The sequence below is a fragment of the Pinus tabuliformis genome, chromosome 5_2 (assembly GCF_031772625.1).
Source record: "Pinus tabuliformis cultivar Carrire ecotype Pingquan chromosome 5_2, CPIR1, whole genome shotgun sequence".
NCBI classification, from domain to species: domain Eukaryota; kingdom Viridiplantae; phylum Streptophyta; class Pinopsida; order Pinales; family Pinaceae; genus Pinus; species Pinus tabuliformis.
The window spans coordinates 166,740,609-166,812,697 of NC_142306.1; positions in this window are offsets into that span (position 1 = coordinate 166,740,609).

Below are 72,089 nucleotides of genomic sequence, written 5' to 3' on the forward strand. Positions count from 1 at the left end.
AGGGAGTCATCCTCTATCCATATGCACCTTTTTTTGTTGACCTGGAGCTCTGGAACCTTGCAAACAATGAAGACAACTATGAAATCTTGGACTAGCTGCGGAAACAAACTGATTTGGTAGGAAATTGTAACTTTAATTAAGACAATAGGGTATACAGTTGAATATGAACAAGAAAACATACTAATGCATACCTTCATCAAAACCCGGTAGATATGGCTTTATTTAAGTGGTAAATATATATGAAAAAGAGAGGATCTTTAGGCAAAAAGGATGTCATGGTAGGACAATCTTCAGACTCTACAATGTCAACAACTGCTTAAGCTGCTCAAAACTAGCCTGACACTCCTCTGTCCATTCAATCTTCTTACCTTTCCTATGCAATGATGTAATAGGATAGGCAACCTGTGAAAAGTTCCTGATGAGCCTGTTATAATAGCCTACCAACCCCATGAAATATCTCACCTAATCCACATTCTTAGGAGCTACCCATGCCATGATGGCTCTTATCTTTTCTGGATCTACTGCAACACCCTCCTAAAAAACAATTGTCCCAAATAATGTACCTCAGTTTGAAAGAAACTACACTTGTTGAGCTTAGCATACAACTGATACTCTCTCAACAACCTCAACACTGTTGCTAAATACTCGACATGCTCTTCCTCATTTTTAGAATATACCAATATGTCATCAATGAACACAATATTAAACTTATCCAAATATGGACACAACACACCATTCATCAAGCACATAAATGTAGTTGGAGCAATAGTCAAACCAAATGGAACTACAAGAAACTCATAATGCCCATAGCTGGTCTAGAAAGATATCATGCAAATTTCCTCCTCTTTGATGCATACCTAATGATATCCTAATCTCAAGTTGATCTTTGAGAACATTGTTGTTCCTTTCAGCTGATCAAACAAGTCATCAATCCTTGTTAATGGATACCTTGTTCTTGATGGTCACTTTGTTCAACTGCTTATAATCAATGCATAATCTGAGAATACCATATTTCTTCTTCATAAACAATAATGGTGCACCCCAAGGTGATACACTTGGTCTAATCTATCCTTTGTCCAACATTTCCTTTAACTCTAACTTCACCTCTACCAACTCAGGTGTGCTCATCCTGTAAGGTGCCTTTGATGTTGGAGTTGCCCCTGGCACTAACTCAATAGAAAAGTCTACTTCCCTATGAGGTGGAAACTCTAAAATGTCCTCAAGCAATACATCCCAGAACTATTGTAGAATTGGGTACCTACTCAAAACATCTACATCCTCAACTTCCTTATCCTTGTCACTAGAAATCTGCACTACAAATAATATACACCCTTTCCTGCAACTATCCTTTGCTTGCGTAACTGTCAGCATCCTAATTGATGTGGCTTTCTTATTTTCCTATAAGACTCTTGGTTGCCATTGTCATCAACACACTTGATGGCATTGTCATAGCAAGATACCTTGGTTCTATGAAGATGCAACCAATCCAAGCCCAAAAAATATTCCATGATCCCAACGATAATACATTCCAATGTGTTGTGGTAGGCATACCATGCAAATCAAATGCACAAGCTCTTACCCAATGATGAACTCTCTTCTTTGTACTTGTAGTCAACTGCACTAACCAAGATTATCCATGCAATTCCTTATGAAAACCACACTTATCCACGAAGTTAGAACTAACATGGCAATAATTAGATCCAAGGTCAATCAAAATAGAAATAACTTGATCGCAAAGCTTACCGTCCATCTCAATGATAGATTATTGATGGTCTTCATGTTTACTATCAAATGCATCATAAATATGAGGAACACTCTGACCAACATCCCCAACAGTCTGTGCCTCCTTCACACCATATATATGAGGCCTACCACCCTAATTCCGTAGAAAAACTCTCTTAATGTGCTCCTTACTGCATGTCCAACACTCCAACCGACCAATACTCTCACCTCTATGTTGTTGCCACTGTTTTCACCCATGTCCCTATCTCGCTTCATTAAACCTCTTTTGCAGTGCCACATTTTCTTTCTCATCTGCATTCTGAGGCCTTGTTATTTTTGGCTACCATTTACCTTTGCCTTTATCTTTCCCTTTCCATCCTTTCTGAGATTCATTCTTATGCTTTAACAGTTCATAACAATGCTTTAATTTCCAAATAATCTCCTCAAGTGATCGAGGCTCATCATACTCAATCTGGTCTCTAAACGCTAATGGAAATCCACTAACAAATCGTTGAATTTTAGCCTTCTCATCCTTAAGATATGGTATATACCTCAATAGCTCCAGAAATTTGGTCGTGTACTCTTCATCTATCATTGATCCCATCTTTATCTCATAAAAATATTTAGCCTTACTGTCGTAGTACCTTTCTCACAAGTAATTCTTCCTATAAATTCTCTTGAACTCATGCGAACTCAAGTCATATGTCCTAATGTCTCTGACCCACTTCGCATCTTCCCACCAAATGTCAGTTTTACATTTCAAGCTTAATATTGTTTCACTAGCCTTCATGTTATCTGTGTAATTATGCAACTCAAAGAATTTTTTCATCCCAAGTATCCATGCCTCTGCATCTTCTGACTTCTTCACATATCCAAAAAAATAAGGTGGCTTCACTTTCTTAAACTCATCTAGTAAGTATCCCCTATCGCTCCTCCTGTAAGGATGATAACGATGATGGTCATTATGTTTATCTAAACCTGGACTAGAATAGTACCTGTATCCATCACCTCTCCTATCCGGAGTATCCAACAACCTACCATCTCTAATAGTGTCATCTATATCTGAAACGTGACCACCATGAGACCTACTTCCATATGCCCGATTAGTTTTGTCCTGTTGTCCATGGTTGATTCGAAGTGGCCCTTGTCACTGTAATTCTCACAAACTCTGAAGATTTATAACATTAACCTATACTTATTTCTCTTGTGCATGTATGATTCTGTAATTGTCTACCTTAAAAATCCTTATTTCTTCCTTCAAGATTCTCAATGTGTCTACTGAATTAGAAGAGTGCCCAACACCATGCTGCTCATCTGATTCATGGAGAGAGTCTTTGTAGTATACCATATTGCTAACCATTTGATCTCTTTCCTGCAAGGCATACTATGTCAGCTAAACCAAATCACAATAAACCAACGTACCTTAGCATATCTCGGGGAGGATGTCTCATCTGCGAGATCATCAAATCAGCGTGATACATGTATAACATAATCATAACATCATATAGACATATACAAATAAGTGCAACAATACATAAACATCATTCTAGCTAGAGTCCAGTCATGAATGCATGACCATATCAATTACACATACGATGACGTCATGCATGACAAAAAATATTACACCACTGTACACATGGCCACATGAAAACATCAACATGCATAAGCAATGAATAATCAACCACACACACGCATGAACGCATATAATCAAGCATAAGTGAACAATACTTGAAACCTAGCTTACAAGAATGATACATGCAACCAAGCTTACAAGTATGATACATGCAACCAAGCATACAAGAATGTAACCAAGCATACAATAATATAGCCAAGCATACAAAATGATACATGTAAGTGACATATAACAACATGTAACCAATCATACACTCATGATGATCCATCCCACAACAACAACTGCAACTTCCACATGGCAACATCACGACAACCATGATCAACACCATGCAATGAAATAAGCACATTTAATGCAAGCATAAGAGACACACATGCAACCAACATGCATGCATGACCAACACACACAACCCATGTAGTCTGAGGGGTGAACCATGCTCTAATCCCACTCTGTAACACCCTCCTCCCACATCTACCCAAGTAACTGGCCAATCGGGGTAAACATGCAATGAGAGGTTACTATGATTAGATTGAACCTACTATGTGACCATAAGGAAATGGAATCGATGAAAACACAACATACAGACCTTCCACATTAGCTACAGGACCCTTGATAACCATCCCAACACTTTAGGAAGCTAGCCCCTGGGTCTCGCTAAAGTTTTTGATCACTTAACCTCTGGACACTCTTATGTTATAGACCTACCATCATCCAGGAGGCTCTTAGTTTAAAAAATTCCTCTCCATCTCTGATCCAGGTGGATATTGGTGGCCACCCACCAATTCCACTCGGACCCCCACCATTGTTTTTTTCAGTTTTTCAGTTTCCTTAATTGTAGCACAATTTACTATTTTTAGCAGTTTTTCAGGTCCTGAACTTCTAAAGCCATTTTGAGGTGCTAAATAATGTTTTTTAGGAAAACTGGGAGCAAGTTGTAGTCCTCGGATAGATCTTTCTAATGACGTATTTTTCACGTCAAAAGGAGATCGTATGCCAAAGTTACGACCCCGAGAAGTTGATGTACCAATTTACCCAAATCGGGGCCCATAGTTTGGCGCTTCATCTCCTAGGGTTATGTTTTTGGATGTTTAGGGTTTTCCATTTTTTCTCAACAATAAATAGGCCTTCGAGCCTCATTGTAATATAGTTCATAGGCATGTAGCCACCACATCTCTTCTCAAAGATAAGCTACCATCGCCCTAGCTAGTTTATTTCCATTTATGTTTGAAGCATATTTCAGTATTTTACTGTAATGAAATGAAATATTATTTCTATTGCATCTCTATATGTATGATTATATCTGTAATTTGTTGTGTTCCTGTTTAAATCCAGATCAATCTCCTCACAATATTCATCCAATCATCATAACTAAAACAGGAGATGAAGACGTTGGCATTCCAGTGTCCAGGGACTATTTTTTCCAGTTCTGCGCTAAAGTCCCCGATATTTAATCCACTTTTTCACGCCCAGAGCCTAGGTCACTACCCATAATTGAATGAAATATTCAAAACAGTAAAATAATAGGGAAACAATGATGCAAAGGCAAATAGTTGAAAAAGAACTTAACCAGACCCCTACTAGCCATGATAGGAATTTCATCAAGCATATCACAAATATGTAATCTACAGGTGTAACCAATAGATTTAAGCATAGGGATCTCATACTTATTTGAGAATCACTAAGAACCATTGTTACCTCATATGATTTGTTGCATTATCATCTATTAGGTCATAGATACATTGTCCATTCATTTAAAATTAAAAAAATTAAGAGAGCCATACATAGCCATTATCATAAAACACACAAATGACCATCATAATAGCAGCGAAAATACCAATGAAGTCACATTCATACAATCATATATAAACTAGTATAATACTCATGAGACAAAAAGCAGAAATAACCTCAAATTAATGATGTAAAATCCAAAACTAAACTGACAAACGGTTACCAAAGGATCCTCATAAGCCTTTTTATTAATGAGGCCTCTATTTTCTTCATTTTCCATTATTTTCCTTCATTTTCCTCCTCACATGAAACCTCTGACATTTCACCTCCCTTTTCTCCTAATTGCCCTTATTTTCATAAATAAATGTGCCAAAATTTTCGTTTTGCCTTTCCAAAACCTGAGCCATTGCCTTTGCCAATTTCCTTAGCCATTAAACCGATGAAAACCCACACTAGGATGTCTTGGCACCAGGGAAAATTTTAAGGATGGAAGTTTATCTTCAAATTTATAAACCTTGGCGACTCTCACTAGTCCCTCATATGAAAATTGTAAAATTTGTGTTGATATTTTTGTAGAAATATTTAGATTTCCAATGATTTTATATCAGCTAATATAATATTTTGGCAACTTTTAAGGTAAAATAATGGTGTACTATAAATTTGGGCGAAACATTTTAGAAAAAAATGAAAATTGGCAAACCTTTTTTTTGGAAAAAACATGGAAAATTAGCCCATATGTGAATATTAGCCCCTAAAATTTTCAATGTGTCTTGCCCAACATTTAGCCTGGAATAAGTGTCCCATCAACCATGGTTATTACTTTTGCCTTTATTAACATTTATTACATGGAATTTTCACCAGGGTTGTTACATATCTGCTGCATGATCTTCAAAGCGCAATGATGCAAATATCCAAGTATTTTATGCCAAAGTTCACCGAATTGCAGCTATACACCTTCTCCTCATTTCTCCTCAATGCAACACAATCCTACACATCTATTCTGTACAAGTTCTTCACACAAACCCTGATCTTCTCCACCTGTCTTGTGGCTATGTTTCTCAGGAATTCCTTCCTTTACTCACGATCACATCATAACCATGATCTTCCAAAAATCCAACAGAGACGAGATGTTTTTTTAGGCCCGAAACAAACATGACATCCTTGAGCCTGATGGGGGAGCTTGACTCCCTTTTAAAGGTGATTATACTCATCCCAACCACATTGTACCTTATGATGCCCCCCATCTCGAAGTGCATCTGAAAATATTTTTCTTCCAGGTCACTAAAAAAATATATATTTCTTGTCATCTGGAACAATGCACCGAAGTCCAAGTACCACACACTCCAGATCATTGTGTTGACGATGCATGCAATGAGGGTAAATTCAAGCTTGAACTATGAAGCCCTTCACTTTCTTATCCTCCTGAGGTCTTCTTGCTTGCCTTCTTGTGTGGACACTTCATGGCATAGTGCCTGAATTCATGACAATGGAAGCATTTAATTTTTGACAAATATTTCTTCTTTCCCCCTTGACTGGATTCTAGTTTGGATTGGGATTCCTTCCCTTTTCCCTTCTTCACCTTTCCAGCCAATGCAAACATCCAATCTCTGGTATTCTTCCTTATTTCCTCCTATACCAAATCAGACCATAAATGTGTTAGCCCCCTAATTTTCTCTCTTTTTGCCATTTTCCCCTTCCTAAACCATAACCATTTACTATTGTTTTACGTCTTTTATACACCCTCATCTTGCACCAGTCTAAGCACAGTGACATATTTCGTATAAACTTTATTTTTCATATTTTTAACTTAACTTAGAATTAATTAATCATTTATTACATGATTTCTTACTTTTAATCACTCTTTGTAACTTATCGATATCTCCAATGTTTATTTGCTAGTTATAGTACTTACCGTGACCGTTGATCCTAGTGTAGGATCGGATCATGCACCATTGCCAGCATAGAAAATCCTTGCAGTAGATCCGAACCTGCTTGATCACCGCCTCGTTTTGAGAAGCTTCAACCACGACAGCAAGATTGATCCAAAGGCAGCCGAGATAGAATCACCCCATTTTGAGTAGCTTCAACCACAACAGCAAAGATCGATCCAAAAGCAACCAAGATCAAATCTATGAAGAACGAAAGCTGGAGATTGGTTACGGCCAGTTTTGCTAACTGTCTAAGTTTAAAGGCCGAAAAGCTAAATTCTATGGTTGGTTATGTAATCGATTAAATGAGCTACTTTGGCCCTTGGCCAAAGATCTTTATAATGTAGAATGTAAATAGGACTAAGGGGGTTTTGGGATAGAACAAAGACACGGCTAGAGGGGCAGCAACAGGTTGCCATATTTTGTTATTGCCTGAATTTGGGCTAGACGATGTATTAACGTATGTACTTTCCTCAGTGAATTAATAAAAGGGAGCTCTGCCTTATGTTTCACAAATCACATTTTTGTATTTGAGCTAATGAATTGATTAAAGTACTGAGAAAAGTTTTTATTTAAAAGGTAAATGCGCTAGTTGGCTAGGGCCTAGCCAACCCACCACATTTACCCCATTTCTTGTTTCCTGTCATTTGTGTTTATATTGTCAAGTGTGATTTAATTTCAAGCACATGCATTCCTGTCTGAGTGAAAGCGGATCTGTTGTGTGAAGTAGCTAAATTTCCTTTCCTGCACTTGATTTCAAATTGGTTTTCCCTACCTAGTCCAAGCAGGAGAAATAAACCTGCACCAGTGCACGTTGGTGTGATATTTCCTTTTCTGCAATTTTGTTTGGTTGGTTTTCCTCGCCTGGTCCAAGCAAGAGAAATGAACCTGCACCAGTGCACGTTGGTGTGATGCAGCAAGCCTTCCTAGTCTACTTCCTACAATCTTCTTTCTTTCATTAAATGCTTTATGACAGGATAAATGTATATGGATTGTTTCTTTATTCTTGCACTCTGTCAAGATCAGAAACATTCATTTTTATGTGTGAAATTTGATTTAATAGATAATAGCACTTGCAATAACTAAGCACTCATTTTAAGAATTAATTGCTAAGTGCAAGAAGCTCTGATCCAGTGCAAGAACTAGTTTCTTGCCATAGAATCTGAGTGCTTTAAACCTAGAAAAGTTCAAGCCCTTGCAGGAAGTAAAACGCCTTTAGTAAAGACGCCATTTATACCTTCTACATAAATCTCTGTTCCTGCACTAGTGCAAGAAGACTGCGATAGTACAGGACAGATTAGTGCAAGAAGGAAATCTCTAAAGGAGTAGGTCTAAGGGCCCATCTGAAGAGACTGCTAAGTGTCTCTGGTAAAGAAAAACACACACTCAGTAGTTAAACAATAATTAGCTAGAGTGATTGCCCTTTATTTTTAATTCCCTCTTGCAAATGCATTCTTCCTTGTTCCAGTCTTAGATTACTTTGATGGTTCAAGTTGCCTTTTTCTCTTTTTAGTTTGATTCTGCAATCTTTCCTTTAAAGAGATTAGGAATCTATATTAGAAAGATTCATACCATCTCTGGCATTTCCTGTGCTTTGTCCCTAAGTTTCTAGATCCCCGGGGTTGACAAATTAAGTGTTGAGGAGTTTTCTTAAGTGTAATTTTGGCACCAAACATTTTGGCGCTATTGCCGGGGAGGCGGTTTGATTTGGTAAGAATTTTCTGATTCTACAATAGAGGTAATTTTTCCGTTATTTTTGCAGTATTGTTTGGAAAAGCTTCTTTGAAGGAATTTTACTGGTGTTGATTGATTTTTGACAACACTTTTTATTAGAATTTGTTTGTTATTTTTCTTTCTTTTTTGAAATGAATGCCTAGAAAAGGTAAGGGTTCGAAGCCCACTAAGGGCCGAAAGAATTATGAAAACAATTCTCATATCGAGTCTCCTTATGTGAGCAAGAAGCCCAATCCAATTCAAACCCATCACGCAGGAACAGTCCACCTAGATTTTGGTGACGATAGCTCAGGTGTGGTTCATCTTGTGGGGATCAAAAGGGAAACAATGGCGGACCATGAAGATAATGTGGAAGGGACTGGTGAAAACAAGGTAAGTGGATAACAATCCACTTTTGTGTTTCCAATTATGGATCTTGATACTGTGGTGCAAATGAAGAATATTCCACGATCAGCTCTCCCTCATTTCCATGGTAAAGTTCATGAAGATCCTAACTCTTTTTTATTCGAGTTTGATATTCTGTGTAGAAGTTATGATTATTCAACTGATGCTTAGAAGTTAAGATTATTTCCTGTTACTCTCAAGGACTCAACTCTACACTAGTTTATGGGGTTAGGAGGAAACACTATAACCTCTTGGGATCAGATGAAGGGAGTGTTTTTGTCTAAATATCAAGAATATTGCAAAACTCGGGACATGCAGGATGAGATTTTTACAATCATACAGGATGATGATGAAACTCTTAAAGATTACCTAGAAAGATTTATGTATATTTTACAAAGGTCGAAACTTAAGGTTGATTCCAAAACTATTAGAACCTTGTCCTTAAGAGGACTTATTGATAATGCTAGAAATAATTTAAATCTGTTAGGACAAGGTGATATTTCTTAGCAAACTTTTGGAAAAATTTGTTAATTATGCAGGAAATTTTCAATAAATAGTATAGATCCAGTAGAGGAACTCGCCACAGAAATAGAAAAAATGAATCTACTGATGCTATGATTATTGGACTAGAAAATAAAACGGAAAACATGAAAATTGATATAATGAATAATGTTACCAAACAGTTGGACTATTTAAAATTTCAGCAAAAACTCATGAAGGAACAAGAGTCATTATGTATTTTTTGTCCTAAATGTAAAGACGATCATCCTCTTAAAGAGTGTCCTCTTAATTTGAAAGAAACTAATAAGTATGCTATTTGTGCAGAAGACCATGTCACAAAAAAATGTCCCTCTATACCAGGACTTAAAGCTATATTTACAGGGGGACAACCTAAAGCTGAATAATTGTATGCTATGGGAGCAAGAAGGAATTGGCCTCAGGTAGGTGCAGGTATGGCTCCTGAATTTTCTCCACACTATTTTGGTCATAATTCACATGCATATTCTTATCCTAACACTAATCAGCAGTGGCAGTATGGGAATCAATATCAGCATGGGAAACCTTCTCAACCATGGCAACAAGGTTGGAGAGGGCCAACTCATTCTCCATATTCGTACCAGCCATCCATGCAGTCATATCCATCTATGCGTACACCTTATTCAATGCCTCAACTTCCGAGTCAGTCTACTCCACCGTTGCCTTTACCTCCACCTTTTCTACCTCCTTAGTTGCCTACGGAACCTATGCCCAATCCTAACAATAATAAAGCAGTGCAAATGATCTTTGTAACAAACCTGCCTTTATCATTCGAGTACCAGTCTATTCCAGTTGGGGTTCATGATATTCAATTAATATCGGGAAGGACTGTAACATCAGAAAATCAAAATCAACCTAGAGTGATTGTTGAAGAGAAAGGAGAAGAGGAAACTCTTAACCATTCTCCGAAAACTGTCACTAAGTAGCCCTTACCCTCTGAATCCTTGCCATCTTCTTCTAGCTAGCCTCCCTTCCCAGAGAGGCTAGTAATGGAAAGAAGTGAGCCTATTTCTAAGACTAGCTTGGCATCAGAGCTTCAGAATGTTTTCATTAAGATACCTTTGCTTCAATCCATCAATGAGATCCCCATTTGTACCAATATTATTAAGGAACTCTGTCTCAAGAAACCCGGGAGGAAAATATTGGAACCCCAAACCATTCAATTTGTTGGTAGGGCAGCAGAGTTGATGACGGGATGTGTGTCTATGGAAAAATATACTAAACCCGTAAACCTTGTTGTCTCAGTTCAGATTGGTAATGTCCTTGTCTCTAATGTTCTTATAGACCTGGGGGCAGCCATTAATGTCATGACTAAGCAAACCATGGATCAACTTCAATTATCTCATCTTTGCCCTACTCCCACTGTTATTGAATTAGCAGATAGATCTAAAATTAAGCCAGAAGGAGTATTGGATGATGTGATCATCTCATTAGATTCTTGGGAATATCTTGCTTATTTCATTGTGCTTCAGCCAAAGAATCTAGTAGGAGGACATCCCTTGATATTGATATGTATATTTCGCATGGAGATTCTAGGAAGAAAGTTACCTTATACCCCCCTGCCAGATCCATTCAGGACCTTTGAGATACTTTATGGTTGTATCAAAGCAGTGATGAGGAGACTCAGACCATTTCCCTTATCCATCATTATACCGGGTCTTCACAAGAAGATGAGATTCAAGATTTCCTGAATAATCTAGACACTATGCCTAATTTTGAGCTATTGAGCTAGATTTTCAAGATAATCATGATTCTCATTCTTTTGTACTACTACATTTGACCACCCCCTTGAGTACTCCTGAGCCTGATACTACTCTTGTTGAGATTAGCCCCGGTAAATCCTTGATTAGTTTAGATTTGGACTCATCTCAGCAGGAGCAGCTTGTGAATTTGTTGCAAAACCATCTTATTGCCTTTGCATGGGGCTATGAAGATATGAAGGGTATTCCTCCTGAAACTTGTACACATCATATCTATATTCAAGAAGGAACCTGACCTATCCGACAACCCCAAAGGCGAATGAATCCAGCTCTAAGAGATATTGTGAAGGAAGAAGTACAAAAACTCTTGGATGCCGGTTTTATCTATCCTATTTCTAATAGTCAGTGGGTCTCTCCATTAGTGCTAGTACCTAAGAAAGATGGAAGATGGCGTATTTGTATTGATTATCGAGAATTAAACAAATCCACTCTCAAATATTATTTCCCTCTCCCTTTCATTGACCAGGTGCTTGATACCGTTGCAGGAAAGAAATATTTTTCCTTTTTGGATGGCTTCTATGGTTATAACCAGATACAGATAGCACCCAAAGATCAGGATAAAACTACTTTTACATGTCCATGTGGTACATTTGCTTATAGAGTGCTTCCCTTTGGTTTATATAATGCCCCGGCTACCTTTCAAAGGACAGTCCTGGCCATTTTTTTTGATCTAGAGTTTGTAGAAATTTATATGGATGACTTTTCTGTGTTTGGTGATTCTTTTCAGGAAGCTCTCCAAAATCTGGAGAAAGTACTTCTTCATTGTCAGGAAGCCCCTCTCACCTTGAGTGAAAATAAATGTAGATTAATGTGCAAAGCGAGAGTGGTACTTGGCCATTTGATTTCTGGTAAAGGTATCCAAGTTGATCAAACAAAGATTGAAATCATTCTGCATCTCCCTGCACCCAAGACTCAAAGGGAAGTAAGAGGTTTTTTAGGACATGCTGGTTACTATAGGAGATTCATTGAAAACTTTTCTAAGATAGCTGCCCCTCTTTTCCAACTTCTAGCTAAGGATAGTGAATTTTCTTGGGCCACAGCTTGCCAATAGTCTTTTGAAACATTGAAGGAAAATTTAGTACATGCACCAATTTTGAGAGATCCTAACTGGTCCCTACCTTTTCATATTTCCTCTGATGCTTTAGATTTGGCTATTGGCACAGCTTTAGGACAAGATGAAAATAAACAATCCTATGCTATTTATTATATTAGTAAGAATTTGTCTTCCGTTGAATTAAATTATACAATTACAAAGAGAGTTTTTAGCTGTAATTTTTGCAATTAATAAGTTCAGGCACTATATTACATGATATGAAGTATTTGTACATACTGAGCATTCCGCGATTAAATATATGATGAATAAGCCATTGACTAGTGGTAGAGTGACTAGGTGGTTACTATTGTTGCAGGAATTTAATATTACTATTGTTGATAGACCAGGAAAATCTAATGTTGTAGTAGATTTTCTTTCTAGATTAGATAATCCTAGTGAAGCAACTCTTGTTAATGATGATTTTCCGGATGAACATATTTTTGCTATGTCAACAGATTCTTCGTGGTTTGCTGACATTGCTAATTACTTGGTTACTGGGAAAACACCACCCCACTTGTCCGCTCGTGAAAAGAGGAATATTATTCAGAAAAGTGTTGCATACTCTGGATTCAAGGAGATCTCTTTTACACTGGTCCAGATTTGATTATCTGTAGGTGTGTAAGAGAGGAGGAAGTGTTTGACATATTAAAATCTACTCATGATGAACCTTGTGGAGGCCACTTCGCTAATAAGCAGACTGCATATAAAGTATTGCATGTTGGTTACTTTTGGCCTTCCTTGTTTAAGGATTCCAAACAGTATGTTAGGCGATGTGATAACTGTCAGCGAATGGGCCAGCATAATCAAACCAATGAAATGCCTTTGTGCCCCCAATTTATGATAAAGCCATTTGAAAAATGGGCTATTGATTTTATAGAGCCAATAAATCCAACATCATTATGCAAAAAACATATCTTGGTTTGTACAGATTTTGTTACGAAATGGGTAGAAGCTAAAGTTGTTTCCTTTGCTACAGAAAAAGTTGTTGTTGACTTTCTTTTTACTGAAATATTTACTAGATTTGGTGTGCCTAGAGAAATTGTTTCTGACAATGGGTCCACAGTTTATTTAGAATCTAGTACAGGGTGTGATGGAGCAATACAAGATCCGGCATAGGAAATCCACGCAGTATCACCCGCAAGCAAATGGCCAGGTGGAATCCACAAACAAAGTGATCGAGTCCATTCTTATAAAGACAGTAAATATGCATCGAAAAGACTACGCTGAAAGATTACTAGAGGCTTTGTGGCCATATAGAACCACTTGGAGAAATAGCACGGGACATACACCATATGAGCTGGTATATGGCAAACAGGTTCTGTTACCAATTGAATTCCAGATCAAAACTTTCAGAACTGCAATTCAGTTAGGACTAGATCTATCTGAGGCACAACAACAATGTCTTCTCCAATTAAATGAGTTAGATGAATTTCATATGGATGTTGTTCAACAAAACATACTAATTCAGTAGCAACGCAAAAGGTCGCATGACAAGTCTATTCAGAAAAAGCAATTCCAACGAGGTGATTAGGTACTCCTTTATGATTCTAGATTTAAATTTTTTAAAGGGAAATTCCATACACGTTGGATGGGACCTTATGAATTGATCCGAGTATTCGAGAATGGGGTAGTATAAGTTAAAACTATTGATGGAAAAAATTCAGTATTCTTGGTAAATGGCCACAGGTTAAAGAAGTATCTTCAGTCACTTACCAGGAAATATTTTACACGGCAAGTCCAACAGCAATTCGAGACAGTAGTGGTGAATGCTAATACATGAATTCTTCTTCTTCTTAAAAATAAAAAATAATACAAAAAAAAGGTAAAGAAAAAAAAAACACATTCTTGTAATTATGAAAATCAGTTCGCTGACATGATTGCAGAAGGATCAACCTGAAAACTAGCTTGTTGGCAGGAAGATCAAAAATTTCTAATAAAAATAAATTTTTTCTTGATCTTTAGATATGCTAGCGACCACCAAGTAAAAGTAGGTTCAACAGAACCAACCTTTATGCAAATGGGGTAATTAGCATGGATATTTTTATTCAAGTAACGCTTAATTTTCGCTGTAGTTATTTTTTCTTGCACCAGTGCAGGCAGACCTTCCAGAAAATTTTCTTCCTTTCTTCATATTCCACTTTCGTAATATTCCCTCAGTTTTCTTCTTCAATCCCAGAATGATTAACCTTCCCATATTCTTCTGAATTTACCCTGTCTGTTTCGAAAAAAACCTCACTTTACCCTTGAATTTTTTTCCCTATCCCACTTCTGTTTATCCCCTCTTGTGGTACCATTCCTGGAGTCCCTGTAACAGAATTCCTTCCCATTATGAAATTTCCCTTTTCCCACTTCTTTGTTCCCTCATGAATTCGTTGCAGGATCTTGCACACAAAGAGAAAAAGAATATGCTATGAAGCATCAAGAAAGGGCGAAGAAAATTTCCAGTATAAGTTGAGGAAGCCATGTTGGAAGTCCAACCTACATTTTATTTAGATTCCCTATTCTTTTTTTAAGATATTATGCTTGCACTAGTGCAAGCATGTTGTCCTATATAATAATGCAAGTAGAATGGTACCAGCAGAATAACATAGTTTAAGCAGTGCAAGCAGACTGATGCAAGCATGCACCCTGTCAAAAACATAGTACAATTTTTTCTTTTCATAGTATACGTCATAGGAAAGTGGTAATCATGAAAATTTATAAGAAGTCCTTTCACTTAGTCGATGAGTACTTGTGCTATCATATTAACTAGGAGAAAATTATTTAAAGTACAAGGTGTTTTAAGTTAAGAATCATGATCATTTTTTAATGAATGCTAAGTTCTTTTTTTGAATTATGAAGGAATGCGGAAGTGTTTAACCATTGCTTGGACATAATTTCCCCTTTCTGCCATAATCCTAGATGTCCTTCACTCATAATGATTACCTCACCTAGCCGTTAAAACGCCGCCGCAAGTACCAATCTGACCTGATCTCAAAGATGCCGTGCATCCACGGCTATTTCAGTGGAATGAATGGGTGATAAGATGGAAAGGATGGTGGACAGTTGGATCCCTATCTATAAGAACCAATTTTCCTGGTGTTGCATGTAAATTCTCGACTGTTCATAGCCGTTAAGCAGTGATGCCGCCTGTTCGAAGCGAACCCTCGTCTCTCAGTAGGGTAGAACAGACTGCCGAGTATCGCAATAGTCTTGCACTATTGCGAGACTCAGGCTTTCTTCAGTTCTTGCAAAAGTTTGACAAGAATGACAGAGAAGTGGCCTTACAGTTTTCTAGAAGTTTCAAAAATGGTCGAGTAAAAATTGGGCCTCTAAAATTTGAAGTTACAGAAGAGTTTGTAGCAGCAGCGACAGGCTTGGAAAATATTGGTGAGCAGTGGTTTAAAAATTAGAAACTAGAAAGCAAGTGATGGTAGTGTTTTGTCATCAACAAGAAGATGAAGGTAGATTGGAAGGAAGGAGTTCTGCACAGTGCCCTGTTGGGACAGTGGCATGACCTCCTTTTCATCCTATAGAAATTTGTAACCTATGAGGGAAGGTACTCTCTCACTTTTGTATTTCATTTTATGATGTTGCAGCATTTCGAAGCTGCCCAACACATCCGGTGGAGGATGAATTTCCCCTATTTTTTGCTTAAGAGCTTAGAAAAAATGGCCAAAGGTGTGCAGGACGGATGAGCAGACTAGGCCAACAAGAAGTTATATCACCATGGCCTGATAAATATTTTGGTCTAGAAACAACTAGAAGTTAAAGGCATGACCTGGGAGGCACTGTTAAAACAGCTACATAAAAAGACAGCTGCTGGAAAGGAGACAGAGGACCCCACCGGCACAAGCAAGGGTACGAGTAAGAATGAAAAGCGGAGTCCTTCTTGCACCAGTGCAAAAAGAAAACTACATGAAAAATCAAAAGAAGGAAAGGCCCCATCTGCAAATAAGAAGATAGCTAGTGCACCTATTGAAGAGACTCCTTCTATGCCACCAATACAGGCACAGACCCCCGAAGAAGACAACCTGCCAGTCCTTGCGGACGCAGCAAAATTTGCAAAGGTTGAAGATGACACTCTGTTGGTAGATTTCATTAAAAAGCCCTAGAGAAAGAATAAAGAATCTGATGCAGGAAAAGAACCACAGTCCCCACAGGACATTGAATCCCCTCTTGCACCAGTGCAAGAAGAAGAAGAAGAAGCAGAAGAAGAAGAATTTCCTGATGTAACCATGAGGGATATTGAGGTCCCTAAGGAAGACACAACCCCTGTTGAGACTAAAAAAGAAAAATATCTGGTAACTCCTGCTACTTGGGTAGTTGAACTAGAGCTTCAAGTGCAGAACTTAGAACAACTCATACCTAAAGTGCAGGAGGATAAAGAATAGAGTAAAGGGGAATTAACTGTGGAGATCCAGAGAAAGAAAAGCGAAGTTAGAGTTTGGAAGTACTGAGTTGCACAATGTTTCAAGCGACTTAAAAAAAGTGTCAAAGAAACTAAAGAACATCATAAAGAAGAAGTCTGAAACATTATAGGTTGATGTCAGTATGCCAGAGCAGGATTGAACTAGAATGCTCAAAGTTTTGAAGGTTTTTTGCAAAGGTAAAGAGTTGTGTGAGGACACACAATAGTTTAGGGATGGGAGGATGTTAGCCCCCTAATTTTCTCTCTTTTTGCCATTTTCCCCTTCCTAAATCATAACCATTTACCATTGTTTTACCTCTCTTATACACCCTCATCTTGTGCCAGTCCAAGCATGGTGACATATTTCGTATAAACTTTATTTTCCATATTTTTAACTTAACTTAGCATTAATTAATGATTTATTACATGATTTCTTACTTTTAATCACTCTTTTTAACTTATCAGTATCTCCAATGTTTATTTGGTAGTTATAATACTTACAGTGACTGCTGATTCTAGTGCAGGATCGGATCTTGCATCATTGCCAGCACAGCAAATCCTTGCAGCAAATCCGAACCTCCTTGATCACTGCCTCGTTTTGAGCAGCTTCAACCATGACAGCAAGATCAATCCAAAGGCAGCTGAGATCGAATCACCCCGTTTTGTGCAACTTCAACCATGACAACAAAGATCGATCCAAAGGCAACCAAGATCAAATCTGTGAAGAACGAAAGCTAGAGATTGGCTACGACCAGTTCTGCTAACTGTTTAAGTTTAAAGGCCGAAAAGCTAAATTCTGTGGTTGGTTATGTAATTGGTTGAATGATCTATTTTGGCCTTTGGCCAAAGATCTATATAATGTAGAATGTAAAAAGGACTAAGGGAGTTTTTGGGATAGAATAGAGACACGGCCAAAGAGGCGGTAACAGGTTGCTGTATTTTGTAATCACCCAAATCTGGCTGGACAATGTATTAACATATGTATTTGCCTCAGTGAATTAGTAAAAGGGAGCTCTGCCTTATGTTTCACCAATCACATTTCTGTATTTGAACTGATGAATTGATTAAAGTACTGAGCAATGTTTTTATTTAAAAGGGAAACACGCAGGTTGCCTAGGGTCCAACCAACCCAGCACGTTTACCCCATTTCCTGTTTCTTGTAATTTGTGTTTATATTGTCAAGTGTGATTTAATTTCAAGCACATGCATTCCTATCTGAGTGAAAGTGGATCCATTGTGTGAAGTAGCTAAATTTCCTTTCCTGCACTTGATTTCAGATTGGTTTTCCTCGCCTAGTCCAAGCAGGAGAAATAAACCTGCACCAGTGCACGTTGGTGTGATATTTCCTTTTCTACAATTTTGTTTGGTTGGTTTTCCCCGCCTGGTCCAAGCAAGAGAAATGAACCTGCACCAGTGCACGTTGGTGTGATGCAGCAAGCCTTCCTAGTCTACTTCCCACAATCTTCTTTCTTTCATTAAATGCTTTATGACAGGATAAATGTATATGGATTGTTTCTTTATTCCTGCACTCTGTCAAGATCAGAAACATTCATTTTTATGTGTGAAATTTGATTTAACAGTATAATAGCACTTGCAATAACTAAGCAGTCATTTTAAGAATTAAATGCTAAGTGCAAGAAGCTCTGATCCGGTGCAAGAACTAGTTTCTTGCCATGGGATCTAAGTGCTTTGAACCTGGAAAAGTTCAAGCCCTTGCAAGAAGTAAAATGCCTTTAGTAAAGACACCATTTATACCTTCTGCATAAATCTATGTTCCTGCACTAATGCAAGCAAACTGCGATAGTACAGGACAGATTAGTGCAAGAAGGAAATCTCTAAAGGAGCAAGTTTAAGGGCCCATCTGATGAGACTACTAAGTGTCTCTGCTAAAGAAAGACACACACTCAGTAGTTAAACAATAATTAGCTAGAGTGATTTCCCTTTATTTCTAATTTCCTCTTGCAAATGCATTCTTCCTTGTTCCAGTCTTAGATTATTTTGATGGTTCAAGTTGCATTTTTCTCTTTTTAGTTTGATTCGGCAATCTTTCCTTTAAAGAAAGTAGGAATCTATATTGGAAAGATTCATACCATCTTTGGCATTGCCTGTGCTTCGTCTCTAAGTTTACAGATCCCCCGGGCTGACAAATTAAGTGTTGAGGAGTTTTCTTAAGCGTAATTCTGGCACCCAATAAAATGCTCCCAACTTGGTAGTTTCTCCCTCCCATTCATCGAATCTTGACAACTATGCTAGCTCTTGGGAAGGCCCAGAAGGGCTAGGGTTACAAAATATTCTCAGGGACATTAACACTGACCCCACCAAGTTCATCATGACGTTGTGTAAACTTACTCAGATACTGTGGAATTGTGTCATTCTTCCGCATCTTGATACTTCAAAATTTATCCTTGAGCAGTAACTTCCTATGCTCACTACTATTCTCAAAACATTATGTAAGTGCTTTCCACATCGCGAACAAAATTTCTTTTCCATGGAGATTTGAGACAATATGGTCCCGTACTCCCTCCAACATTATTCTCCTCGGCTTGGCTACATATTTCTTCCACTAAGCAAGGTTCTAGGCATCAGAGGGTTGTGGTTTTGCAACATCTAACTTGATGTATTATAGAAACCAATTCTCATCCAATACTTTCTCCATGCAAAAAAAATAGAGGTTCATACGAAGGTATACTCTAGCCTTAGTCCATTGAATTCCATCTTCTCAACTCTGAAGAAATCCTGTTACATTGATCTTCAAATTCAATCCTCCTGAGAAACAACAACTAATTTCATACTTTGATGTGAATCGAGCTCCAATACCATGTATAAATTAGGTTGTAGATTTTAAAATGCTCATGATTCTTTAATCAAAATCACAAGACATAAACCTACACTACTGCTCTACGGATATTAATTCACAATTTAGAACAAAAACCGCAAACATGCAAGAAGAAATAACACACATGCAACAAGTATTTTTACTTGGGTTAAGAAATATGCTAAAAATCCCAATGGTTACTTGCGTTAATCGAATGAATAGAGATGTATTACAATTTATTTGCTCAATTGAGCTCACCGTGCAAGTGCACAACCTATCTATCTTCTCATTGAAGGCCTCTAACCTAGACTTGGTCAAATTTTGTCTCGGTTTGAGCTCTTATTTCCTTGCATTGATCCTTGAGGAATTAGCTCCTATTATTTAGGAAATTCCTCTAATTGAATTGTGCAAATCCTTAGGTTGATAATCTAACTGCATGCAACACCTCTACACTCAAGACTAGTCTACCACTGATGTTACACCACCTTGGAATCTCCACCTCAACTAGGTATCTCGAATTCTCTGTATGCACTAGCTATTTTAGGCTATTTGATCAATTAACTGTATGATCACTAAGTATGACTGAATTCCCACTACTTAACTGACATTCCACTAGTTCCTCCAAAAGTTGGAACTAGTTTAACGGAAAACAACATGAGATAACTAACCTTTATTGCTACAAATTAGCAATCAGACGTGTATAATTGAACTATAAGTCCTCCAACTCGAATTTACTGAGTAAAATGGGTGACACAAGCCACATCACACAAGTTAACATCATCCATGTTGTCTGCTGATGTGGAAATTTGAATTTTCTCAATTTAACCAAGGAAAAATCAAATTGATAATTTCTTGCTACATTTTTCAACACTGGCCAAGAAACGAAGTATGGACATGCATTTTTGTGAAGCAAGGCAATTTTGGTTTTCTTCACAAAAATGCATGCCCAACCTTTATTTCAAGGCAAAATTGAATGATTCAACTTGAGAGTATTTATTTACTCATAAGTAACATTATTACAATTAAATATTTTTTTATTTTCACATATATATTTATGTTTTTCAAGAATACTCCAATTGGTATGGATTTCATAAGGTAAAAGGTAAGGTTTGTGTGCCTCAAATAAATGCACACCAGGACCTATAATTAATTGGCAATGATATAATGATCATTCCATCCTATGGGTATGCAAAATTTTACCATAGTCTTGCGGTGTAACAACACCCTAATGGGCCTTAGTCTTGTGGTGTAACAATGCCCTAATGGGCCTCAGTTCTTGGGTATGACAACAACCTCTTTGGGCCTTCTTATCTGTGATATGAGAAAAGATTATGATAGAGATATGAAGGAGATATATTGAGCCTATGACAGAGATATCATGAAATACCTATGACTATTCCACTACATTGTTATTGCTAATGTTCTCTCTACATAATTGCTTATGATGATATGGGGTGAATGCAATGTGAAAATGTTGAAAATGTTTTAAAATGCAATTATCTACATCAAAGAATTCTAGCCCTAAGAAATTAAAATTATTACTACTCTATTGGTTAGTAGAGATATAAAAGTGTAGAAGTGTTTAAAATAGTAAAATAAATAGTATACAATTTGAATCACTCAGATTGGCGAAGAAATGAAGTTTGGGTATGCATTTTAGTGAAGCAAGGCAATTTTGTCCTACTTCACAAAAATGCATGCCCAACCTTCATTTCAATGCCAAATTGAATGATTCAACTTGGAGAGTATTTATTTACTCATAAGTAACATTAATATTTCAATTAAATATTTTTAAATCTTCACATATATATTTATGTTGTTCAAGAATACGCCAAATGTCATGGATTTCACAAGGTAAAAAGTAAGGTTTGTGTGGCTCAAATAAATTCACACTGGGACCTGTAATTAATTGGTAGTGATATAATGATCATTCCATCCTATGGGTCTATGAAATTGTACCTTATTATTGTGGTGTAACAATTCCCTAATGGGCCTTAGGCTTGTGGTGTAACAATGACCTAATGGGCCTCAGTTCTTGGGTATGGAAATGTCCCCCTCGAGCCTTCTTATTTGTGATAACACTGTGGTGCCCTAATGGGCCTTAGTATTATGGTGTAATAGCACCCTAATTGGCCTCAATCTTGTTGTGTAACAGTGCCCTAATGGGCCTTAGTTATTTGGTATGGAAACAACCTCCTTGGGCCTTCTTATTTGTGATATGAGAAATTATTATGACAAATATATGAAGGAGATATGTTGAGCCCTATGACAACATTATCATGGCAATCCTGTGACTATTATGTTGCATTATTATTGCTAATGTTCTCTGTACATAATTTCTTATGATGATTTTGGATGAATGCAAAGTGAAAATGTTGAAAAGGTTTTAAAACTCAATTGTTTACAACATACATTTCTAGTATTAATAAAATTAATACTATTACTACTCTACTGGTTAATGGTTAACGACTTATTATAGGTCACCTATGCATGGTAATGAACCTATTTTCCCTATTGAAAGTATGGATAGGTTTGTAATTTTAGTTTTATGTTTCTATTTTGGCTTTAAAGTGATTGTTGAGTTGATTAGTCTTGTCAATTACTCAAAAAGGATTTCCCCCTCTAATCCTCTTGTTGTTTTCTTTTTCTTGTGTGATGGTAATGTTAATTCTATTAATACTTCGAGTCTTGGATTTTGGAAATTCTTAGATATAATCATGCCATGGCTAGCTATCCTCCTCTTAAAGGGTATTAATGTGACAAGATGCATGAGAAAAGGAAGGAGATGAGACACCAAGCCAGTCAACTGGACAACTTGCATAAGGCCATGGTCTAGATTATTACCCAAATGGAGTCCCAAATGAAGAAGAAGGAAGAGTTGGAAGGGTAAAGAGTTCAAGGACCCTACTTATTTAATGCAAGGTGTTGTAGTCAAAGGTTACTTTTCACTTTTCCTACAAGTATATATATATATATATACTTGTATATATATATATATATATATATATATATATATATATATATATATATACTAGGAAATTGTTTATATAATAATCACTTTTCAAAAGTTTTATTTATGCATTGTATACAATCCTAACCATTCAAGCTTAAAATCGCAACCTTAAACTATATAAAAGTGGGTCCAATTATTTTATAAATTGGAAATTAAACCACACCCAAGTTAAATTCAATTAAACTAGTTCCAATTGATGGAGGAATTAGTGGGAGATCTAGTAGTGGGGTGTAACTTGCAGTAGTGGAGTGTAACCAACACTGATCAACCAGTAAACTGAATATTCACTCATAATTAACTCATGCATATTAGATCAGAGAAAGACCCAGATGATATTGGAGTTTAGGGAAAGTGTACTATCAATTGTATAATCATCTAAAATGTACAGGTGGTGCATGCAATCAGAGGCCGGCCTATGAGGATTGCATAAATCATATTTGTGGAATTTCCCAATTAAATATGGGCTAATTCCCTAGAAAATTGCGCAAGGAAATAGGAGCTTGGAAGGAAGTAGATTTGGCTAAGTATTGATTGGAGCTTGTTTGTGACACAGTGAGATAGACTAAGATAGTTTAGAGGTTTCTCGGGTTTGAGAAACGAATTTTAATCTTCTCATATTTTCTGGTTAATGTAATATACAGATAGCGGGGGATTTTAGTTGTGGCTTTCCCTAGAAAATTATTGTGTTATGTGTGATTGAATTCTTTCTCTTATATGCTTCGCGATATCATCAATCATGTCTTGTTTCCGCTGGTGAGTATAGTATATTCAAGTCAATTGTTTCAGCATATTATAATCTGCAGTTTGAATTTACAAGGAATTTATGAAATCTCTCTAATTGAAGCTAGACAAATTGTTTGGGATGATATCATCCAAGAGGTTGGTTCTAAATGAGAGTCTGTTCATATAATTTCTCAACAGAAGATTATGATGAATGGGTCTCAATTAAGCATTGATGCATGCAAGAAAATTGTATAGAAAAAAGCAGTGAAGGCTAAAAAGATGATCACAAATTTAAATGGAAAATCTTCAACTGAATAAAGGGCGTTAGATATCAGAGACAAAGTTGGAGTAACTATGGAAATCAGTAAAATGAATAAGAAAAATCTACTTCATATCAGGCTGAGAATAGATTGAAGAAGGTTCATAAGTTAATATTTTTGTTTGATTCCAAATTTGACCAAAGGACTAGATATAGTCTACATAGTTGTTGGGACCAACAAGGAAATATGATTTCTTGGGAACTATATGAAAAGGAACTAGTGGTTGTTAAAAGTAGAGCAAATACATCACATGAAAAGACTGCAATTCTAAAGGGAAGTACTATAGTGAATTATTTGCAGAGGGACTTCCAACTTCTTTGTCTTATGAAGACACTATTTGTTGCAAAAACTAGTTATACAAAGCTTTCAAATTTGAAAGTCGCATTCCAAAAATTGATCCAGTGTAAGCTCCAAATGAAGAATTTTAGAAGTGTGAAAGGTTGATTACTCCTATTGAAGGAGAAGTTCAAATGGTGGAACCAAGCACCAATCCTCAAATTTAATGTTCCAATAGTCATCAAACTTCTCAAAAATGATAAAATCTCATTTTGCAATGTTGTCAAAGAATTTTTAGTAACAAACAGTTAAGTAGTTATAGATTTTTTTTACAATTAGCTTTGTAAGATATTTTGATGTAACATTTAAAAGACATGAGAACCAGTATAAAAGGTTTTATAATTTCGGCATATTGAGTACTTGTGTAATCATTTTGGATTCCTAAAGTCACCAAGTTGATTCTATTATGTATTGGTACATTGTAGTAGGCGTTGTTTCACTTATGTGTTTTCTATATTCATTTTCCCTCTTTGAAGCACATGCATGATTGTAGTAGATTTTTTTGAGCAAGTTATAGATTTATTTTATGTATCTTTAATAGTTACAATGAATACTTGTAAGTTCTATTCAAAGACATCTTAATAGGCTCTCCACTACTTATGCACTTCCATTCTTAATCTAAATCATTCAAATTTTCATCTTAGAGTTTTAAATTTGGATTCTATTAAAGGGCCCAAGTTATAAACCCTAGCCTCTTATCAGTTCTACTTTCTAGCAAAATAATTAAAGTATTTCTAATATAAGGCCGACATGGGCATAAAGATCTCCAAGATTAAGTTATATTGCACAAGGGAATATATCACCTTTGGGCACATTTTAAAATTTTTTTAACAATATTTTAAAATTTCTAATATAGTTTTGTGGATGTCCTTGGCACTGGTTCCCTTTCAGCCATGAAATGTATCTAGGGTGACAAAAAAAGGTATGGTGGGCAATGTTACCCACCAAAAGTGGATGACCCCATAAGATAATGTTTCTCCCATATTTGTCTTCAGCCGAAACTAAACAACCCTTGACAACCACTAGTGTATCCAATGTATTGCGCCATTCGATCTCTTCTCACTGAGCCGATAGTATGTCCCCTTACCCATCTATTGAGAGCATGTGTTAAAAGGTTGGAAATCTAATCCTAAAGATATGTTTTTCATTGTGCAATCGGGTGCTTATGCTTGTTACACCTTAGGCACTTTGGGTATGGATTTTTGGGTGACCTGGAAGAAGTAAGGGTTTTGACTATAGTCTTGTTCCCTCACCTTAAATGGGGGGTTAATGCTCAATCCTAGTCCCATGGATCTCTCCTAATGGCTTATAGCTCAAGAAGGGCACTACTTGGAAAACCCCGATTTTGGTAGCATGGTCTCGGGAATCCTCTCGTCGTAGAATTTTGTAAAGAGCACGAGAACTTTACTAAAGCAATAGTGGTTCATTATGCCATTGTTGTCACTTAGTCTAGTAGTTTTCCCTTAAATAACTTGGGCCCCTTAATAGAATCCAACTTTAAAACTCTAAGATGAAAATTTGAATGATTTAGATTAAGAATGGAAGTGTATAAGTAGTGGAGAGCCTATTAAGATGTCTTTGAATAGAACATACAAGTATTCATTGTAACTATTAAAGATACATAAAATAAACTCTACCAATATCTTACCCTAGGAGGATTTCATTTATCCTATCATGTTTCAACCATCTTCAAACCAATTTTACAATTATAATGTGCAACAATTTTCATTGGATATATATGACAAGCAAGGGTATGTTGCCTCTACTTTGCATTGTAGGAAGTGAAAATTGACATATAAACAAAACAATATCCAAATAAATTATTGAAACTGAACTATTAATACCTCATTCTCCATCCAGATAACAAATTTGGACCACTTTTTGTTTTGTAAGATGTCATTTTCAAAGTTTTTTGGTTGAGGACCATAATTTTCCTCCTTTCAAAACATGGAAAATAGACTAGTTAAACTAATCAATATGAAATCAATTAATTTTTTCTAGGAAATAAGAAAAATACCATTCCACATATTAAATATATTTACAAAGGTACAAATTAAGGCATGTATACTGTTGGATCAAGAAAAAGGTATATTTTCTCCTCAGTAGTTGCTTTATTTCATATTTATCCTTACACGATTATCTCTGTTTATAAAATGAAATAAAAGAAATTACAACTAAAGTTGGATGAAAGCACTTGGTAACAATTTAGATAAATCTGGCACTGGAAACTAACTTTTTACTATCCTTGTGTGCAGAAGATGCAGATTGGTCAATTTCCGTTCATTTGACAGAGCAACACCAGGTTGTAAAAGGGGTAGACAGCGTCCAACACAGGAAAGGCAACGAGAGACCAGGTAGACCAATACTATTTCATGACAGAATCAAATTATGTATTGTGAAATCATCAGGATCCCCTAATCCTGAGGATTCACTTTTTTCTAGTTTTATCTCTTGCTATTGTATATAAGAACGAAAGGCAAACAAAGTTCATTTCAGACTTATGTAATGTATAATCATTCTTTTTGAGAAATATCCTACTATTATCTCAATGATGTTGTAATATGGTTACTCATATTAATCAAAGACTGAGTTTGATCTTCACTTATATTCTGAGTATTCCTTAGCGGATACTTTTGGCGACTCTAGGCCCGGTCAAGAGAAGTTCTACTAATTTCTTGTGTTATAATCTTTCCATTTGAATATTTATTGATTGTTAATATTCAGTTAATATTATTTCTCTTATCATGAGGATTGATGAATTCAATTCATATTTTTTTCATTTCGATTCATACTTAGTCGTGTGATGTATCTAAATAATGATTTGATTTGATCGGTTATATTAGTTTCAGAGTAGATTGTTGTTCCGTCTGAGTTATGATACCATAGATCCTAGAGATAGTGTCAATTAATTTCCATAGTCTGCTGATAGAAAACAGTTGTTGTTTAGAAGTCATTTATCATATTTGATTGATTGTCATTCAATTAAGAATTGTCGTTCAATCGAGATTGATGTTCAATTGAGAATTATCATTCAATCAAGATTGTCGTTCAATTAGGATTTTCCGTTCAATTCTGATTTGCGGTAGATTAACATTGTTGTTTAGTTATTACAGTTCTCTTTCTTGATCAAGTGAGTTAGCTTTAATTCTATTTGAAGATTGCCAAGCGTGATTCTTTGCATTCACATTCAGGTTCATTTAATTTTGGAATAAGTAGACGAAATTTCAGAGTGTGTTAAGAGTTCTTTCAGAGTTATTTTTCCTTAGTTATTTCTTTAAGGGTTGTATGAATTAAGTTGAAACGATAGTTATTAGTGATTGCAGCGATTTACATTTAGCTAACCTCTGAATTCACTGCATAAATTGTGTTGACACTCTTGAGATAAAAAGACTTACCTTGGGTTGACAATTAATGTAGGAATTAAGATTGCCTTTAAAAAGACATCTTAGTTCACCAACATTTTGGCGTCATTTCCAGGGAGAGTGTTTCAAGTGATTTCCTTTTATCTTGTTGTGAAAGAATTGGGTTTTAAAAATGGAAGGTAAGAACCTGCGTACCTAGCAAGTAAAGTGCTTGCTTACTATACCGATTTTCAGCAAAGGCTTAAAGGTTAAATAGGAATTGGTTTTTATGAATGACTAGGAATAAAAAGATAGAAAAAGAGCATAACCCCCCACCTAAATCCACAAAACGTAAAGGATCGGTGAACCTTGGGAGAACAACCTTTATAAACGAAGTCGTAAGAAAAGAAGAGTCTCAAGCATCAGTAGGATTCCAGGAAATACCTGGAAAAAGTTCTATTGTTATCCCTGAAGTAGCAGGCTCACCATCTGCATCTTACACTGAGATTGAAAGCCAAGTTGGAGGATCAGAATAGATTCTTTAAGATACAATAAGTTTACGTTCTGATCCTCTACAAGAGGGAAAATATTGTAACTTAAGAGAAGGAAAAGGAGAAACCAGTGGGACTGCTAAGGTAGAACCACAGCTGTCTGAACAAGGATCTCATGTGATCCTAAATCTAGGTAGTGCTGCAAATCCAGCTCGGGTTTCTAATGCTCCGCTTACTCAAAAAGAATCCCTTGAAATCCCTGAAGGTTCTTGGCACATCTTTGACCAAATTCTAGATCATCCACCTCAAGGTCAAATCTCTACATCAGATTACCCCATAGTTGACCAAGTGGCCAATGCCACCATGAAGGTCGTTCCTATGCAGAGCATCCCAACTTTCCATGGGATGATCACAGAGGATCCCGATGCTTTCCTGTTTGAGTTTGATGTCCTCTATAGAGGATATGACTACACCACTGACCCCCAAAAGCTAAAACTATTCCCTTCCACTCTGAAAGGAGCAGCCTTAAGATAGTTTATGGGTCTAGGTGGGCGAACTATTAATTCGTGGGATGAGATGAAAACCTCCTTCCTCAAAAGACACCAAGACTTTTGTAAGACTAGGGAACTGAAACATGAAATTTTTAAGATGACTGCAAAAGATAATGAAACACTAGAAGAATATGTAGAACAATTTAATTATAATTTGCAGAGGTCTCCAAATACTGACTTACCAAAAGAATTCATAAGAGCTATCTTAATTAAAGGAATGAAAGAGGAATGGGTAGAAACTCTAAACTTAATGGGAAAAGGAGATATTTCTTGAGAAGATTATGTTGAAATCATTCACTTTTGTATCAGGTGTTCATAAGGAAGCACATGTACAGGAGAAGGAAGCCGAGATCCCATGAGCAGGGGAAGAAAACCAAATAGTGGAGGTGTAACACGGATGGAAATCAGTAACCTCATGGAAGATTTTAAGACAGACATCGTAGGCACTCTCACAACACAGCTGGACGTCTTACAGGCTAAACAAAAACAAGCCTTAGCAAAACAAAACTTGGCCATCTTCTGTCCACGTTGTAGAACAATTTAATTATAATTTGCAGAGGTATCCACACACTGACTTACCAAAATAATTCCTAAGAGCTATCTTAATTAAAGGAATGAAAGAGGAATGAGTAGAAACTCTAAACTTAATGGGAAAAGGAGATATTTCTCAAGAATATTATGTTGAAATCATTCGCTTTTGTATCAGGTGTTCATAAGGAAGCACATGTACAAGAGAAGGAAGCCGAGATCCCATGAGTAGGGGAAGAAAACCACACAGTGGAGGTGTAACATGGATGGAAATCGGTAACCTCATGGAAGAATTTAAGATGGACATCCTAGGCACTCTCACAACACAGCTGGACATCTTACAGGCTAAACAAAAACAAGCTTTAGCAAAACAAAACTTGGCCTTCTTTTGTCCACGTTGTTGAAAGAAGCACAACCAAAGGGAATGTCCATTACTCCCACTCTCAGGAATCATAATATTACACACAATATCACTTCCCCATATCACCCTTACGCGAACAGGCGGGTCGAAAGCACCAATAAGGTCATTGAAGGAATTCTAACCAAGACAGTCTCAACACACGACAACTTGGAGGAATACTACTGGATACTCTCCATACTAGCTTGTGTTTGACAAAGAACCTATTTTTCTGATCGAATTCAAAATAAAGACTCTAAGGACGACCCAGGAAGTAGGGTTGGATCTAATAGAATCCCAGACCAAGCGACTCCAGTAGATTAACGAACTAGATGAGGCTCAACTACTTGCTTTGCAACGCACTGCAATTATTCAACAACAAAGGGAAAAATGGCATGACAACCTTATCAAGAAGAAAAAATTTCAAAAAGGGTATTGGGCACTACTTTACGATTCCAAATTCTAGGATTTCGTGGGAAAGTGCAAACAAAATGGCTCGACCCTTATGAGATTCAAGAAATGCATAACAATGGTACTCTTACCTTGGCTACCATTGATGAATCTCGCCATTTTTTTAAGGTGAACGGACACCGAGTATTCCTCTATCACAAACGCTCACCAAGAACTCTTTCTACGAGTAGGTACGCGAGGACCCCTCCATGAAAATTTTAGCTGCGGGAAGTGATCACCTAGCAGCTTTTCTTTCAAAAAATTGAGATCTAATTAGAAATTCTAAATAATGTATATACTCTTTTCGATTGGTTGCAATTAAGAGTAGACATTACCATGTAAATATGAGAATTTTTATTTGATAAGTGTTGTTCAAATGATTGAAGGATTGTCATTCAATCGATTGAACAACACATTTTTGTTTTTCGATTTTGTTGTTCAAACGATTGAACGATTGTCATTCAATCGATTCAACATCACATTTTAGTTTTTTGATTTTGTTGTTCAAGCGATTGAACGATTGTCGTTCAATCGATTGAAGAACACATTTTTGTTTTTTGATTTTTCTGTTCAAACAATTGAACTATTGTCGTTCAATCGATTGAACAACATATTTTTGTTTTTTTATTTTTTCGTTCAAACAATTGAACAATTGTCGTTCAATCGATTGAACAACACATTTTTGTTTTTTGATTTTGTCGTTCAAACAATTGAACAATTGTCGTTCAATCTATTGAACAACACATTTTCGTTTTTTGGTTTTGCCATTCAAACGATTGAAGGATTGTCGTTCAATCGATTGAACAACACATTTATATTTTTTGGTTTTTCTATTCAAACAATTGAATGATTGTCGTTCAAACAATTGAACAACACATTTGTGTTTCTTTGATTTTTCCATTTAAACAATTGAACGATTGCCATTCAATTGATTGAACAACACATTTTTGTTTTTGATTTTGACGTTCAATTGAATGAACAATACTTTTGTTTGCGATTTTTTTTGTTGTTCAATCGATTGAAAAACACTTTTGTTTGCCATTTTTTCTTTTCAAATGATTGAACAATTGTTGTTCAATCAATTGAACAACCATTTTTGTCTTTTTTATAGAATAAATTGTGAATTTTTCTTAACGATCATGATGCTGGATTTGTGCTTGATGTAAGAAAAAAAACAGTAATAACAATATCATTATGACTCATGCAGCCGTTTGATGGTCATCTTTGTTCCAAAGCTGATAAGATGTATCTTTATAATGACTGACTAAACATCTTTTCTCTGGACACATCATAAAATGATTCATTATTTTCAAACCATGTTGGCTTATGTTATTACACTATCAATTGGATAAATCTCATTAACATGATGATATGGGGGTAAGAGTATAAACTTTAATTGGGATCTTCTTACTTCTTACACCATCCCTGACTCTTAAGGAGCAAATGGGCCTCCCTCTATTTAATAAATAAAAATTCCACTAGAAAAATGGACCTAATGAGATGTGAAAAGAATCAAACATTGTCTTAAAAAGGATAGGGGGTCTCATCACAAGCTAGCGTACCATGATCATCAGGATCTAACAAGTGACATTCCAATTTGGCTACCAAACCAAGGTAATGACCTTCTTGATGCTTAAAACTGTCAAAAGGGCAGGGGATCTCATCATGACCCATCCTGACCTCTTTGTCATATCCTGGTGAATGGCACTATGGTCATCTGGTCACCATGCTAGTATAATGGTCTCTTTATGACAAGAAAAAGAAGAACCGTCTACATTCTAAAAGGAGGACTCTGGCTCATTTGTGGGGTTAAAAAGCAACCCTGTCGAGGCTATGAACACCTGCTAGCAGCAGCGGATCTGCTTATGGTATTGAGGTATCATCTTACACTGCCAAATGTTCTCTAAGCTCTTATCACCTATGGATTTGTTTCTAAAGGGAATTTTCCATTTGAACAACACTCTTACAAGCCGATTTGCATGGTAAACTTATATCATATATTCATTATATTCCAAATTGTCCAATCATTTTACATCCATCATTAATATATATTGCCAATTATGCCTTTGTCATTAATACCAATTATGACGAAAATATTTTGACATAATGTATTAAAATCTCTGTTTTAATTTATTTTCGGCCATTTCACATCCAATGACATGTATTGCTTTAATTTCTTTATTGATTAACACGTTGTTTTTAGAATTGGTTGCCAGCATTTATGTCTTGTTAATTCTTTCGCTTGCTTTTCACATGCTGAAAGGACGTGGACACCCTTTTCAAGTCAGAAGGGGGATAGCCTGTGTACACACGGCATGTGTGACAATTAAGAACAATTGTGTGATAATCATTTGAATTAACTTCCAGGGAAGGACTGAATGATGATTATGAATGAGTAATAATTAGCAAGTATTTCTGATTGGGGTAAGGATGACAACCATTATGGCTGGCATGCAGACTCATGATCTTGCGTTAAGTATGGTTGACAGGACCAATGCCTTAACTAAATATGATATTAAATCCCAAAATATCGTCATTTCTTTATTAATTGTTGTAATGTTTTATGTTGTTGTTCTAAATTGTGGAAATGTAAAATAATTGCATACAATCGAACCAGTTACAGGTACAGTTGTCATGGGAGGAAGCGCTATCAGGAATGAACTGCCAGTACTTATGGTATCAGATCAAGCTCATGCAATTCTCAAGCGCGTAGGATGGTTGCAATATCTGAATAGGTTGCAGGATTTTCATGAGGGGCTAATGTTGCAATTTCTACAGAATTTGCAGAATGGTAGTACCACAGTCAGAGGCAGAAGTATAATAGTTTCTAAATAAATCATAGCTGAAGTCACTAGACTTCCGACTGAAGCAACCAAATCGACAAAAAAACATGTCCTTCTACACCATGCGATTGAAGTATTCCAGGATCCAAGAGAGAAACTGGTGCGACCAAGAAAAGGGATCCATCCTTCGACGTTAAGGAAGTTGTGGCAAGAATTGGCCATCATCGTGCAAAGATACATTACCTGCGATGGTCGACACAATGTGGTAAAGCCAAGCCAACTGAAACTTCTAGCCATTTTAAAAGAGAAAATTTTAGTTAATTTTTCGTTTTACTTGAATTCCCTATTACATGATGTTTCCTATCGAGTTAGGACAACCAAGGACCCACACAAAATAATCAGCCATCACTGATTGATTGAATTAATTATTATGAATGGACCGACCCAACAATAGTTAACATGGGATAGCGTTATAAATCCTACCTTGGCTCCACCCCCCGAAAACATAGTAATAGAGCAGCAAGGGCCAAGAACCTCAGGTCTGAGAAAGACACTAAAAAGAAAGAATTCCTCCATGCCCATGAACCTGGAAAAACATAGGCACTCTATGCGAGTGAGAGCCCATCAAATCATCCCAATTCAAGCAGATGAGGCTGGACCATCCCACACACCACCTACAAGTCTGCAAAATTCACCTTTGCAAGACTATGAAGAGGAAGTAGCCAGGGTATTGGAAAACATGGGGATATTTGGATAAGGTAAAGAACAATCTAGAAATGTTGAGGAACAAAATTGCACCCCCAACTAGTATACCCCTACTGACAGCCCTAATCGTGAGCAAAACCTGCCATGCACTGATTCTGTGGAAGAAGGGAGGCAACAGATTCCTTCTATGGAAAAACCCCTTGAAGCAGAGATACATGAAGAAGATGTCACTAAAGGAGGAAATGGGGCAACAGATAACGATCTAGTTGACCCCCAGCTAAAGAAAACCCTGTAAATGAAACCCTGGTAGATTAAAATCAACCAGGTAACACCATTTTTTCTAAGTCCCCTGAGGACGAGGCCTACCCAGAAGAAAATCTAGAGAATGAAAATTGTTCAGGAGACATCGTTGTATTGGGGTATCCTGAAAGAGAAATTCATGATAAGGCAGAGTTAGAAGATGAAGCTCCCTCAAGAGATACAGTTCTAGATGGAACCCTCCCTAATGCTGTCACATTACCACCTATACAAGAACCAGAGGATAATGCAGTTAACCCATCACCGGTTGGAAGTCCCAGGATAAACAAGTCCTACAGGGATAGGCTCAGAAAAGTACTTAAGAAGTATAGGAAACAGAAGCGAATAATTGGGAAACTAAGGCAGTGGTTAAAGTAGGCCATTAGAGCCAAGAATTTGAAAGTATAAAAATAGAACACAGACAAAATATTGTTCTGGAAGGAATGCTGAGACCCAAACTGAGGATCTTTTGGCTTGTCCAAAGGAAACTCAAATAGAGTCATGCCTTGTCGAAGATGCTGAAATGAAAACTGAGGACCCCTGTGTTTTCTCACGGGAGACCCAAACGGACCACCCTACCATGGATACTGTTGTTCAAACAGATGCTGAAGAGGACATTCCAATTGGTCATTGCATGATTCGAGAGGCAGCTGAAGTTGTTGTTCAGACTGATCCCATGGAGACCCAAGAAGCAAAAACCCAAACTGAAGAAACACCTGCCTATACTCCCTTGATCAGGGAAGCATTTATTAGCAGACTTCCAAATGAATTACTAAAGGCACAACAGGAATTAGCCTAGTACAAGGAGGAGGTAGTGCCCCTAAAGATACATCAAGAATTAAAGAAAAAGTTTGCGGCACTAACCATAACTAAGGATGAAACCTTTGCTCAGTTCAGGGCTGAACAGAAAAAGGTTGAAAAAGCACAGGAGAAATTACAGAAGGCTAAAGAGCAATTGAAAATTGTCTACTCTCTCTATTAAGGAACCTTCTCATGTAGAGCCCTTGCTACAAATTATGCCCTATACCTCCTAGAAAGGTTCCTATTGCTAAAAATCAAAGCTGTTAACACTGGTAAGCCCGTGGAAATCAAAAACACCCCAGATTTTGTCAAATGCTTTAGAGAACAAAATGAGCAGGTACAACACCTCCTTTGTGAGTTGTGTATGCACAATTTCTTTCTGGAAGATGACAGGGACAGTAACCTTAGCCCCTTTATAGGGGATGTGAAACTCTAGGAATTTCTCTCTTTCGCTACTAATCAACTCAAGTGAGCCAAGGCCCACAATACTTTTAGGAGGCGTGAAGAAGGAATTGACCTATGGGTGAGAGGGAACTAACCAAACTCCTGCGGCTCTTGAGTAAACACAAGAAATTCATGAAACAAGCCAATGTTATAGGCCAACTGGGGCCATTCCATACATATTTTATACAAGCCGGAAAGGAGTATTTCCAAGAGATTAAGGAGGAAGCCTTGTCTGCAGCTAGACAAAGGTGGGAAGCCTCCAGCATTACTGTTAGAAATAAAGAACCATTTGGATATCGAACGTTAAATCCACCTCCTCTCATTTCTATAAATACAGTAATATGATTTTAACTATGGGACCTGAATGGATAGGATGTCGGTATAGCACTCCAATCATATGGTATCCTCTAGAAAAGTATTGTTGTGATTACACCTTGAAGGATCAGGATGTTACCCAAGCTTTTATTATATTAAAAAAGAAAAATGGCTTCAGACATTATAAGGAGGAGGTATATTCTGCCTACTCCCTACCTCAGCTACACATCAACTATTTAATTGCATGAGGACATGCAACAAGGTAAGCTGGGGAGTATGTTGGGTCAAGAAAAAGGTATATTTTCTCCTCAACAATTGCTTTATTTTGTATTCACCCTTACATGATTATCTTTGTTTATGAACTGAAATAAAGGAAATTATAGCTAAAGTTGGATGAAAGCGCTTGGTAACAATTTAGATAAATCTGGCAATGGAAATTGACTTTTTACTATCCTTGTGTGCAGAAGACACGGATTGGTCAATTGCCGTTCATTTGACAGAGCAGCACCAGGCCATAAAAGGGGAAGACAACGTTCGACGTAGGCAAGGCAGCAAGAGACCAGGCAAACCAATATTATTTCATGATAGAATCAGATTATGTATTGCGAAATCATAAGGATCCCCTAATCCCTAGGATTCACTTTTATCTAGTTTTCTCTCTTGCTATTATATATAAGGATGAAAGGCAAACAAAGTTCAGTTCAAACTTATGTAATGTATAATCATTATTTTTTAGACACATCATACTGTTATCTTAGTGATGTTGTAATTTGGTTACTCATATTAATGAAAGATTGCGTTTGATCTTCACTTATATTCTGAATGTTCCTTAGCGAAGACTTCTGGCGACTTTGGGCCGGATCAAGAGAAGTTCTACTACTTTCTTGTGTTATAATATTTCCATTTGAATATTTATTGATTGTTAATATTCAGTTAATATTATTTTACATATCGTGAGGATTGATGATTTCAATTCAGATTGCTGTTCATTTCGATTCATACTTAGTCATGTGATGTATCTGAATAATGCTTTGATTCGATTGGTTATATTAGTTTCAGAGTAGATTGTTGTTCCTTCTGAGTTATGATACCATAGATCCTAGAGATATTGTCAATTAATTTCCATAGTCTGCTGAAAGAAAAAAGTTTTTGTTTACAATTCATTTATCGTATTTGCTTGATTGTCGTTCAATTAAGAATTGTCGTTCAATCGAGATTGTTGTTCAATTGAGAATTGTCGTTCAATCGAGATTGTCATTCAATTAGGATTTTTCATTCAATTCTAATTTGTGATAGATTAACATTGTTGTTCAGTTGTTACAGTTCTCTTTCTTGATCGAGTGAGTTATCTTTAATTCTATTTGAAGATTGCCAAGCGTGATTCTTTGCATTCGCATTCAGATTCATTTAATTTTGGAATAAGTAGACGGAATTGCAGAGTGTGTTAAGAGTTCTTTCAGAGTTATTTTCCCTTAGTTATTTCTTTAAGAGTTGTGTGAATTAAGTTGAAAAGATAGTTATTAGTGATTGCAACGATTTACCTTTAGCTAACCTCTAAATTCACTGCATAGATTGTGCTGACACTCTTGAGATAAAAAGACTTACCTTGGGTTGAAAATTAATGTAGGAATTAATATTTCCTATAAAAGTACATCTTAATGCACCAACATATACGTTTCTGGTCATTGTGATGCATGAAACTTCATTTTACAAGCATAGCTTTGGAGGCCTTTTCCTTAAACATATACTAATTGAATTTAACTATGCACTGCTAGAATATAAAAATCGTTTGAGAAATTTGATATAATCTTATGAGAAAATTCAAATACCTAGATACTCTCCTCACCAGACTTCCTCTTTTCATCCAACTTCTCATACATTTTTACAAGTTCTTTCCATACTTTTATACTTACATCAATTGGCTATCTTTTGAGCCTTTTCTCAGGAAGGATTTTTTTGATCTTATTTGTTTGATTGCACCAAAATCTCTTGTAGTTCTGAGACAATTGTAGTTTAACCTTTTTTCCTATGCCAAATTCAGTCTCCATATCATGAATTACTGCTTTCTGTAGGTGCAACGATATCTTTGAGAATGGAAAATGGAGATGGTATTTGGACTATTGAAGGCATGAATCCTTCAACATATTCATAAAATTTTTCACAACATCTTATGTATTGATTACACCTGAAACCACATCATATTCTATCCTTGTATCATGGCTACCAATGAAAGATTCATAGCGTGGCATGGAAGAAGAGATATATTTCCCATGAGTGGATTGGGAATTGGAAATATGTATTTCTTGTTCCAAATTATTAGTGGCTATGCTTCAATATTTCCTCCTTGATATTGTGATTGATCCAATGGTGTTTGGGGAATCAATTGATTCCCTTTGAGATGGTTGACGTTCTTGTGATGTTTCATTGGTTTTAGTTGATCATTTTTCTATGTATCTAGCAAGTGTTTTCAAGTCCACACCATCAAGTTTGTTAACTAGATCTATCCCCAATATCAAATCCAAGGCCTCTTTCTCCTTGTTAATCTCATGTCCCTAGATATATAAAATAAAGTTTTATTTTTAAATTTTGGAATTAAAAAAAATCAATGAAAGAATTTAAACAATTACATCTCTATAAATTTGAAATGACTTACCTCATTTTTTCTACTATCTACTCCATTCCCTCTTCTCGACACTTTTAGGTTATGCTAGAAAATCCTATCCATGGAGGCGAGCCGAGGAAAATAGTGTGCAAGGAAGGAAAATAGCATGTGCAAAGGGAAATAATTCAAGCCAAGGTAAGCAATCCAGTATTCACATACACACAATATGGCTAAATTTTCAGCAAGCTTTTATGATAATCAAACCATTTTACACCAATATTGTAACAACCCCTGGTTAAAATTTCATGTAACAAAAGTTAATAAAGGCAAAATAAGACCATTGTCAAGGGACACTGATTCCAAGCTTAATGTTGGGAAAATATATCCTAGTTGGAATCACTGGATGTGTTTATGGCTAGGGGAAATTGGAAAAGGCAATCGCTAAGGCATTAAAAAGGAAAAAAGTCATTTTTGGCACATTTATTTATGAAAATAAAGGAAAATACGGGAAAGGGAAGGTGAAAGGTCACGGGTTGCATGTCAGGAGGAAATTGAAAGAAAATAATGGAAAATGAAGAAAATAGAGGCCTCATTGAGAAAATGGCTTCTAGGGATCAATTTGTAACCTTTTGTCAGCTTAGTTTTGGAGCTCTCTCATTATTCTCTCTCTCTGTCACTCTTGGAAACTTAGAGTTTTTTGGAGCACTTTAGCTTTGGAGCAAGGAAGGAAAAATAAGCAAAGGAAAGGAAGGAAAGCAAAGATAAAGCAAGGAAGAGTAGGGTCAAGAAGCTTTAGCAGGAATAGTTGTAGGTAACATATTGCATGTGTGATTTCCTAGTTGGTTTTAACATGCATGGATTTGCACATTGGTATATGGTTCTCTTGTTGTTGGTAGCATGGTTTTGTCAGGTTATGACAATGGTTTTCATCCTAGCCTTGCCCTTTTCCAGATATCCATGGTGTGACAGGATTTTTTTTTTGGTTTTGAGAATTGGAATTGCCGGATGGTTTCGAAATCTAGGGCAGAGGTGGTATTAGGAAAAACCCAAAGGCCTAGGAATCCCTAGACCGTTTTTGGTGGGGTACATGGTAATGCCTGAGGGTGGAGTCTCAGTTTAGGTCCTAGTGATCCGATGTGGATTACGATAAAGCCTGAGAGACTAGTGTCTCACTTTATGGCCTAGTGATTCGGTGTGGATTTCTATAAAGCATGAGAGACAAGGAGATGGAAAATTCCTCAAGTATAGTGATGGATGACAAAGGCATTCCAAGCTCAGTTTGGTTTTGTGATCTCGGTGCCAATTTTCGTGAGGGTGGAGGTGGTTTAACCTCTGGATTCCCTTGGTTGTTTTTGGATTGGTTTATCCATGAGATCCCACATTCATGCTTAGAATATGGCATGGGGGTGACTAGATGAAAGAAATATTTGGTTCAGCCATGTCTACGGTTGGATGGTACATGGAAGTCCTGAACCTGGTTGAATTTACCAATGATTAATGAAATCTAATTTATTTTTCTTTTGTACTTGTTAATATGTGGCTTTAATGGTTGTTATCTCATTTTTATTTTCATGGTTTAACGCTGGTTATAAGCATGGTTATATGACTGGTTATTGTCACGGTTATTTCATGTATTTACTTGTAAACGAAAGGATAATGGATGCAAGACCTAATTGATGTCAAAAAAAATAATGGAAGAGGTGACCGGATTTAAAAAAGAACACAAAAAATTACAGAGATAACCATAAACACAGAGATGCAGCGGAAATAATACTTCATTTCATTAATGTAAAACACTAAAATATGCTTACAAACAGGAATGGAAATAAACTAGCTAGGGCGATGGTAGCTTATCTCTGAGAAGAGATGTGGTGGCTACCTCCCTCTGAATTGTGTTAAAATGAGGCTCGAAGGATTATTTATTGTTGAGAAACAATGGAAAACCCTTAACATCCCAAAACCTAACATTAGAAGATGAAACACCAAATTGTGGGCCTTGTTTTGGGTAAGTTGGTACATCAACTTCCCGAGGTCGTAACTTTAGCACCCAATCTTCGTTTGACGCGTACAATAGCTCGTTAGAAAGATCTATCTGATCACTACAACTTTGGGAAGAGAAACATTTGTCCATGGACCAATGTTTCTCCTATATTTCCAAAAAACGTCGTTTAGGGTCTCAAAATGGCTCTGAAAGTTCAGGACCTGAAAAAAATGCTAAAAATAGTAACTTGTGCTACAATTACGGAAACTAAAAAACTAAAAGAGACAGTTGTGGGGATCCAAGTGGGATAGGTGGGTGGCCACCAACATCCACCTAGATCATTCCTACCCCATTAGGAAGAAATGGTCCCCATTGCATTGAGTTCCTCCATCTGCTGAACTTGGTCCCTGGTGACCTGTTCTGAAATCTCGGATGTGTCCAAGTAATGGTGGGAAGCAAGGTCGAGGGTGGTACACATTAAACACTTGGTGCAGGCGAAGGAATGGAGGAATGATGTTCTTCAAAGCATTATTTCCCACATCCTTGGTAATGGTGTAAGGACCATGTCGGTGTGGTCGGAGCTTCTAATGGGCTCTTGTAAGGCATTCTTTCTGTAGATGCAACCAAAATTTGTTGCCCACCTGAAGCTTGTGTGGTACCCCTGTGGGTGAGGAAAAGTTGTTCCTATGTTCTTTCATGACTGTATCCCTCTGTTGTTGCTGCTGCGTGGAGGAACCCTTCACGAGGGTCATGGATATGGTGATGATCTTCCCCTTACTTTGGGAGCAAACCAGACAGAAAATGAATTTCCTATTCTGGGAGATGATCTTGCTGCATTTCTTAGCAGAGATCAAAGAAGTGGAAGTAGGTGGGGCTACCTCCGGCATCCTGTATAATGAATTACCCAAAGTAATAATAATAGTACGAGGCCTTGACTCATACACAGCATGTCGCCTCCACAAGTATGGCTGGCCAAATAGTACATCACAAACATCTAGAGGTGCAACATCACATAATACCTCATCTATGAAGGGCTTGATGTTGTAGGGAAGGCATCACTGTTGGTGAACTCGGAGATCTCATCCTTGGTGAAGCCACCCGATACTATACGGTTGCGGGTGTGGTGTAGTCAGTAGGCCCAACCGCTTCACGACCTCTGCTGAAATGAGGTTCTTCTGGCTCCGACTGTTAACAATGAATTGCAGCGGTGAACCCTTCACCCACATTTGTGAGTGGAAAAGACGCTTACCCTCCTCTGGGTCTTCGAGCTTATTCTTCTAGATCTTAGGAATGGCAACATTGATGTTGGGCTCCACATCAATGATCTACTTCCCTTTGCCATTCCCCTTGTCGGGTTCTGACTCAAGGTCAGAACATGCATCTGATTCTGAAGCCTTCAACTCGGCCACCATCGACTGCTTGGTCCGACACTCACTTGTGTTGTGAGTGGGGCTATTATGGAACTCACACCACTTTCCTGTGTCCTTATTCGACTTCGTGGTGTTGTTCTTTTCTTGCAGCTTCGACAGGTTGTCTTGGGTCACCTCGCCTTGGCTTTGTCCTTTGGTCTTCATATTTGCAGATCCAAAGTCTCGCTTCTTTTGTTTCAACTTTAGCTCGATTTTGACAGCCTATCGATACGTCGTGCCGAGTGAGGAGATGTTTAGGAACTCCATCTTTTCCTAGATGTATCTGTGTAGGCATTCGTGGTATTTGAGTACCAAATGTAGTTCAGAGTCCTTGATACCCAACTGTGTGCAAAGGGCATGAAAAATGTTTGTGAACTCTGACACATCTTGGTCACGTCCCTGCTGCAACGTGATCCACTTTATGTATTTGTCCTCATAGGTTTTGACACGGTAGTACTGCTCCTTGACGGCATCCCGGAATGAATTCCAAGTGAGTGTGACTGAAAACTGTGAGCCCGTACTTTCATCCTTCTGCTCGCAGTAGGTTTCCCACCAGTCCTTGACTTGGGGGGTTTCTTTGAGAAGAGCGAAAACGATCTTTTCCCGACTCGAAAATTCATGAACGGAAAAATAACCCTCTAGCAGATTTAACCATTTATCTATGGCATATGTGTCTATCTAACCCTTGAATATGGGGATTTCAAAATTAACTTGTACCTTAAAGGGTGTGGCATTTCCAGAGTAGATGTTGGAAGCCGATGTGTCGCCTCTGGGTAGTTGCTGAAGGATCTGGGAAAAGTTGTCCATCATCGCGTTCCTTTGTTGCTTGAGGGCTTCTTTGAGCAAGATTTTGATAGGATCTCCTACCTCCTCGTATTTATTTTCATCTGCCATGGGAGGCCATCGGGAATTGCGAGGCTGATCTTGCAAAGGTTCGACCAGTTCAAGCCCTAACTCCTTATATCCTAACCTCATTGGGGACATGCAAAGAAAAACAGAGAAAAAGCAGACCGCTCTGATACCACTGATTTGGATTTAAACGAGAATGCAACAAATTACAGAGATAACCATAAATGCAGAGATGCGGTGGAAATAATACTTGATTTCATTAATGTAAAATACTGAAATATGCTTACAAACATAAATGGAAATAAACCAGCTAGGGCGATGGTAGCTTATCTTTGAGAAGAGATGTGGTGGTTACCTGCCTCTGAACTGTGTTACAATGAGGCTCGAAGGCCTATTTATTGTTGAGAAACAATGGAAAACCCTTAGCATCCAAAAACCTAACCCTAGAAGATGAAATGCCAAATTGTGGGCCTCGTTTTGGGTAAGTTGGTACATCAACTTCCCGGGGTTGTAACTTTGGTACCCGATCTTCGTTTGACGCGTACAATAGTTCGTTAGAAAGATCTATCTGAGCACCATAATTTTGGGAAGAGAAACATGGGTCAATTGACCCATGTTGCTCCCATATTTCCAAAAAATGTCATTTGGGGCCTCAAAACAGCTCCGGAAGTTCAAGATCCGAAAAACTGCTAAAAATAGTAAATTGTGCCACAATTACGGAAACTGAAAAACTGAAAGAGACAATTGTGGGGGTCCAAGTGGGATAGGTGGGTGGCCACCAACATCCACCTGGATGAAGAGGGTGGTGATCCTTCTTGTGAAGTCTCATATGAGTTATCAGTCCTCTATGCTCAGTCTTGTATTATTTTTTTGTACATTGAATTGATGCTAAGTGTTTGATATAATGACAGTCCCGGTTGGGGATGGTCAGGCCTAGTAATGGAGTTAGTTTTTAATTTGTAAGTCTTTTCATTGTGTAATTTATGAATTATAAAAGTGGCATTGAGTTCTCAGTAGTTACCTGTGCTCTATGCTTGAAAAAGTGGCTCAAATCTCGGGGACGCAAGCACAAGTCTGAGTAGGAAAGTCCTTGGATATTGGCATACCCATGTTGTGCATGCATCCAAAGGTCCTAAGATGTACCCTTTCCCATATCAAGCGAGCTTCCAAGAGTTTAGTGGTCTAAAAGTTCAGTGGGACCCAAGGGATGGTTAGGGGAATGACTAGGATTCATTCTGGGAGTCCTATAGCAGGTGCAGAAGGTCTAGTATGGTATGCTTCTATCGATTCGAGTTCCTTAAGGTCACTTAGGAGGTTGAATCATATCATGGTAACTTCTAGTCACATTTTTTACCCCAGTTGGTCAATTACTTCGGTAGATGTGGGAGGATGGTGTTACAGAGTGGTATCAGAGCATGGTTCAACCCCTAGACTTGATGGGTTATGTGTTAGTCATGCATTCATGTTGATTGCATGTGTGTTACTCATACTTGTGGTCTATATGATCTTTTCATATGCATGGTGTCGATCATGGTTGTAGCGATGTCACCATGTGAAAGAGGATGTTGTTGTTGTTAAGTGTGTCATCATGAGTGTATGATTTCTTATGAATTTCTATGCATGTCAGTGCTTACACGTTATGAAATGTACATTTATATGGGTGTTGTTGCCACGCACGAAGTCATGGTATGTGTAGTTGATATGGGCATGCATTCATAACTAGACTCTAGTTAGAATTATCGATATATGGTTATATGCTTATGTGTTATATTTCTATATCCTATCATGATTATGTTATACATGTATCATGTTGACTTTTTTATCTTGCAGACAAGGTATCTTCCCTGAATTATGCTAAGGTACATTGGTTTATTGTGATTTGGTTTAGCTGAAATGATATACATTGCAAGAAGAATATTAAAGATGAATAGCAAGATGGTAGACTACAGTTCCCAAGACTCTCCCTATGGATCAAATGAGCAATGTGGTGTTAGGAAATCTTCTGCTTTGGCATAGACACTGGCAATTTTAAAGGTAGAAATAAGGAGTTGCAAGGCAGACGATGAAAAAATCATACAGGCATAGGAGAAACAAGCAGAGGTAAATGTAGTGATACGTCAGAGTTTGTCAAAGCTGCAGCGACAGGGACCACTTCATATCAGCCATGAGCAGGAGGAAAGAACTAATGGATCATATGGCAGCAGGTTTCATGGCAAGTACAAGTTGGAAGGAGAGGAAATGATCAATGATGGCAGGTCCTTGGATACTTCAGATAGGAGGGGTGATAGACATAGGTACTATTCTAGTTTTGGTTTGGATAGGCATTATGATCGTCATCGTTATCATCCTTATAGGAGGAGTGACAAGGGGTATTTGTCGAATGATTTTAAGAAAGAAAAGCCACCTACATTTAATGGAGAGATGAAGGAATCACAAGATGCAGAGGCATGGTTTCTTGGTATGAGGAAGTTCTTCAGATTGCATGATTATTCAGAAAACATGAAAGCAAAGATAGCCACTTTCAGTCTTAAATGGAAAGAAGATATTTGGTGGGAGGATGTGAAGAATGTTATAGGTATTCATGAGTATGACTTGAATTGGAATGAGTTTGAGAGGCTCTTCAAGAAGAAGTATTTGTTGAAAAGGTACTATGATGACAGATCTAAGGAGTTTTATGAGTTGCAGATGGGTTTCATGACAGATGATGAGTATACTGGCAGTTTCTTGGAGTTTTTGAGATATGTTCCTTACCTTAAGGAGGAGAAGGCCAAGGTTCAGAGATTCATCAGTGGACTTTGAGTGGCATACAAAGATAAGATTGAGTTTGATGAGCCTAGATCATTGGAGGAGGCCATTCGAAAGATGAAACATTGTTATGAGTTGTCGAAGTGCAAATTTGAGCATAAGCATGACTTAAAAGGAAATGATAAAGTTAAAGGAAAATTTCCACCAAATAGAGGAAGACATCAAAATGTAAGTGAGAAAGAAAATTTAGTCCTTTACAAGAAGTTCAATACAATTGAGAAGGGACATGGAGAGAAATAGACTAGAGGCGATGGTAGAGCACCATTGCAATGTTGGATACGTGGTAAGGATCACTGTAAGAGGTATTTTCTACAGTATCAAGATGGCAAACCCCAAATCTATAGTGCTCAGGAGGCAAATACAGTTTGGGATGCCGGTCATAGCATTCCTCAGATTTATGCAGTTGTGGACAACAAGTAGGTGGATCATCAGGCATCTATCATTGAGATGGATGGTAAGCTTTGTGATCAAGTTGTTTCTATTTTGATTGATCCTGGATCTAATTATAGTTATATTAATCCAGACCTGGTGGATAAGTGTGGTTTGAGAAAAGAATTGCATGTAGAATCTCAGTTCGTACAGTTGGCTACAAGTACAAAGAAGAGAGTTCACCAATGGGTAAGATCTTTTGCATTTGAGTTAAAAGATATGCCTACATCAACACATTTGAATGTACTACCATTGGGATCGTATAGCATGCTTTTGGGTATGGATTGATTGTACCTTCATAGCACCAAAGTGGATTGCTTCGACAAAGCCATTGAGTGTGTGGATAATAACAGGGAAAATAAATTTTACAAGGAAAGAAGAAGCCTACATTAGTGAGGATGGTTACCACTATGCAAGCTAAGCGTAGTTCCAAAAAAGGTTGTGTGATGTTTGCAGTGCATATATCTAGTGACAAGGGTAAATATGTTGAGGATGCAAAAATATTCAATAGGTACCCTTATTGCAGCAATATGAGGATGTGTTTCCAGCAGAGATTCCAGAGTAACCTCCTTACATGGAAGTAGATTTCTCAATTGAGTTGGTGCCTAGGGCAACACCAGCATCGAAGGCACCTTACATGATTAGTACTCCAGAGCTAGTAGAGTTGAAATTACCGTTAAAGGAGATGCTTGACAAGGGATACATTAGGCTAAGTGTATCACCTTGGGGTGCACCAGTGTTGTTCGTAATGAAGAAAGATGGTACTCTCAGATTGTGCAATTGATTACAGGAAGCTGAACAAGGCAACAATCAAGAACAAGTACACATTGTCGAGTATTGATGATTTGTTTGATTAGTTGAAGGGAGTAGCAATGTTCTCTAATATTGACTTGAGATTATGATACCATCAGGTATGCATCAAGGAAGAGGATATCTACAAGACTATGTCCAGGACCAAGTATGGGCATTATGAGCTTGTTGTAGTTCCATTCTGTTTGACTTATGCTTAAGCTACATTTATGTGTTTGATGAATATTGTGTTGTGTCCTTATTTGGACAAGTTCGTTATTGTATTCATTGATGGCATCTTGATATACTCCAAGAATGACGAAGAGCATGTCAAGCATTTAGCAGCAGCGTTGAGATTTCTAAGAGAGCATCAATTGTATGCCAATCTTAGCAAGTGCAACTTCTTTCGGATGGAGGTGCATTACTTGGGACATGTCATTTCCAAGGAAGTCATGGTAGTAGATCTAGAAAAGATAAGTGCCATCATGGAGTGGGCAGCTCCTAAGAACGTGGATGAGGTGAGATCATCCATGGGATTGGAAGGTTACTAAAGGAGGTTCACCAGGAACTTCTCATGCATTGCATATCATACGAAATCCTTACAAAGGAAAGGCAAGAATTTCAAGTGGACAGAAGAATGTGCAACTAGTTTTGAGCAGCTAAAGCAATTGTTGACTAATGCTCTAGTCCTTAAGACTACAGATCTGGATAAAGAGTTTGCAGTGTGTATATATACATGTAAAATAGGACTTGGTGGAGTCCTTATGCAGGAGTGATAGGTGGTGTGTTATGAGTCTAGGAAGTTGAATGAGAACGAGAAGAACTATGTGACTCATAAGCTTGAGTTGGCAACTATTATTCACACCTTGAAGATGTGGAAGCATTATCTTTTGGGTAGGAGATTTGTATTGATGAGCGATCACAGTGGGTTGAGCTACTTGTTTGACCAGCCGAATATAAATGTTAGGCAAGCTAGATGGTTGGCTACCCTTAGTGAGTTTGAATTCAAGATTAGATACATTAAGGGAAAGGAGAACCAGGTTGTAGATGCTCTTAGCAGGAAGGTAGAGGTGAGTAATATAACAACTATGATCTCTTATGGGACAACGTTACAAGATAGGATCTTGTAGGTAGAACATTAGGAAGACAGGTATATGGAGTTTATGCACAGGTTATAGCAGAGTGCAGGTACATGTTTAGGTACAGGAATAGGTACATGTACAAGTATAGGTACAGGTACAGGTGATCAAGATGAAGACTATGGTCTTATGGAAAATGGTTTGGTGAGATTCAGGGATATGATCTATGTGCAAAATTGCAGTGAGCTCAAGAAGATTATATTGAGGGAGTTTCATGTCAAGCCATATTCATGTCATCCAAGATATCAAAAGATGTTGACGATGGTGAAGAAGTTATACTATTGGCTAAATCTGAAGAAGGAAGTGGCAGAGTTCATGGCTAGATGTTTAGATTGTTAGGAGGTAAAGGGAGAGTGCAAGCATCTACGTGGTCTAGTACATCCTATTCCCATTCTAGAATGGAAATAGGAGGTCATTTACATGGATTTTATTACAAGTCTTCCAAGGGAAATGAGACAAAATTATTCTATAATGGTCGCGGTCGACAGGTTGAGAAAGGTAGCTCACTTCATTAAAGTGAAGACTACATATTCATCTAGTGAGGTGGCATAGGTTTTCATCAAGGAGATCATGATATTACATGGTGTTCCAAAGAATATCATGCAGGATAGGGATGGAAGTTCACTTCCAAGTTTTAGAAGGAACTATTTGTAGGTTTGGGTACAGAGTTGGCCTTTCGTACATGTTATCATCCGTAGACATATGGGAAGATAGAGAGGGTCAACATAATCTTGGAGGATATGTTGAGGATGTACGTGATGCACTAGTAGAGAAAATGGGAGGAGTATCTTCCATTGATTGGGTTCACATAAAACAATGGTTATCAGGAGCCATTGAAGATGAGTCCTTTCGAGGCACTATATGGGCAGAGTTTTAATACTCCCATCAGCGAGAGTGATCCAGTGAACAGGGTACTTATTGGACCAGATATGTTGGCATACATGGAGTAGGAAATAAAGTTTATTAAGAAGAATCTAAAGGCAGTATAGGATAGACAGAAGATTTATGCGGACTAGCACAGGGAATTCAAGGAGTTTCAAGTTGGGGAGCATGTGTATAATTTGTGCATCAATCCGAAGAAGATCTCTTTAAGGATTAGATCATGTGCCAAGTTGGCACCACGATATTGCTGGATTTTTGATATCCTTGAGAGGATTGGACTAGTGGCCTGCTGACTTGCACTGCCTCCAACAATGAAACTCCATGATGTTTTACATGTTTTATTGCTTAAGAGGTATATAAAGGATGTTGATCATGTTATTGATTGGTTTGTATTTCAAGTGGAGAAAGAAAGAGAATTCTAGTTGGAGCCTCAGTACAGATTGTAGTGGAATCATCTCATGCTCAAGAACAGAGCCATAAAGCAAGTTAAAGTGTAGTGGAACCACTTTAGGCCCAAAGAAGCTACGTGGGAGATGGTGGATTAGATGTGGGCCATGTATCCTTCTTTGTTTGTCGATGGAGGAAAATCAGTGTTGGTTTGATGTTTGGTATATGTTTGGCATATGTTTTGCTGATGTTTTAGTATGTTTACATATGAATATGGATGTAAATAGTTCCATGAGCTAAGTTATAAAGCTCCAATAAGTGGTATGGTTGTTATCTTGTCATATTGTCATGATGTTTTTCTTTAGAAAAGGTTATAAAGCTAAGTTATAAAGCTCCATGGGAAATATATTTCCTTTTCAGTGCTTTTGTTGAGGTCTTGGTGTGATTTAACACCTAGGATGGTGTTCTGCAAGGAGGAGGGGTCTATAATAGCCCCTGTTTAAAATTTCATGTAACAAAAGTTAATATATGCAAATTAAGACCACGGTTAAGGGACACTTATTCCAAGCTAAATGTTGGGAAAATATATCCTAGTGGGCATCACTTGATGTGTTTATGGCTAAGGGAAATTGGCAAAGGAAAAGGATAAGGCATAAAAAAGGAGAAAATACATTTTTGGCACATTTATTTATGAAAATAAAGGAAAATAGGAGAAAAAGAAGGTGAAAGGTCACAAGTTGCATGTGAGGAGGAAATTGAAGGAAAATAATGGAAAATAAAGAAAATAGAGGTCTCATTGATAAAAAAGGATTCCGAGGACCAGTTTGTAACATTTTGTAAGTTCAATTTTGCAGCTCTCTCATTATTCTCTCTCTCTCTCTCACTCTTGGAAACTTAAATTTTTCTTGGAGCACTTTAGTTTTGGAACAAGGAAGGAAAAAGAAAGCAAAGGAAAGGGTGGAAAGCAAAGATCAAGCAAGGAAGAGAATGATCAAATAGCTCTAGCAGGAATATTTGCAGGTAACATATTGTATGTGTGATTTCCTTGCTAGTTTTGACATGCATGGATTTGGATGTTGGTATATGGTTCTCTTGTTACAAGTGGCATGGTTTTGCCAGGTTATGATAATGGTTTTCAACCTAGCCTTTCATTTTTTTGGATAGCCATGTTGTGATCAAATTTTTTTCTTGGTTTTGAGCTTTGGAATTGTTGGATGGTTTCAAAATCCAAGGAGGAGGTGGTCTCAAAAAAAACCCAAAGGCCTAGGAATCCCTTAACCATTTTACTAGGATACACAGTAAAGCCTGAGGGTGGAATCTCTGTTTAGGGCTTAGTGATCCGATTTGGATTGCGATAAATCATGAGAGATTGGTGTCTTGGTTTATGGCATAGTGATCCAGTGTGGATTGTGGTAAAGCCTAAGAGACAAGGAGATGAAAAATTCCTCAAGGATAGTGATGGAGTCCAAAGGCATTCCAAGCTCAGTTTGGTTTTGTGATCTCGATGTTGATTTTGGTGAGATCACATTTTGGTGAGGATGGAGGTGGTTTAACCTCTGGATTCCCTTGGTTTTTTTTTGGATTGGTTTATCCATGAGATTCCACATTCCTGCTTGGAATATGGCATGATGGTGACTAGATGAAAGAAATATTTGGTTCAGCCATGTCTACAGTCAGGTGTTACGTGGAAGTCCCGTGCCTGTTCGGCTTCGCCTATTATTATTGAAAGCTAATTTCTCTTGCTTTTGTAATTGTTAATGGCTTTAATGGTTGTTATCTCATTGTTATTTTCATGGTTTAATGTTGGTTATAAGCATGGTTATATGACTTTTATTGTCATGGTTATTTCATGTATTTACTTGTAACTAAAAGGATAATGGATGCAAGACCTAATTAATGTCAAAAAAGTTAAGGGAAGAGGGCAGTGATCCTTCTTGTCAAGTCTCATATCAGTTATCAGTCCTCTATGATATGTCTTGTATTCAAATCATGTACATTGCATTGATGACAAGTGTTTGACAGAATGTCAGTCCCGATTAGGGTGTAGAATTTTGTAGAATTTTTCTACAAATCAGCTAGCTCAGATACCATGTAGAAATTTCCCACATGTAGATCACCTGGTAATGCAATGTACTAAAGAAAAACACTTGATCTACTTCTACAAACAATTTAGTGGAAGCTTAATCGAACATGAGCAACATCAATAATAACACATATATCTGATATGGAGAAATCAATCACACATAACACAGATGAATTTACCCAGGGAAAGCCTCAGCCTAAAACCCCATCCCTGTATTCCATACAAGTGGAAATATGTCTGGATTACACAAAGCCTTAGCTCAGAAGCTATCCAGCTCTCAGTACAATCCCTCTGCTACTCATAGACAATCAAAGGCTTCTCACAAACCTTCTCCTCTGCCCTCCAAGCCTCCTATTTCTATGCATAGTTTTTCCTAGGACCTCCAACTGCAACCTATGTGATTCTCACCTCACACACAACACTGACCTCCTAAATAACTGCACAAACTTGAAGGAGATAAATCCTCATAATGGATGAGATTCCTTTATAGGAGAAATATTCATCCAACTTATAGTACATTTTCCCTTCTTTGATCTCAACTAGGTCTCTGTCTAAACTGACATGCATCAGTTATCCATGAGAAAATACTTAGTTATCTGAAAATAACAGTTGTCACATGCATGCAAGCATTAACAAATTGTATCTCATTAATTTAACAACTTGTTAAATTAATCTAACTAAACTTGACTAAGTTAAACTAAGTCAACTAATCCTCTCAATATAGAACTGAACCTTATCTCCTTTAATCAAGGGATAAATTCCTAAATCAAGGGAGAAAATAATTGCATGATCTCACAAAGACATTTGGTTTGATTCTTCTCAACTAATTAACTCATAGAGAATTAATTAATTAATTTTCAAACCACTGGTAAGACCAAATTCGAATTTACTTCATATAGTTAGACCAGGGAATCCTAACAATAGGAAGGGACCCAGAAATTCTATTTTAGAAAGTGTTATTTTTAGCAATTTCACCTCTCACCCAATGTGGCCAATGACTTCACTGGCCAAACTGTTATTTTTAGCAAGTTCTATTTTTAACATTCCTTGTTGCACATTTTTCAACACTCCCTCTCAATAAGAAAGGATTCCTCTTGAATCTGATCTTGTACCTTCAAAATGTTCTGCATGCAACACTTGGTCCAAAAAAAACTCCCAACTGACTTCTCTGTTGGGCTAGAAACATACTCTGATGTTGAAGCTCTACCTGCTGCTGATAAGTGCTCCCTCTCTGACCTCTGTGCTACTGCAACATCTCCATGCATCTTGCACCGTTGCACATTTCTTTGTGCTACCTTACACTATGCAACACACTTGTGCCTCTTGCATTGTTGCAGCCTGCATCCTCTGCACTGTCCTGGGATTCCTTGCATTGTAGCTCTCTCTGCCGCTCCATCCGTATCTGTCTCTACCCAATCAGTCAATCCTGCTACTCCTCATCAGGGCTCCTATAGCAAAGTCGAATCAAAGAGGTTGGGTACCTCAGGTATCATGCCCCTCCTCCTTGGGACGATCACTCTACATGGCCCCACCTCCTACCTGGAGGTATGGCTGCATGTGATCCCTCATCCCACCTGGCTCGAAGTTTCCCCCTACTGGAGGTCTCTGCATGAGTAAATGTCTCTACTCAATCTCCTCTCAGCTTCTCTAGTTGTGGCTGCTCCACAACCTCCTGAAGCTGCTTCACCAATTATGGCTCCTCCACATTCTTCTGGCACTGCATATTGAGAGGTAATTTACTCTCCCTCTGAACCACCAAGTATCTAACCTTTTCCTTGCTCCTCAATGCTTTGCATGCATCTTGTACCTCAAGTGCATACAGGTTCTTGGCTAGCACACCAATCTGTTTCCACTTTCCCACCGTCATGAAATTTTCTACAAAAAGAGATGGTTTTAAATCAGCGATATCTCCCTCATCCGAACTCCGATTCAGCCAATTTTTTTTTGGGGGTATTTTTCTACAAGGAATCCAAATCTGTTATTTGTTTCTGAAAATTTTGTACATAAATTTTCAGATATGCTTTGAAAACTCTTGGCCCAAAACTCAAAACTTCAAAATTTCTCCTCTAGTATATTGTTCTCTGCTTTGATCACCTTTGCTCCGATACGATGTAGAATTTTGTAGAAATTTTCTACAAATCAACTAGCTCTGATACCATGTAGAACTTTTTTCTACAAATCAGCTAGCTCCAATACCATGTAGAAATTTCCCACCTATAAATCACTTAGTAATGCAATGTACTAAAGAAAAACACTTGACCTACTTCTACAAACAATTTAGCGGAAGCTTAATCGAACATAAGCAACATCAATAAGAACACATATCACTGATATGGAGAAATCAATCACACATAACACAGAAGAATTTACCCGGGGAAAGCCTCAGTCTAAAACCCCATCTCTATATTCTCATACAAGTGGAAATATGTCCGGATTACACAAAGCCTTAGCTCGAAAGCTATCTAGCTCTCAGTGCAATCCCTCTGCTACTCATAGACAGTTAAAGGCTTCTCACAAACCTTCTCCTCTACCCTCCAAGCCTCCTATTTCTATGCACAGTTTTTCCTGGGTCCTCCAGCTGCAACCTGTGTGATTCTCACCTCACACACAACACTGACCTCTAAAATAACTGCACAAACCTGAAGGAGATAAATCCTCATCATGGATGAGCTTCCTTTATAGGAAAAATATTCATCCAACTGATAGTACATTGTCCCTTCTCTAATTTCAACTGGGTCTCTGTCTAAACTGACATGCATCAGTTATCCATGAGAAAATACTTAGTTATCTGAAAATAACAGTTGTCACATGCATGCAAGCATTAACAAATTGTATCTCATTAATTTAACAACTTGTTAAATTAATCTAACTAAACTTGACTAAGTTAAACTAAGTCAACTAATCCTCTCAATATAGAACTAAACCTTATCTCCTTTAATCAAGGGATAAATTCCTAAATCAAGGGAGAAAATAATTGCATGATCTCACAAAGACCTCTGGTCTGATTCTCCTCAACTAATTAACTCATAGAGAATTAATTAATTAATTTTCAAACCACTGGTAAGACCAAATTCGAATTTTACTTCATATAGTTAGACCAGGGACTACTAACAATAGGAAGGGACCCAGAAATTCTATTTTAGAAAGTGTTATTTTTATCAGTTTCACCTCTCACCCAATGTGGCCAATGACCTCACTAGCCAAACTACTTTTTTTAGCAAGTTCTATTTTTAACATTTCTTGTTGCATATTTTTCAACATAGGGATGATCAGGCGTAATATTGGAGTAGGTTTTTAATTTGTAAGTCTTGTCATCATGTAATTTACGAATTCTGAAAGTGTTATTGAGTTATGGGCAGTGACTTGAGCTCTAGGCCTGAAACAGTGTCTAAAATCCCGGGGACACAGACACATGTATGAGTAGGAAAGTCCTTGGACGCTGGCATACCCATGTTGTGCATGCATCCATAGGTCCTCAAATGCACCCTTGCCCATATCAAGGGAGTGTCCAGGGCTTTAGTGGTCTAAAAGTTCAATGGGACCCAGGGGCTGGTCAGTGTTATAGACATTTTTGTGCCTTACAGCATTGAGCATGAAATGTCCATAATCTAAGGGATCCAAAGTCCCTAAACATGTTGTTCCTACCCCTAGAGGAACAAGGCTAACAAACCACAGCAATTCACAAAAGTTCTCCACCAGAAACTGCTCAAAAACAAGTCAATTCAGGATCATTTTAGTGGCTACACTAGCTGTTTGCGCTGAATGTCAAAGCCAACACTGGCTACCTGCGTTGAATGTCAAAGGGAACACTGGCTACCTACGCTGAACGAGAGTGGACATGTGGCAAGCTCATTTCTCAAGGTGTCAAAACCCAGGAAGCTTCCAAAATGACACTTGCCTCAGGGAATTCGACTGGTGATGAGTAAGAGGTTCCAAATCTCCAAGTGGAAGCAAGAACCTCCAAGTGGAATCAAGAACTGACAGAGGGAGAGGACACTAGTCAGATCTCAAGCTGACTCATCCTCTCTCCAAACATCTATATATGGATCTCTCCTCCATGAGATCTAAGAGGCTGGAATTTTGTTATTGCAAAGAATTGCTGTTGGTTTGAGATTGAAATCATTGGGTGCTTAATGCTTTGAAGGGGGTGAAGATAGGAATTCCATTTGTTGGGAAGGAGATGCTGGATTGGAGCCCTCTGGGTTGTATCTCTTCCTGAACCTTGTTATTCATCAATAAAGCTATCTTGGTTTCTCCTATATACTGATGTGCCTTTGATGTATGATTGCATTAGTGTATTTGGTTTATTTCTAATCCTAAACTAGTTATGAATGTGAATATCTGTCTTTGAGTAGTGTTCTTCTCTTGTCACAAGTAGCTGTTCTCTTGTGATCTTGCAGGAACCCGTTGAAGCTGGACAAGCAAGAAGGCAAGTAGATGTTCTCTTGTGATCTTGCATGAACCTGTTGAATTTGGGCGAGTGAGAAGGCAAGTAGCTGTGAACTCCCAAAGAGAAGAGAGACCGGATCGAGGGACAAACGGAAGACACCGGTAAGTCTATTTATCTCTGTTCTTTCACATTTCATAAAGGAAGAAACCAAAATATCTGTCCTTGTTTGTTGCTGAGGAATAAGGCTAACAAACCACAGCAATTCACAGAAGTTCTCCACCAGAAACTGCTCAAAAACAAGTCAATTCAGGATCATTTCAGTGGCTACACTAGCTGTTTGTGCTGAATGTCAAAGCCAACACTGGCTACCTGCATTGAATGTCAAAGGGAACACTGGCTACCTGCGCTGAACGAGAGTGGACATGTGGCAAGCTCATTTCTCAAGGTGTCAAAACCCAGGAAGCTTCCAAAATGACACTTGCCTCAGGGAATTCGACTGGTGATGAGTAAGAGGTTCCAAATCTCCAAGTGGAAGCAAGAACCTCCAAGTGGAATCAAGAACTGACAGAGGGAGAGGACACTAGTCAGATCTCAAGCTGACTCATCCTCTCTCCAAACATCTATATATGGATCTCTCCTCCATGAGATCTAAGGGGCTGGAATTTTGTTATTGCAAAGAATTGCTATTGGTTTGAGATTGGAATCATTGGGTGCTTAATGCTTTGAAGGGGGTGAAGATAGGAATTCCATTTGCTGGGAAGGAGATGCTGGATTGGAGCCCTCTGGGTTGTATCTCTTCCTGAACCTTGTTATTCATCAATAAAGCTATCTTGGTTTCTCCTATATACTGATGTATTTTTGATGTATGATTGCATTAGTATGTTTAGTTTATTTCTAATCCTGAACTAGTTATGAATATGAATCCATGTCTTGTGTAGTGTTCTCTTCTTGTGATCTTGCGGAAACCTCTTGAAGCTAGGCGAGCGAGAAGGCGAGTAGCTGGGAACTCTCCAAGAGAAGGGAAACTGGATCGAGGGACAAACAGAAGACATCGGTTAGTCCATCCATCTCTCTTCATTCTTAATTCATAAAGGAAGAAATACTAGAATAGCTGTCTCTGTTTGTTGCTAAGGCACTGTCACACCTTAGGTGGATAGGATCGTCCTGCATAGGCATTTTTCCCCACAACAAATTGGCGACTTTATCTCCAAACCCAAAATTTCAGGCCTGACACCTCTCACTCAGAACAAAAACGTATACGATACCAAGCGAAAGACTACATGATCATCGGTGATACGCTTTACCGTCGTGGTATCAATACAGTTCTGAGGAGGTGCCTCACCCATGAAGAGGCCGAAAAAACCCTGAATGAGTGTCATTCAGGCGCGTGTGGGGGGCATCAATCTGGATATGCTACAGTACAGAAAATCTTACGAGCAGGATACTTCTGGCTAACCATGTTCAAAGATTGCATAACCGCAGTCAGAAGTTGCCATGCTTGTCAAATTTTTGATAGCAAAACCAGAAGACCACCCGCACCTTTACAGCCAATAGTTGTTGTTGGGCCATTCGCCAAATGGGGCATCGATTTCATGACATGTAACCCCACCTCAACCGGGGGGCATGGGTATATTATAGTCGTCGTTGACTATTTTACCAAATGGGCCGAGGCGATGCCTACATTAGATAACACTGGTGAAACAGCTGCCCTTTTCTTTTTCAATCATGTAGTCGCCAGGTTCGGCGTACCACAGGCTATAGTTACAGATCATGGGTCGCATTTTCGCAATCACATGATGGTTGAATTAGCTGCCAAGCTAGGGCTATCTCACGACAGCTCTACCCCGTATTATCCGCAAGCCAACGGACAAGTTGAAGCAATCAACAAGGTCCTGAAGCGTATGTTGCAAAGGATGATCGGGGTTCACAAAAGAAGGTGGCACCTAATCCTGTACTCAGCCTTGTGGGCTTACCGAACATCGGTAAGGAATGCGACCGGGTTCACACCTTTCCAACTGGTGTATGGCCTAGAAGCAGTCTTGCCAATCCAGTGTGAAATTTCGTCGCTTAAACTCGCAATTGATCTCCTCCCCGGAACTTCGGAAGAAGAGGCCTGTTTCTTGGAATTAATCCAATTGGATGAAACCCGTCATGACGCTGCTTTGGCTAACGAAGCCCATAAGAAACGAGTCAAGGCGCAGTTCGACAAAAATGTCAAACCCCGTGTCTTCTCAGAAGGTGACTTGGTCTTGCTTTATGACCAAGAATCCGATAAATTGGGAGCAGGTAAATTTAATTCTTTATGGATGGGCCCCTATATTGTTAAATGAGTGTTAGCAAAAGGAGCCTACGAGTTAATGGATTATGACGGAATTCCACTGGCGCAACCCCGTAATGGGTTGTACCTCAAGCATTACTATGCTTAAATAGTAACCTGTATGCTTTTGTTGTATTTTGTTTTCGCTAAAGTGTTTTTTTGGTCGAGTAATCCACCTTTTTACATTTATTGCAGATGTCAAACCTTCTGGAGACATGTGTTGGATATGCCGACGGAGCGAGTCGTAGTTCGCGGAACCTGTCCTCCGCAGCCTGGGCCATTTTTGATCCAAGCGGCGAGTTAGTAAGTTTCAGAGGTGTATGTATTGGTCAATCAACGAATAACATCGCTGAGTATAGCACATTGATAGAGCTACTCTCTGATGCCATCACCCATGGTATACGCCGACTAGTCGTCAGGCTAGACTCACAACTCGTAATACTACAACTCAATGGTATATATTCCGTTCGCAATCCAGCTATTTATTGCATGTTCCTAAGGGTTAAGATTTTGGAAAGACAATTTGATTTAATTCAATACCAGCATATTTCCAGAAACTTAAACACATTAACCGACTCATTAGCAAATTATGTGTTAGATAGACATTTGCGACATTTATAAAAAGAGACACATCATCAATGTTGTACATATGGATCATATAACTCAACCAGAATAAACCTCGAAAATCAAAATATATATATAAGTTGTTTATCGTTTATACATAATGTTCTGTAACCAAGACAAAAATCGGTCATATGACCCAAAAACTCAAAAATGCTAGGGGGCACCCTAGCCTAGTGATGCTCATGATAGCACGTCACGGCCTGTGCAATCATGCGCAAGAGACGAGTCCATCGTCTAGGCACACCAGTAGTATGCCGCTGCAACTGTAAAGGTAACTCATCAATCCTCACATCGGGAATGCCGAGAGTAAGGCTCTCAACCTACTCCTGCACAGCTGTAAGGGTCTCGGCCACGTCAAGGTCGCGGAGGATAACCCTCCCAGCAGTCTCCCCTGCTGGGGAAGCGACTGGCGCTCTCGGGCGAACTGCTGGACGAACAGGACCAACATCTGCATGCACACATGAGTTTGATTAAAGTCTTGATAGAATAAAGCACAAGGACATTATAAATAAGAACAGTAAACAGTAATATGGTCGAAGATTTTACCAATAGCGCCCCATTGTTCGCCATCCGGCAGTACCAAGTCCGGATCACCTCGAAAATCCATACCAACATATGGATACTCGGAATAAACCATCTCCTAACGCTCGAACCACCTGAAGAAGGTATCAGTGAAAGAAATATGAGATTGACCAGCATGCCTAGACATGTGATCAACCCATCTCTGTATGCGTGGCTCGGTAGGAGAAGGCAAGTCGAGTGCGATATACTGAGGCTGCATCAGTGGTATTTTCTCCAAGGCAAAGGCAGTCAGAATAGAACCAAATCCAAAGTTCTTTAGCTTCCCGTCCTTTACCTTGTTCAACTGACTTTTCATCTGAAGAAGTACTGCATCACACCAGTTGAATATTTTCGGTTGGAGACACTCCAAGGCGTGCTGTACATAAGATCTGTTAGCAACATGAAGAGATGCGCTACCGGCCATCCTACCAATAGTATACAGAATGGACCTGAGAGACCTGTCAGTAATCTCACGGATAACAACCTTGTCGTCTCTACTCGGCTGGGATCCCTCCCTACAATACTGGCGGACATAATCTCTCACGGAGTCATTCCCTCGGGCCGAACCTGAAAAAGAAATGGGGGCACCCCGCCTCGACAAACCAGTCAAGAAGTAAATGTCTACCACGGTCAAAGGGATGGATTTGCTCCTGATCTGAAATACTTGGTTGATAGGATCCCAAGCATCAAGCATATACTGCAGTAAAGAGATCTGTGCTCTCATACTAGAGATACGGAAGAACTTTAGCAGGCCACAGTTCCGCAGCGCGTTCACCGTGACAGGGTCATGGAGGGCAATCATGTCCTCTTCTTCATGTTCTCGTTCTCGCCATGTAAGGGTCATTTTGCTCAAGAGTCCCTGCAAAACAAACAAGAGAAAGAGTAAGATCCTGGATTTGATGAGAAACTGGCAAAATTTTCATCAAAAACTGTGCAACAGAACTGTTTTTCTATGCTCAACGCAACTGGCTAGTGTTCCACCTGTGTTGAAGGTCAAATTGCCTTCATGCAGCTTGACATTCAACGCAGGTTTCGAGTGGACTGCCTGCGTTGATGGCAGAGCGCCCTAGCAAAAGCCCAGGGGCTCAGGGGAACAGGAAAACAGGCACAAAATGGAAAAAGGAAACCATGAAAAGAAAGAGCTAGGGTTTAGCTCCTACCTGGTCCAGACGGCGCCGAAAATCGTCCGCAGAATCTCCCAGAATCAGCTGATGAAAATCAAGGGGGAAGAGGCGCCTCCAAAGCTCCAACAAACCAAGTTCAAATGAAATGGTAAAATGAGAGGTAAAAACACCTTTTAATTGCTTTTTACGTAGTTCAAAGCGAAATATTAGGTTTCTAATCTCATTTTCAAGCAAATGTTATTCATTTCTAACTAGTTTGATGCAGCAATTGAGGATACAGTACTATCTTTGAAAAGGGCAAAGCTAGTTATGGTAAAAATCAAAATTTGACCATATAATATCGAGCAGTTTTAGCGCATAGTTCATGCTCGTTAAAAAATAAACATAAGATCGAGCAAATGTTTCCACCCGCGTTTAAGCTCGTTAAAAAATGAACTATCCCGGTAAATAACCACAGTGAATGTAATATCATCAGCCATTAAAGCCTTGGTCGTGTTTGCACCGTCACCTCCACTTTTCATTTGGCCAATCATTCACCTCCATATGATTATTTACCCATTTTGAGGAACAGCTGCGAAGAGTGAGTTCACCTAGCCATCCTTGTGACACTGCCGTGATTGGAAAATTCCAACCTGTACCTGGAATCAGCTGCTAACCCTGTTTATCACTCGTTCCTCAAAAGACGAGTCTTCTTTAAGCTCTTTTCAACTGACTCGTAAAATATGAAAAGATTGCCGAGTCCTTGGCCTTCCAACTCGTTAAAGGGACAGGAAGAGCTATCCCTCCTCTAGATTTTAATCTTTTTGGACCTGAGGGATTATTGCACAAAAAGATCGAGCGCTTGTTTTGTTCGGCTCGTTAAAACTATCGAAAACTCATCCCTTCTGTATTGTTTTATATTTTTTCGGACTTAAGGGATTAGATGACGAAAACGTACTGTTGGAGTTAACTTTATGTACCTTTTCAGACTCTCTAAAAATGAAAAGGACCGAGTTATCCTTGTCGTTAGACTCGTTAAAATCATTAAATAGCGACAAACTTGTCTTTAGACGAGAACGAGTTTCACTATCGCTAGGCTCGTTAAAACATAGCGATGGGCTTGCCCGAAGGGCAGGTTATAGAACAAGCATATGTTATCCTCCTCAAGCTTGACAAAAATAAAGAGGTACTGGTCAACAATGACTGGGGAAAAATTGGGAGAAACTCAAGAAAACTTTGATGGTAGCAAGTCGCTCTTGAACATGACACTTTTCCTCCGTACCACAATCGGGTTGGGTTGTTTCATTCACCGGTCACATCCATGGTCTCGCCATACCATCCATATTTGGGGTAATGCTACCAATCCATCGCATCAGTGTCGCCATATGTTCAAGAGAAGTCGTTCAGAAAAGTCAACCGTGTCCCATCCACTGCCATACATTATCCTTCATCCTTTCATGACCGCCACCCTGAATCATATGTCACAGATCGTTTTCACCTCCATTAAAATCATTAGCTCCGTTTCGTGTCACTGATGTGGGATTCATTAAGGCCCTCCTTTGACGGATCACTTCTTGTCGACGTCAGCTCATTATCCAAGAAGTTGATTTAGGAACAACCCCTTCAGTACTTTGAAGCTTGCATGCCTCAATGGGAAGCTTCTCACTTCCGGCGACAGGTATACATCAATGACCTTCGACCGAAAGATTTTGCGTGGTGTTCGACGCCAAGTCCTTTATTCACACCACGTGAATTGTACTGCAGTACCTTGAGGGTCATTATCATTATCGGTGATTCCTCTCGCGCTTGTTAACGGTTTACATCATTGACCGGTAATCAAGCGATGTCTTTCCATGTTCGACTTCAGAACATTTCTCACATGGATCGACTTGTACTTAGAGTGAAGATCGAACGAGTTTGAAGACCCCGGATCTAGTTTCATCCATCCGGGTTGCGATATATATTCAGGAAAGATAAAGACATTGACATGTACATCATTGCAGCAGATAATCATCCTACTCAAAGGATGATAATTTCATCAAAATTATCAGTCTACCATTAGACGATTGTCTGTTCTATGTACAGGAAAATGAATTTATAAAGCTGAGCATGGGAATTCCCGCCTCAGCTAGATCATGAAAGCAGTATGAAAAATAATGTATTGTATTGTATCTTATTACAGGTCTCCTCCCAGCATTGGATGAACTTCGGATCCCCCTGATAAAGCATTTCACCCGATAAACGGCCTCATACTTTAGGGGGCAACTGTTATAGACATTTTTGTGCCTTACAGCATTGAGCATGAAATGTCCATAATCTAAGGGATCCAAAGTCCCTAAACATGTTGTTCCTACCCCTAGAGGAACAAGGAAAACAAACCACAGCAATTCACAGAAGTTCTCCACCAGAAACTGCTCAAAAACAAGTCAATTTAGGATCATTTCAGTGGCTACACTAGCTGTTTGCGCTGAATGTCAAAGCCAACACTGGCTACCTGCGTTGAATGTCAAAGGGAACACTGGCTACCTGCGCTGAACGAGAGTGGACATGTGGCAAGCTCATTTCTCAAGGTGTCAAAACCCAGGAAGCTTCCAAAATGACACTTGCCTCAGGGAATTCGACTGGTGATGAGTAAGAGGTTCCAAATCTCCAAGTGGAAGCAAGAACCTCCAAGTGGAATCAAGAACTGACAGAGGGAGAGGACACTAGTCAGATCTCAAGCTGACTCATCCTCTCTCCAAACATCTATATATGGATCTCTCCTCCATGAGATCTAAGGGGCTGGAATTTTGTTATTGCAAAGAATTGCTGTTGGTTTGAGATTGGAATCATTGGGTGCTTAATGCTTTGAAGGGGGTGAAGATAGGAATTCCATTTGCTGGGAAGGAGATGCTGGATTGGAGCCCTCTGGGTTGTATCTCTTCCTGAACCTTGTTATTCATCAATAAAGCTATCTTGGTTTCTCCTATATACTGATGTATTTTTGATGTATGATTGCATTAGTATGTTTAGTTTATTTCTAATCCTGAACTAGTTATGAATATGAATCCATGTCTTGTGTAGTGTTCTCTTCTTGTGATCTTGCAGAAACCTCTTGAATCTGGGCGAGCGAGAAGGCGAGTAGCTGGGAACTCTCCAAGAGAAGGGAAACTGGATTGAGGGACAAACGGAAGACATCGGTTAGTCCATCCATCTCTCTTCATTCTTAATTCATAAAGGAAGAAATACTAGAATAGCTGTCTCTGTTTGTTGCTAAGGCACTGTCACACCTTAGGTGGATAGGATCGTCCTACATAGGCATTTGTCCCCACAACAGTCAGGGGAATGACTGGGATGCATTCTAGGAGTCTTGTAAGGTGCAGAAGGTATGGTATGGTGTGTTTCCATAAATTCCACTTCCTTAAGGTCACTTAGGAGGTTGAATCATATCATGGTAACTTCTCATCACATTTCTACCTCGATTACTCGGTTAAGTTGGTAGATGTGGGAGTAGAGTGTTACAAATACATGAATATGTTAAGCCCCTATAATACTAGTGATTCCTCCATTACTATTGTCATTGTAGCCCTTATTTTTATTTTTGTGCCCCTATTGTCCCCTTATTATTATTATTGTGCCCCATAGAAGCCCACTATTGTTATTATTGTGCCCTTATATTATTATTGTTATGTCGGCTTTGATTATATTGTGACCCCTTAGACTCCTATATATAGAAAGGAGGTTTTGTCATTTGTATCATCCAAGAATTATTCATTTGTGTAATGTAAAGGAGGTTTCCCCCTCAAAGAGGCTGATTTTAAAGTCGTTGATCTATCTTTTCTTCTATTTTGTGAGCTGGTTACATAACATTTGGTATCAGAGCTTTGGATTCTAGGGTTTCGCTACTCTAAACAGGTCATTGTGGAATTTTCACTATAACATTTTTTATACGACGTTTCAGAAGCTTAAATTGAAACCCATTTGAGCCGAAATGTCAATGAACCTTGGGTCCGAATTTTAGATCTTTTATCACTATATTTTCATAGATAGGATCCAAAAAAGTTAAGGATTTTGGATACTCCCGAATTATATCGCAAATAGGTGACCTAGAGAAAATCGTCATAACCTTCTCTTTGAGCATTAGATTGAAATTTCGTAAAATTATACAGAAAGAGGACGAATTGTAGTGTTCTTTGTATCAATTTCAGGAACTAAGGTTAAAACAATGACACGTGAAACTTCATACAAATTTGCTCTGTTAAACTAGTCTATAATCAGGTCATCGTGGGAGATTTGGCATAACGCTTCCTTGGAGAATCCAATCTTGATTAGACTTGCCTGGTTGGAAATAGGACTCACAGGGATACCTCAGAACACAATTTCAGACCTTGGAGATCCAAAATTACAAAGACACAATAGATTAAATATCGAGCTCCTACAAAGTGAAAAAAGGTGTGTAGTTTTTTAAAATTTTTACATAAGATTGGTTTGAAAATTAGTTTGAAGGAATTCAAAGGGAATAGTGAGAATTATTATCATTAATTAATGCCCTAAAGAAATAAAATGGAAACACATAGTAAGCAACCTGAATGCTCTAGCATGACTCATGAAGAAGAGGAAGAAATGCAACATGATATATCAAAATTACGAGACCAAGTGCAACAAAATTCACTATCACAAAAAGTAACAAATCTAACATGGATAGTTTAAATAAAATAATGGAAGCTAATATGGATGGCATGGAAGCTAAGATGGATGGTTTAAAGAAAGGTGTGGAATCTAATATGGATGGTGTAGAAGAAAAACTTAAAGGCGACATGGAAGAGATGAAGACAAATTTGACAAATTTACTACAAGAAATTCTCACTAATGGCAAAAGGGTAGTAAAGGAAACACATGAGGAGAATAAAAGAAATGTTAATCATGATTTCATAGAATCTTATGGTGGATTGAAGACCCACTATGTTCCAAATATAGATATTAGGAAGTTTGATGGCAAGGATCCCGTAACATGGATACTACATATGGAGAAATATTTTGATCTCCATAATGTGCAAAACACACAAAAGGTACTCATTCCAGCTGTATATTTGGAACCAAATCAATTTATATGGTATCGATGGTTTTTCTCTCATAAACAAACTGTCACTTGGGCAATTTTTATGGAAGAAATGATAGCACATTATGAGGATACAAAAAGAAACATTTTTTAGCCAATTGATAAATCTCAAACAAAAGGATTCAATGATGGAGCGCATTGAGGACTTCCAAAAATTGAATATAAGGGTAAAAGATATTCCAGAGGATCATAGGATTGATGTGTTCATAGCGACTTCAAAGCATAACATCCAACATGAGGTTCGCCTTTGGGAACCTGATTCCTTAGAGAAGGCATTTAGGTTGGCAAGAAAAATGGATAGCAAAATTATGGCAACAAGGAAGTCTACCACTCACGACTACAAAGATGGAAGTTTTGTTACCCCTAGCCTTCCACAACCTACAAGTTTGAAACCACAACAATTGGAAGAAAAAAGAATAAAAGGGCTTTGTTATAGTTGTGATAGAAAATACACTAAAGGTCATAAGTGTGCTAAGAAGAAATTATTTTACATGGATTGTGAAGAAGAGGAAGAAAAGGAACTAAAATTTCAAAAGAATAGGATATACACCATGAACAAACCCTAGAGAAAGAAGAAATGAATCTGACCATATCTTGTAATGCATTGGCTAGAATTACCACTCCTCAAACTATCAATATAGAAGGACATATCAAGAAGAAAAAGGTAATATTGTTGATTGATTCGGGCAGTACCCATAATTTTATACATTGTAAGGTAGCCAAGTAATTGAATTGCTTCATATATCCAGCACCAGAGTGTTAAGTGATGGTTGCAAGTGGAGGAACCATAAATTTCTCTGGAAAGTGCCATAATATCAAGCTATCCTTGGGAGGCTATGTATTGAATAGCCTAATGCTTTCCATTCCAATGGGCAGTGTTGATGTTGTACTAGGAGTCCAGTGGCTACAATTCTTGGGTACAATAGCTTTTAATTTTCAATAACTTTTAATGAAAGTTTCTTCGAAAGGAGGGGAAGCTGAATTAAGGGGTATCACAAGGAAACTAGGAAAGATAATCATCTCTAACGGAATGACAAAGCTTCTAAAGAAATAACAACAAGGCGTAATTGCAAAATTATGTTCACTAGAGGTTCCCACATCAAAATCATCTATTTCTTCATATCTCCAAAAAGTCTTGGATACTCATTCCAAAGTATTTGAGACTCCCAAAGGCCTCCCACCTATTCATGATCATGATCGTGCTATTCATTTGATTCCAAGAAGTGTTACTCCAAACATCAGGCCTTACAGATATCCCTATGCCCAAAAGAGTGAAATTGAACGTATGGTTGCAGAAATGTTAGAGGCTGGTATAATTCAACCTAATCAAAGTTCTTTCTCTGCTCCAGTAGTATTGGTGCACAAGAAGGATGGGTTATGGAAGATGTGTCCAAACTATAGAGAGCTCAACAAGCTCAATATTAAAGATAAATTTCCCATTCCTATCATTGACGAATTATTTGATGAATTGCATGGATCAATTTACTTCACCAACTTGGATCTTCGTTTAGGATATCATCAAATCAGAATGAAGACTAAATATATTCAAAAAACAACATTTAGAACTCATGAGGGTCATTATGAATTTTTGGTCATGCCTTTTGGCCTTACCAATACACCTTCTACATTTCAAGGTTTGATGAATTCCATTTTCAAACCCTTCCTTAGAAAATTTGTGTTAGTATTTTTTGATGATATACTAATCTATAGAAAGTCTTAGAATGATCATGTTCAACATGTTGACAGGGTGCTTAAACTATTGGAGGAGAAATAATTATATGCAAAACACTCCAAATGTTTCTTTGGAGTACAAGAGGTGACATATTTGGGTCATATTGTATCTCATGAAGGTCTGAAGGTAGACCCTAGAAAAATTAAATTCATTAAGGAATGGAAAATCCACGCATCCATAAAGCATCTACGAGGATTTCTCGGGTTGACAAGGTATTATCACAAGTTTGTTAGGAATTATGGGCGAATAGCAGCACCTCTAACAACATTATTGACAAAGATACATTTTCATGGACTCCAAAAGAAACGAAGGCCTTTGAACATCTTAAAGAGGCAATGTGCCAAGCACCGGTCTTAGCTACGCTGGACTTCACAAAAACCTTTATTGTGGAACGTGATGCCTTAGGAAATGGAATTGGTTCTGTTTTAATGCAAGAAGAAAGACCCATTTCTTTCGAAAGTCATCCAATCAAAGGAAAGTATTTACGCAAAGCTATTTATGAGAAGGAAATTTTTGCAATACTCATGCACTTAAGAAATGGCGACCCTTCCTAATGGGAAGACACTTCAAGATAAAAACGGATTACGATAGTCTTAAATACTTTTTAGAACAAAGATTATCTTCAGAAGAGTAGAAAAAATGGGTCACAAAGATGTTGGGTTATGACTTTGAAATCATCTACATAAAAGGAAAACAAAATGTTGTCGCAGATGCACTCTCAAGAATGGATGAGTATGTGGAAGCATTGCTTTGCACCATTTCTACTATCCAACTAGATTGGATAAACGAAGCAAGGGATGAATGGAAGAATGAAAAAGAAGTGTGGGAACTCATTCAAAAGGTACAACAAGATCCTAGTACATCTGATACATTTAGCTGGAAAAATGATTCATTATGGTACAAATATCACTTATACCTATGCAAGAATTCCCAACTCAAACAAAAGTTTCTTATGGAATTGCACACCTCTCCCATAGGAGGTCACTCAGGATTTTTAAAAACTTACCATAGGGTTAAGAAGGAATTTTTTTGGGATGGCCTTAAATCGGATATTCAAAATTTTGTGGCAGAATGTTTGGTTTTCCAACAAAATAAAGTTGAAACAATTAAGACCCCAGGTCTATTACAACCTTTATCCATTCCAAGCCAATGTTGGGAGGAGGTTTGAATGAATTTTATCATAGGCTTACCCAAGTCTGAAGGAAAGAGTGGCATCATGGTGGTAGTTGACAGACTTACCAAGTATGCGTACTTTTGTGCATTATCGCAATCATTTAAAGCTAGTACAGTGTCTACTAGATTTAAGGAAACAATTAAAAAGCTACATGGAAACCCAAAGATTATTATAAGCGACAGAGATCCCATTTTCACTGGAAATTTTGGACAAAATTATTTTCTTGTCTTGCTACTCAGTTAGCTCATATCTCATCTTATCATCCTCAATCTAATGGGAAAAATGAGATAGTAAACAAATGTTTGGAAGGAGATCTTCATTGCTTTCTATCCGATAAACAGACACGATGGGTCAAATGGTTGCCTCTAGTTGAACGGTGGTATACCACTTCCTTCCATACTACAGCAAAAATGACCCCATTAATGGCACTTTATGGATATCATCCACTGTCCATCACATCATATTTAAGAGAAAATTATAATGTTCAAGCAGTGGAAGATCACATCAAGCATCAAGAACAAGTTCTCCAACTCTTAAAGGATAACCACACTTTGGTGCAAAATAGAATGTAACAATAGGTAGATCAACATTGCAATGGAAGAAGTTTTGATGTAGGTGACTGTGTATTCGTACGACTACAACCATATAAACAAATGTCCCTCAAGCAAGCTAAGAAGGATAATAAATTATCACCAAAGTATTATGGTCCGTACAAGGTGTTGCAAAATATTGGTACTATGGCATACAAATTGGAGCTTCCAACAGCTTCTCGAGTGCACCCATTTTTCCATGTTTCATGCTTAAAGTAGGTTATAGGTGACAAACTCCCATTTCAAACAATATTTCCAAAACTTGACGAGGAAGAAAAAATCATATTGGAACCTGAAGCAGTCACGGAAACAAGAAATTGACAGCTACAAAATCGATCAATTTCGGAGTATCTCATGAAGTGGAAGAACTTACTTATTGAAGATTCCACATGGGAGGGTGCGAATTTTATACAGAAGCATCCAGAACTACTCAAGTATTGAGGACAACACTTTTTTGAAGGAGAGGGGCATGTTAGGTCCCTATAATACTAGTGATTCCCACATTACTATTGTCATTGTAGCCCTTATTGTTATTTTTGTGCCCCTATTGTCCCCATATTGTTATTATTGTGCCCCATAGAAACCCACTATTGTTATTATTGTGCCCTTATATTATTATTGTTATGTAGGCTTTGATTATATTGTGACCCCTTCGACTCATATATATATAGAAAGGAGGTTTTGTCATTGTATCATCCAAGAATTATTCATTTGTGTAATGTAAAGGAGGTTTCCCCATCAAAGAGGTTGATTTTGAAGTCGTTGATCTATCTTTTCTTCTATTTTTTGAGTTGGTTACATAATAGAATAAATACCATGAAATTCGACCCTTAATCTACCCTCTATTCATGGAACCAAAAATGCCTTACTCTGCAGCTAAATTTCTAGACCAAAAACTGAGAAAAATAAAAAACTCATGCAAGCTCTTTCTGAATCCTTAAGTTTACTCTACAACTCCAATTTCTCGACCAAAAAGGGAGAAAAAAAATCCCATGTTAACTCCATTTAAATGCTTAATGTCCCTTAAAATATATTGAATACCATCAAAATATGTCAATTTATTTTGCAATATCAATTTGCCACCGTGAATCCAAGAAAAAGAAGGCAATATCGAAATTGTCCATCCGGAACAAAACATGTGGAATTTGAAGCTACCAGATCGAGACTAGGTGGCAATAAAGGAGCCTATTCTTTTCTTTCCCAGTGTCGCACATATCAACAATGAAAAAAATTATTAGAGGAGAATGAAAGAGTATGATTTTTTTTTTAGTTCAATATTTGGCAGGTATTTAATTTCAAAGTTTTGGTTCAAGGGAATTTTTAAATTTTGACTTTCCCATCGCTAAATATTTCAATTCGCCCAACAATGAATTTAGCACCCACTTAGGTGAAATAATGTGATCATGTTGGGGCATTAAAGTCAGCATAAATGACACCTAGTCTAGAACCATCAAGTTATTCTTTTCCATAAAAAAATAGACATAGAAATGTTATAAGAATATGACATTATTCTCAAATAAAATCAAAGATCAATAAAATGCATTCTATAGAATAATCATAATTTCAATAATCTACTACATTTGCTATAGAGTAATTTAATTATCTCTAAAATGATTGCAGAAACTAAGTTATAAATGAGGAATGGAACAAAATTGATATACACACTAGTGGTAAAGTGTTTTACATGGGGAGAAAATGTTAATCTCATTTAATATTTATGTTGTAAGGACAAATTATACTCTATTCAAAATATAGTCTACCAAAAAAAATCCCCTACACATATTGTTTTCATTGTTGATAATTGGATTTGATTGGTGTACTAAAACTTATTGTCCTTGTTGTGTATTACAGGATCTAGATGAATCCATGGACATACGACATGGATGACATAGAACTACTAAATCACAAAGAGGAAAGTGGGTCGAAGAAGATATGACAATGGAATATACAAATACAATATAGGTAAGAAGACAAAGTAACCTCAACCAATGGAGGAAGGTCTTTATGATTTCACAAATACCACAATATAGAGGAGAGAAAGTCATTTTTTTCCATGGGGCCTTTCAGGTCAAACTTATTGGTTGAAAATGCATAGTAACGGTGATTAAATATGATTCTATGATCAAGGGAAATGTTTGAAAATTGGGGTGGTCATGTAGGATAGGGATGTTTCATACTCTTATTGTCGAAATTTTGGCTCAATGTATATCCATCCTAGGGTCATAAAATTATTTTTGTTTTTCAACTCCAAATTAACATGATATCATTATCAAAAGAAAGCTTTTCTAAACTAATCACATATGATTTTTAGCATCAATGTTTTAAACCCTATATTGTGGTTCATCATCAACACATAGATAGAGGACATAATCAAACGACATAAATAGTGTTGAGATACTCTAGAGAATTCCAAAAGAAAAGTTAGAAAGTCAAATAAAACAAAAGGTAAAAAAACTAATTACCTAGTTAATAAAAATTAAAACAAATGTTTAAAAACATACAATAAAAATATTAAATAATTTGTCAAAAAATAATAATAATAGTATCATATTTTATAAAAAAATAATAATAAAAAAATAAATCTATCAATAAAAATATAATAAAATAGAAAATATCCTCACATAAACTACTCATTGAAATCCAAAAATAAATAATTAAATTACATATCTATATATGTGTGTGAATGAATTAATTAATAAAATATATTGAATAATAAATCAAAATAGAATTCAAATATAATAGTAATTTTAATAAAATATATTGAACAAGTAAATCAAAATAAAATTCAAATTTAATAATAAAATTTTTTAATATATATAATTAAAAAGCTATCAACTATAATATATATATAAATTGATTCTATATATAAAATAAAATAAACAAAAGTCATACAATAAATAAGAAATAATAAAAAGCTTAATGAAAGTAAATGACTAAAAGAAATCAATTGAATATTAAAATAATAAATTAGTCTAATAAAACATAAACGAAAGACAAAAGAAGAATAAAACATAAACAAAAGACAAAAGAAGAATAACAATCTATAGAATTTGAAATGGAAAAATCTGAAACCAAGTATATCTACAAATTAAATTATTATTAAATAGTATTAATTAATAGAAACAAAATGTCAAATTGAATTAAATTAAAATTAAACCAACTAAATAATTAAATTAAAAGTTAAATCAACTAAATAATTAAACCAAATAAGATCATCATGACAAATAAAGTTAACATGAATCATTATAAATCACAAAAGTCTGAATTCAGAAGTGACATTAATATGTTAAATATATATAACTAAAGCGAAATTTTTTGTTGGATAGGATATTCATTGAATTGATATAATTGGTGTACTAAACATTATTGATTATGTTGTGTATTATAGGAGCTAAATGAGACCATGGAAATAGATCATATTATATCAAAATAGGACACAATGAATGACGTGGGACATCAAGTACTCAAATTTTGATTTAACTTAGGAAAGTTTTATATAATGGCATTTTGTGATTTGTCCATATTTTTTCACGATATTATTAAAATTTATAGTGTATCATCCAACCTTGATAGAAATATTGAGGTACACAAACCCTGCCTTTTACCCTATGAAATCCATGCAATTTGGAGTATTTTTAACAAAAGAAATATATATGTGAAAAATTAAAAAAAAATTAATTGTATTAATGTTATCTATGAATAAAAAAAAAACTCTCCAAGTTGAATCATTTAATTTGGCCTTGAAATGAAGGTTGGACGTGTAATTTTGTGAAGCGGGCCAAACTTGATTTGCTTCACTAAAATGCACATGCAGGCTTCATTTATTGGTCAATCTAATTGATTCAAATGTATATTGTTTATTTTATTGTTTTAAACACTATTGTTATATATTTATTAACTAGCAGAGTAGTAACAATGTTAATTTTCTT